Here is a 69,299-nt window from a genome sequence, read left to right as displayed (position 1 = left end):
TTTCCTCCATAAAACACAATGAGTGATGTGCACAGAACACAAAATGCTCAAGGCTGGCCACTGTCTGGGATGCTTTACACTTCTGCTTTATCAATAGAGCTCACCAAATTGTTGTTTTTTTTTAAGATTTTATTTATTTATTTGACAGAGATCACAAGTAGGCAGAGAGGCAGGCAGAAAGAGAAAGGGGGAAGCAGGCTCCCCACTGAGCAGAGAGCCCCATGCGGGGCTCAATCCCAGGATGCTGGGACCATGACCTGAGCCAAAGGCAGAGGCTTTAACCCAATGAACCACCCAGATGCCCCACACCAAATTACCTTTGTTACTGCTTTATCAATAGAGCTCACCAAATTGCTTTTGTTCTTGTTCCTTATAGTTTCTTATTGTAATTATGTAATTTAGTCACATGGCACATAAATCAGAGTTTCTCAGTCTTGGCACTAACAAAGAAATCAGTGAAATATGAGTGCAAAGATAGAGGAAACAAAGTTGTTTCTGTGATAGTGGACATGGCAGAGGCTGCTTAGCCCTTATAAACCTGTCTCCTTTAATGCCTGGGCAACAGCTGGACTACATTTCCCAGACCCCTTTGCATTGGATGGGGCCATATTTCTACTTCTCACCAATGGAATGTGAGCAAGGTGATACCATCACTTGCAGGCAGAGGTAGCTAAGGAGTAGGTGTGCCTTCATCACTCTTTCCCCTGTTTCCCACTTGATTCATCCCCAAATCAAACCATGTGCTGAAGATTGCAGAGCCAAAAATGAAGGTGCTTGATTGTTAGAGCCAACAGCCTTTCCTTAACTAAGACAACTGGGTTGAAGACTTTGGAAATACTTGTGAAAGCGAGTCCCTCAAAACTTGCCACTAAATTAGGTGTAGGGGAGACAATGATGAAATATTGGGATAAAGTCATACACATCTCGAAGAATTTTATAGCCATATTTCTTTTTAGGAGGCTTTATGTTGTTGTTCCATTTTGTGTTTTGTTTTGTTTGTTTTTTTTAAGATTTTATTTATTTATTTGACAGATCACAAGCAGGCAGAGAGGCAGGCAGAGGGGGCGGGGAGCAGGCTCCCCGCTGAGTAGAGAACCCGATGCGGGGCTCGATCCCAGGACCCTGAGATCATGACCTGAGCCAAAGGCAGAGGCTTTAACCCACTGAACCACCCAGGTGCCCCTGTCGCTCCAATTTGAAGTAGTCACTGATTATGTGTTGCTAATACGGTTCATGTGAGAAAATTCTCTTGGAATCCTATCAGCAAACCCCAAAACCCTGGCCTTACATCAAAGGATTGACCTATACATGTCCTTGAAAATAAATACTTAGAGTAAATATGTATTGCTTTTATGATTTCTTGCTTTTACTTACCAAAATGGACTGGACAAGTGCCCACAGTAGATTACCTATTTACTCCTAGTCCCAGTCCCATCGAATGAACAGACTCCTAGTGCTTTCTTATTTTACAAAGAAGGAAACTGGAGTTCAAGCAGGTAGGGCAACTTTCCAAATCATACCGCTAGCAAGTGGCAGAGCCAGAAGCCACTTCCAGATTCCCAAACTGTCCACTGTCAGCCCGGGTGGTGGCTTTCCTTGCTCTTGGGAGCTCTGGGACTGCTGCGCCAGACACGGGTGGTGAACTCTGTGTGATGGAGAAGCCAGCTCTGGCTTTCAGAGGCTTATTACAAACCACAAGTAGCAAATGCTCCCATGGAGGTCCGTCATTTGGCAAACGCTGTAGCTTACAGGGTACTTAATGGCAGGAGAAATGGAGCCAAGAAGCCCAGGCCCTGGTTGCATTTCAGGTCTGCTCAAAGCCCTCAGAACCAAGCTCTCCCGGCATAACCCCACCCCTGTCATCGCAGGGCTGGGGCTGCTGATCCTCAGGAGAAACCCTGATCTTGGGCTCCCTGCCTCTGCACAGAACTTTCTCCTGCAGTTTACAGACAAACTTCTGAAACGCTATCTTGATTAAGGCGCTCAACCACCCTCTCCACTGAGACAGGCAGGGACAGATTTAACTTTGTTTTACCAAAGACTGAGCCTGAAGGGGGTTAAACGACTTCCTGAAGTCCCACGGCTCCTGCCATGTGGCAGGGATGGAGTGAGAGAGATGTAAAGCCTGGCCGGTGCTTCCTGGCCCCACGTTCCTCCTGCCCCCACACCAAGTGTGACCTCCCGTCACCCCGAACCCTGTGCCTCCTCAGTGGAGGCAGCTTGGGGCCCTGGTGAGAGTGCGCCTGGGGAGGCGATCAAGCCCGGATCAAGCCAGAGAGCTCTGACTCTTATCAGGCCTGGCCGCCGTTTTCATCTTCTGCACGGGAATGAATAGCCTTTTCAGCTCCTCCATGCGTGGCGAGGGTGGCGTGCGCATTTGGTGAAGGCCACGGTGACGGCGCCTGGCTCATATAAGGCGCTTCGTCCCTGCTCACCCCTCACCCACTGTGCTCCACAGTTGTCCCGTGTTTGTCCATGACCGAGGGTTTGATGTCTGCGGTCGGCATCTGCGCCCTGCCTCTCACCCTCACAACCAGCTACCTGTGGGGCCTCCCACACCCGGCTGGACGTCTCCCAAGAGCAGGCGCCATGTGCCCTCCACGCGAAATGCTTATGAAGTGTCTCACATCCTTGACCGGGAGCCAGGAGATCTGGATTCCAGTCTTGGGTCATTTTTTCTGACTTTCAATTTTTTATTTGTAAAATGAGGGGGTTTCACTAGATGATCTCTCAGGTCCTTCTGACTAAAGATACTCTCTGGTTTCTAGCTCTCTCACACAGAATGGGAGCTCCCTAAAGACAGAGGAACTGTGGCTCCTTCTCCCCCTGGATACTCCCTGTGTCCAGCCCATTCATGAATGTTTCGGTGAGCGGAGCGTGGTGCTACCATCTTGAGAGAGACATAAGGATGACAAAACAGTCCTACCCTCCAGGGGTCCTATCTCGCTCAGGAGTCCCATGCTCCAGACTCCCTGAAGAGACCAAAGAGGCACCCATGGGAACACTCAGACCCTTAGTTCAGGCCTTGGGCATCTCTCCCTTGGGGGAAACAAACAACCTTCTAACCTCCTTGCTTGTAGTATCTCCCCTTGCTGACTCATCCCCCACATGGCTGCCAGGTAGACAAAAGCCATATCTGGTCAAGTCACTGACCTGCTTCAAATCCTTCCATGCTTCCTCTCTCTTCGTAGAGAAATCTGAGTTCATTAGCAGGGTACCAGACTCTTTGCTGTCTGATCCCTGCCTGCCTGGCAGGGCTCCCGTTGCCTTCACTCCACCTCGATACCCTTCACGCTGATCATCTGGAACCACCTGCTCCCATCATCAACCCTAACCCCTCCCCACACACGCTGGAAAGCCTCTGCAATGACCATGACTTGCTTGACCAGCTTAGATACAATCCGATCACATTTCTTTCACTTATCTCCATATTTCAGCCTAAGGTGCCCTTATCACCAGGAATTCCAGAATGTTCCTCTCAGGGCTTCTCCTACCCCACTACTCTGCTCACAATTACCTAACAACCTAGCAGAGAGTCCAAAGAGATTAGTGCGTGAGAAAAGGCAAAGTATGGGAAAGATCAGAGCCATGCAAGGTAAACCAAGACAGATTTCCTGGAGAAAGAATTTTCATCAGGAGTTAGAAATGCACGAGAACTTGGGCAGGCTGGTAGATTGTGTCAGCAAGGGGGATGGGGTTACCTTTGAGCAATATATAGCTGGGGATCCTGGGCGGGGCTCATTCAATTAAGCATCTGACTCTTGATCTCAGCTCAGGTCTTGATCTCAGGGTGGTGAACTCAAGCCTGCTCGGCATGGAGCCCAGTTGAAAAAAAAAAAAAAATAGGGGGAATAGCTAAGAGGTAGAAAAAAGCAGCATCCCTGGGTCAGAATTCAATGACTTGAAGTTGGTAAATTCCCTTCTGGAAAGGCTTTCAGGAAATGGGTGCACTCATTCAGGGCTGATAGTCCAGATTGGTGCCATTCTTAAGAGCCATAAACATGTTCATGTCTTTGACGAGGGATCCTGCTTCTAGAAAATTTATGCTCAAGGAAATAATTCAACAGAACACCAAAAGCTCTTTGAACAATAGTGTTCACAGAGGCATTCTTTCTAGTAGAGTGCATTTGAAAGCCATCAAGAGTTCAACAATAGGAACTGGTTAAATAAAACATGAAATGTCCGTATAATGAAGTGTAAGGAGGACATGAAAAATGATACTTCAAGTTTGTATTATTCAAAAACAATTCAGCTAATATTGATGGCAGGGGCTGCGGGCGTTTGCTGGGGCGGCCCCAACAAAGGACCACAGATTGGGTAATTTAAACAATGGAAATGTATTTCCTCACAGTTCTGGAGGCTGGAAGTCTGAGATCAAGGCTTTGGCAGGGCTGGTCTCTTCGGAGACCTCTCTCCTGGGCTTGCAGATGGCCTCTTCTCCCTCTGACTTCAAGTGGTCTCCTCCCAGTATGGGCCTGTGTCCTGATTTCCTCTTCTTAGAAGAACACCAGTCTTAATGGATTAAGGGACACACTGACGACTTCATTTTAATTTAGTTACCTGTTTAAAGATCCTATCTCCACATACAATCCCATTCCGAGGTGTGGTAGAGTAGGAGGCTTCAGCATATGAATTTGGGGGACATATGATTCAGCCCCAACAGGCTTATTCTATGTCTGGGACTGGAGTGTGGATTTGGGAGACTGATAGGAAAAGGAGCCTGCCACAGGTTGCCAGACTTCTGGGGACAAGGAAAAGACCAGCTTCAGTGGGAGGATAGAGAGCTGTCAGGGCAAGGAGGGGAGGGGTGGGCAGTTTTTGCAGGGGATGATTAAGGCAAAGACCCAGAACTAGAGCACAGATCACATTTGGCCTCTGCAAAGTGGGACCTGAACATGTACCCACAGGACGCAAGGGCTATAATCTCAGAGTGACTTTATTTGTCTTCCACTCCCCTTCAAATGTATTCAGCTGGGGGGTGCCTGGGTGGCTCAGTTGGTTAAGTGTCTGCCTTCAGATCAGGTCGTGATCCCAGGGTCCTAGGATTGAGCCCCACGTTGGGCTCCCTGCTCAGCGGGAGCCTGGCTTCTCCCTCTCCCACTCCCCCTGCTTGTGTTCCCTCTCTCACTGTGTCTCTCTCTATCAAATAAATAAATAAAAATCTTTAATTAAAAAAAATGTATTCAGCTGGGAAGTTTCTTCCTCTGCTCCTATACAGCACACTCTGTCTCACAACTTTCTGTTCACTCTTAGGTAGGAAGTCCTCTGGTTCATGTCAAGTTAAGTTAAGTTAAGTCCTCTGGTTCATGGTGAAGTTATTACTGTCCCAATTTAGAAATTAATGTAATAAGCCTTCCCACTTAAGTTGCAGCCCCTCTCTCCCTGGCTGGTCCTGCTACAGTACAGGTGGGCTCTCTGGGGCAGGGGGCTGGGCGATATTAACCCTTTCCCTCTACTCAGCCTCCCTCTTTGCCTCTGTTTCTGGCCCCTCCTAGACTGAGGTTCAGGGAGGAAAAAAAAGATAGACCGTTCCTGTGTACCCATCATCTCCATGGCTAGAGAAGGATTTGAGACTCTCTTCTACAGAGTGGTAACACTGATTGGGCTGTGGAAGTTAGATTGTCCTCTATGTGAGTGTTTCACTAGGTGTGGACAAGTCCTCCAAGAGCAGGAAGCGTAGGGAGTCATCTCCCAAGCAAGACCTCTCGGCTCCAAAAGAGGTGACATGGCCTGGTCTGTGGTTTCTTCAATGGCCATCTTATCTTCAGTCTGTTCCAGTCACTAATTATCTTATGACCATAGCTAGCTTTTTGAGAACCTCTTGGTGCCAGAAGCAAAGTCAACTCCAACAGAAACTGCAATGGAATTTGGGTTTCTGGGACCATATTGGTTTTCTGTGGTAGAAGCGGAGGTGGTAGAAGCAGTCAAGGTGGTGGTCCTCATGGAAGAGAAACAGGTTCAAACGTCTTCTGAGGTCTCACGGTGGATAGCAACCGGGTCTACAGAATTCTGCCCCCGGAGACGTTGTTGTAGTTGCTCACAGGAAGCAGCACGGTCTTCAGAGTTAGGCCAGGTACCTGAATTCTTCCCTCATCTCTATATTAATTAGCTCTGTGGCCTTGAACAAGTCACTTGGCCTTGAATAAGTCAGTTGGCCTCTCAGTTTTAATTTATCTAGTAGGTAGTAGGTTCTCATTCGCAGAATTGTCATGAGGATTGCAACATAAAAAAATGTACAAAAACATCCAGCCAGCACCTGGGACATGTACATTATTTTCTTCTCCTGCTCTGATTAATGCTGACATGCTACCATCTAAATAAAGGACCACTGAGATATGGCTGGGCTGATTCTCCAGGATGCCAGACCATATTTAGAGTTTTCAGGACCTCAAGACGCAGGTGATACCAGCGGGAAGGATATAATTAGCAGTTACCCAGGCAGTGATGATGCTCGAGAAAACTTGGACCCACCAAACCCTGGGTCACAGAAGGCTCAGCCTCTGGGCAAATGGAGTCCTAATAGCTATTGGCTGTGACATTGGAGTTGTGGTCCTAGTGACTTCACCAGGAAAGATCTATTGCCTGTCCTCCTCCACTGGCCACCGGCCAAGTGGCTTGTTTCTCACTGGCTGTGGCTGCTCTTCATACTGGGGCCCCGTCAGGTAAGGACACATTCTCTACTCTTCCTGTTTCTACCAGAAAAGAATTCTGTAGAGTAACACTCCTAACCTCTCATCCCTGTCCTCTCAGATGCTTAACCCGACCGAGCCACCCAGGTGCCCCAACACGTACTGTTAATGAATGTTAATGAATCTGGGGACTAAAACATAGTCAACCGAGCTCAAACAAAGACTCAGTTCTCCTAGAGAATTAAATAAGTCTTGGTGGGGCTGTTAGACAACCGTCCACTATAACGTTGAGAGGACAAGCAGTCATTTTTTTCGTTATTTCCAAGTTCTTTATAATTCATGGTAATTTTTCATGAGGGTAAGTTCAGTCCTGGGGGAGGTGATATTAACAAGCAGGTGTGAATATTTTGTTAAAATCGTTTTTTGTTTTCTCCATCCTTAAAAGGTCTGGATCTGTTTCTTCTCTCTTTTTCTTCCCACTTGGGTGGAAAAAAGAGGAGTGTGAATTATTGAGCCTCCCAAACCCCAGGGGCCATGGTCTGATGGCTCAGACCTTGCTCTCCCACCCTGCCAGGCACCACCCATTCCCCTCTCAGACGAGGAAAGCAGAGGAGGAAACAGACTTACTCATTTTTTTGTTATAAATTTGTTGAGATGCCAGCTTAATAAACAAAATAAATATTTCTTCCCAGCACTTTTTCCCCTTATGAATATGTATGAGCTCTTAGAACTTAGGGAAGAGGCGGGATTCTGGGAACAGCTCCTGAATTTAGAGGACCCTAGACAGACAGTCGCTCAGGGCTTGGGTGCTTAGTCCTCCACTCCTCGCTCTACCATCCACATAAAGGCCTCTGAAGATGCTGAGGAGGAAAGAAGAGACAAATGGCCATATTATATAACCAACCGAGAACCACACAGAGAATACCTACTATGGGATAGTCACAGAGATAGAACCAAGATGTGTGGTTGAAAATGACCAAGATGTAGCATCTTAGTCCTTTGCAAGTTCATGGTCTCCTAGGAGACAAACCCAGAGACAAGCAAATGGCAGGTGGGATGTGATAATACAGCAACAGAAAGAAGGCTGTGTGTGGTCTAGGGGTTTGCTTATAAGGTAGCTCAGGGCAGAGGAAAACACCCGGACTGTGTCAGACACACCTAGCTTCAAATTTCAGTTCCATCACTTAGTGAAATGTTTTAGGCAACTTATTTATTGGACCAGGTCCATGCCTTCCTCACTGTCTTTGCAAGTGTTGGAATTTGTGTATTTAAAGTACTAAATGCAGTGTGCGGCACCCTGTTGGAACTCAGTGAATGATTGCTATTAACGAGAAGCATTGATCTTTTTTTTTTCTTAGCCACAATGAAGAGCTCATCACAGAATTGCCCTTCGTAATGGCTGAGGCACTTATCTCCACACTAGGAAGGAAGTATTTGAGGCCCCCTTTCACCAGTGGGGGATCAGAGCTCAGAGAGGTGAGGTATCTTGGTCAAGGTCCCGGAGCTAATGTGGAAATGCTAAGAAAGAATAAATTTTAGGGGTGCCTGGGTGGCTCAGTCGGTTACCTGTCCAATTCTTGGTTTCACCGTAGGTGGTGATCTCAGGCTCATGAGATTGGACCCCTGTGTCAGGGCCCCACACTCAGCGGGAAGTCTGCTTCTGATTCTCTCTCCCCCTCTCCCTCTTTCCACTGCCCCCCGCATCGGCTCTCTCACTCAAATAAATAAATCTTAAAAATTATAATAGAGAGCTAACGAGCCGGGTGTCACCCAGAGGGGCGGGAACTGTTCTGCCTTGACTGCCTTTTCAGGCCCAAGTGTGAAGAGGAGAGACCACAGGGGACAGGAATCAAGGTGGCCTTGGCTAACATAGAAAGGGTCGGAAGGTGGTAGAGGTCATGTAGGCCACTTGGAGGTAACACAATCAGAGGACAGACGCAAGAGGGACCCCTGTTCTCTCTTACTATCTTAGAAAATAGCCTTAGGCCCTGGGAGGCCAAGGCTATCTAAATGCCCAGAGATTCTGGAAGCTTGTCACTTCATCCCCATCCTATTCCCCTGAGGGATGAGCAGTCAAGTCCTAATAAGGAAAATCACTATCTGCATAATTTGGGGGCAGCAAAGAAACAGGAACCAAGGAGACAGCATCCTACCCCATGGGAAAGGGGGAACCCCAAAGGATGTGTGGGTGGTGGCAGCTTTTCAGGGGAAAAGGAGGCAGACAGAGTTTCTGGCACATTCCAGAGGCTGGGAAGGAGAAGTGAGAAAAACACCAGAGGTGGGACCAAAAGGAGTCCCGGGTCCTCAGGGTGGAACGGCTGCCTCGGTGTCCCCATGTGGGGCCAAACCGGAAAGCAAGGTCTTCTGATTCCAGACTTGCCACCACACAGTAAGCTCCTGGGAGAAGTTCTGAGAAGGGCAGTGAAGAGGCTGAAAAACGTTCCTTCTTCCCTTCTAGGTTCTTTGGCTGGTCTAATAGCTGAATTGATACAAGAAAAGATTAACAGGAGGAAAAACAAATTTAATTTCCGTACGTATGGGAGCCCCAAAGATATGAGAGTCAAGGACTTTGTATGCCAGCCTGAGCTGGGGAGTGGAATAGGGGCCCGGGGCTTTGAGGGGGAGGGGACAGTAAGAAGAGCGGATGTTTGGTAATTCGACGTTTGCCCTTGCAGACTGTCTTTTGGATTAAAAAAAGTTATCTCTGCTAATAGCTTTCTTTCTGGGCCGGGCCCCCTATCTAAATTCTTAAAAAAAAATTTTAAAAAGTTTATTTATTTATTTGAGAGAAAGAGAGAGCACTATGGAGAGGGGCAGAGGGAGAGGGAGGGAGAGAAACTCTCAGCAGGCTCTGTACTGTTTCGAGCGACCCTGAGATCACCATCCAAGCTGAAAACCAAAAGTCTGATGCTAAACCGACTATACCTTCCAGTTGCGACCCTGTCGAAGGCCTTTAAGGCAGTTAAGGGGGTGGTAAAAGCCCTTCCTGAGTCTTTTGGGCCTTGACTGACTTCAAATCAAAGTGACCCACAAGCCAAAGTGCACATTTCAGGGCGGATGTACTGTTCCCCTTCAGGAGAAGAATGGGCGGCCGGCTGGATCTTCTGCTGTCTGGGTCAAGAGGTAAGCCACAGAAGATGGCTCAGAGGCTGGGAGTTCAGAGACACCGGTGCCTCTCAGACTGGAGACCTCAGGAAGAGCCACGGCAGAGGGGGGAGTGACGTAGGTCCTGGTCCTGGCCCTGCAACGGACTTACCTATGCTTCTCATTACACAGCCTCCCTGGCCTCAGTGTCTTCATCCGTAGAACGGGGACAAATAATTCCAGCCCAAACCATTTCGTAGTATTCCGAACAAGACTCGGCAGAGGTGATAGGCGGAAAAGCACTGACAATTGTCACGAAGTCTGAAGGGCTAGGGGAGGATTTGGGGTATTGTAGATTTTAATGCATTCATTATTTTTTTCTCCCTGTCTAACCCACTAGTGGGGCATATGCCATTCACTGCTGATTTGTGTGTCTCCATCCAGACTGTGTGCAGGCAGAGAAGACCAAAGATCCTACTTCTCCATTTTTCTCCCATCCCTGTCCCATCCCTCCCTGTCCAACCCCCCCCATCCCCACCTGCCCTGGCAGCTCAGCAGGGCTGGCATGCCACAGTGTGTGCTGAGTGGCTGACTGACAGTTCATGGACGCAGAGATACCCAGTCACTGCCTCCTTTCTGTTTGGGGACCCAGGTGGGGGTGGGGCGGCAGGTGACAGCCAATATGACAATAGAAGGGCACCAGCGTCCCTTGCAAGGGAAGGGAGTCAGGCTGGACTTTACATAGAGTAAGGTAGTCAGAAGGCACGGGGGATGCAAAGGGAGAGACCAGAGACCCTGTGAAGCTTTGAGATTCTCTTTGAAGATGTTTTAGTCTTTGGGTTTTTTTTTCCCTGAAGTATTTTAGAGTAGATGACAGATGATTTTTCATTCCTAGATGTTTCAGTTTGCATGTGTGAAAAATTAGGGCACTTTTGTTGCTGCAGTGATGATGGTGGCAGGGTGTGTGTGTGTGTGTGTGTGTGTGTGAGCACAGGCGGCTCTTTTAGGGAGGATTTGGATGCCGTTCTTCTTAGAGGCAGGAGGATGGACCACAGCTCTTCTCCTCACATCCCTCCTGGCGTTCAGAGGGTGACCTCTCATGCTCAGGCACTGTGTCCCCAAGCCCTGAAGGAGGTGGCTAGGGGAGCAGATGGGGAGGCTGGCTCCGGGGTAAGGCCCCTGGCCCTCTGCCTTCCGTCACGGCCGCTCCGGGAGCCCCTTCATACCCATGGCCACCAACTCCACATCATCCCTCACAGAGAATCCTAAACAAAATCAAGCGCTGAGTGTGGGACCCAAATTGCAAATCAATGGAGTCTGAATTAAATATTGATTTCCCCCTTTTTCTTTCAGGGAAGCTTCTTTAGAGTAATTGGCTTGCCGGTTTTGTTTCTTTTGTTTCTTACTTTTTAATTTTTCATCCTGGTCTTTAAACACTGTAGTGCCGAGAGACTAACCATCCTGCCAGGCGGAGCGCAGTCCTCCTCCCCCCACCTCACCGTCCTCCCGAACCCCCTCCCTTCCCCTCTGGTAACTTTCCTCTGTGAGGACAGAATGTCGGGAAGTGGGAGATGCGGCTTCTAAAGTAGGGCTGTGAGCCATCAGCCCGCAGGGCTGGGGCTGGGCAAAGGGCAGCCGCCCCCCAGTGTCCCCTGCTGTGGGTGTCTCATCCCAGAGGGGAGGGCGGGGCTCCACCAGCAGACAAAACCTCGCTGGGGCTTGACTTCATGGGGACCCAGGACACTGCTCTCTTCACACCCCACATCGGGAAGCCTTCCCTGCTCGACTCCTCCTAAAACCGAGGGCTCCCCTCCCCCGGATACGGGCCCACGGGCACCAAAGGAAGATATTTGGGAAGTACTAAGCTTTAAAAAGATTAGGATGATTTCTCAACTGTCCCGGCTTCCCCATATAACAGAAAACGAAATATAAGAGAAATTAAGAGCAAGGAACTCCAAAAGAGTTCCGATTTTCCCATAAGGATGAGTAGGATATAGAGCAGGAAGTCACTTGGGTATCAGTTCAGTGCCCCTGCTTTGCCAGGGTTCCCATAGGTGTCCGAGGGCTGGGTGTCATCACAGGACAGGCCCATGTCTGAGGTATGGCTGGAGTCCTGGCGCTGTTTGCCTGGTGGCCTTTGGTCCTGGGGGCTCTTCTGACTGCCCTGGGAGAATCTGTCAGTCCCAGGCCCCAGGTGACATGGAGCCAGACCCCGCCCTCTTTCCCCACCGGGTGCCAGCAGCTTTCCAGAGCCTCCAAGCCCTTCCAGTCAGTCTCTGGGTCTGGCAGCCGAAAAAGAAAAGAGCCAGGTCCCTATTCCCAGGGGACCCCGGCTGGAGGGGCAGCTGTTCCCAGATGAGCTTGTTAGCAGACAAATTTAATTAGTGCCCGGCCGCCAGGCTGACGGTCTTGCTTCTGGGGCACCTCCCTCCTGGGCACCCGAGAGTTCTTTCTGACAGGGTCTGGGGGTCTCAAGGTGAAGGAGTGGACAATGGGAAGATGGAGGCTGGCCCAGGAGAATTCAGAGTCATCCCAGGGGAAAACTCCAGCCCTGTGTGCTTCTTCCGACCCTGCTTCCCTTCTTTTTTTCTAGAACTTCCTCAGCCTCAGGAACGGGCCCAAATCTGGGTTTGAATGGCAGAGAACACCAGTCAACAAGCCACTGAAAGCTTGTTAAGACCTACTGTGTGCAGGAGCGTTAGCTAAGGTGAGGGGATATGGAGATAAAACAACACAGCGTGTGATCTTAAAGACACCTGGCTGGGGGGAGAGACACAAAAGCGACTACAATGCTGCGTGCTAAGCACTTTGGCAGGCAGGCCCACTAAAGCACATAGGAGGGACACCTAAGCCCGGTGTGGGGTGGGGTGGGGTGGGGTGGGGTGCTGGCGGTCAGGGCTGATTCTGAGCTGATGGCTGCAAATAGGTTAGCCAAGCCAAAAAAGGTTGGGGGCTAAGGAAGGATGTTCCAGGAAGAGGAAATAACAAGGAGCCAAGGAAGGGGGGGCGCAGTGCATTTTCTGGAATGGGGTACTGGGGGCCGTGAGAGACAATGGAGCCATACCCTATCACACCATGGAGGCAGGCTCCCCGAGTAGGCATCCATGCTCTGTGATCTTGAAAAGTCCGTAAAGTGGGGCCGAGCGGGGCCAGCTTGAGGAGATGTGGGAGGTAAGGAGAAAACGAGTTGATCTGTACCTGTCTACGTATTTCCACTGACGCTATTACCGATGCCTTGAAGGACGCTGCATGTTACTTGAACAGCTCTTATCCTCAGTTTTCTCATCTGCAAAATGGATTTTTTTTTTTTTTTAAAGTATCCGGTTGTGAGCAGATGGAGGGATGGCCTTACAGACTCGGGCCCCTGGGCTCCTGCGGCGAGCAGGAGCTCGTTCCCTTCCCTCGAGTTCCCTTCTTGCTGCTCCACTTTGGGCTGAAACTCTCAAACATCGAACATCGGTAGCAGCTGTTTGTTTTCCTTTCAGTTCAGGGTACATTTTGCTCTATACTCACCTTCCAAAAATAGATCTGACTCCAAGTTCAGCCCTCTTCCCACTAAAGCCCAGTTGCCACAACATATTTTTAGTCTAATAATGACGTATAGATTTTTGCCTAGCAAATGAGCCATGCGTTTAAAGAGAAATCCAGTGGTGGTAAGAATACAGAAAAATGGGCCCATTTATACATTGCCGGTGCCATGTTTCAGAGATAATATATAAGCCACTAAAATGCTGTAGGAGAGATAACTGACAATATGTAATACAACCCTAAAAGTGTCTAAGTTATTTTTTTTCCCCAGGAATTCTTGATTTTGATCATCAAACCAGAGGTAATAATCCTTAATACACACTGAAAAAAAAAAAAGGCTGTTGCACAGATATATTTGTTGCTGTGTGATTGACACTAAGAAAAAAATTGGAAATAATCTATACCATTAATCCTAAGACAACAGTGAACTAAATTTTGATAGAGCCGTCTACCCAAATGTATGCAACTGTGAGCTACCTAGAGTACTCAGATTCACTGGAGACACGACTTAGCATGGGAGTTGCCAGGGGCCATGGGGGAAGGGGGGAAAAGGGAGTTACTGTTTAACGGGGACAGGGTTTCAGTTTGGGAAGATGGAACGTTCTAAAGATGGATGGTGGTGACGGTCGCTCAACAATGTGAATGTGCTTCCTGCTGTTGAACAGTACCCTTAGTAACGGTTCTCACAGTGCATTTTATGTTATGTATGTTTTTCACAATAAAAAAAAATGCACTGAAGAAGACAAAAAGGATATTTAAAGTTCTCTTTTCTAAAATCCAAATAGAACTTGTCTGGAGTCTGGAATATGAGCCAGGTCCTGGGTAGATGAGGTGGGCCAGACCATTTCCAGTGAACCCCTCTGTGTTGGCCTGCCTCCAGAAAACTCCTCCTGTGGGAGATGGCAGTTTCCAGCTCACTTAGGTCTAGGCTTTCAAAAGCAGGTGAGACCCATGGAATGGGCAGACATGTAAATCATCAGGGAAGCACTGTGGGGGACTTCTGTGTTGGTGTCACAGCCCCACAGCCACGAGGAGGGTAGAATCAGTGTTCGCGACCTCGCCAGGGTGCGGGAGAAGGGCTGGGAGGGCGCTCTCCCACAGGCCAAGGCCTCACGCTTGCCAACGCTTGCTAGAAAAACATTTTAAAACATCCCCAGATTCTGGGATGGGGGGTTAAATGCAAGAAAAGATGGGGGGGTATGCTGAATGTCATCGTTGGGAGGGACTGGAAGAGCACGTGCAAACAGGAGCCCGGGGAGGCTTACTGCCTCAGACAGCTAAGGACACGTGCCAGGAACAGGGGCTGCAGAAGCCACACCAGAAAGGGGGTTAAGTGCACAGACAATCGGGTCTAGTTCGAGTCCTTCAGCTGCTGCTTAAGGTTTGGTCGCCTTGGGCAAATTATTTAACCAGCTCAGTGACTCAGTTTCCACATCTGCGAAGTGGGGCTAAGAACAACATCACCCTTGTGGGTTGTTATGAAGAAGAAATGAGTTTAGACGTGCAAAATGCGTAAAGTAATGTTTGGCATGTGGCAAACACTATGCAAGCTTCTGTGACAGGTGATTCAATAAGTCACTGGCTTCACAGAACTCACAGAGAAAGAGGTTCTTTTTTTTTTTTAAGATTTTATTTTATGTATTTGTTTGACAGAGACACAGCGAGAGAGGGAACACAAGCAGGGGGAGTGGGAGAGGGAGAAGCAGGCTCTCTGCTGAGCAGAGAGCCCCATGTGGGGCTTGATCCCAGGACCCTGAAATCATGACCTGAGCTGAAGGCAGACGCTCAACGACTGAGCCACCCAGGCACCCCAGAGAAAGAGGTTCTTGAAGCCCAAATCCCAGACTCAGACCTGTAGTGAAAGATGCAACTGTTGGGGGCTGTAGAGCCCACAGACGCGGGGAGCAGGGTGAAGCCAGGCTGCCCGTTTTGGCTGGCAGCCCCCGCCCCTCGTGGTGGGCTCCAGGGAACCGCTCACCAAGAGCAGAGCGATGCAGAAGGGGATGGAGACGGATGAATATAATCCCTGTGTTAGTCGCCTCACTCACTCCCCCACTCTTTCCCTTAATGATGATTAGACTTATTAGAGGCTCAGCTGCCAATGGCTATCAAGTCTCCCCGCAGCAGCATTTTAAACTGAGATTTGCAGCTAATGTTGGTAACACAAGCCACCGAGGACCCCAGGACAAGTGGGGAGCTGAACGCAGGGACCTTTCCAGCCAGGCAGGCGAGGTCCCCAGGGTTCCGGAGTCATACAGAGCACTTAGCTCAGAAACATCCGGTCTCATTCTGCAGGCAGCGAAGTGGGGGATGGAAAGGGCAGCGGCCCCGCCCTGGGCTTCTCTCTACAGAGGCTGATCAGCAGTTTTTTCCAGCAGAGGCATGGTGGGCACTGGCTCTCCCGGATGGACCACCGTCCCCGCTCCCCTGGCCAAAGTATCCTATCTTTCCTGCATCCCTCCGTGACCACCCAGCTGGCTCGCCCACCTCCCTCCAGTCGTGCAGAACGCTGAGCCGGATAGAGCTTGAGTGACTGCACAGCCAGGAAGGAGCAGTGGTCATGGAGAGGTGGGCGTGGCCATGGCCCCCTGTCCTGGTCTCCGGGGTCAGGGGCGAGTGTGAGTGAATGAACATTTGTCGATACCCGACTCTGTGTTAGGCAGCGTGTTAGGAGCTCTGCCCGCATTATTTTCTTCAGTGTTCACACGTCAGCCTTTCCAATGGCAGGCACATCACTAAACCCATTTTACAGAGGAAACTGAGCTCAGAAATCAAAGTGACTCGCCCAAGGTCACTCAGCTAGGAAGGGGTAGAGCTGGGCTTGGACTCGGGTCTTATATTTTGTAGGTGAGGAAAACCTTTCATAGACTGGTGGTGGCAGAATCTTCTAGATCTTTGTGGATGTCAGTCCTGCACGTCCCAACATTGTTCTATGCAGGCACTGAGGATCCTTGATGAGTTTTACATTCACCATGCATTTGAGCCCAGGAGAACGGAAACTGCCCCCCGTGAGGGCCATTGGCCTGGGTTCCGGGGTTGGGCTATAGCCCTGGGCCGCCGAGAAGAGCTCCTGGGCCTTGCCCTGGGCTTCAGCTCTGGCTCCTGGCTATGCCCTCCAGACACCCTTCTGCACTGGCGCGCTGTGGCTGAAGCCCTTGTCTCTTACTGCCTGGCTGGGGGACTCTCGTGGTCCCAGGGTCCTGCTGCCAGTTGGTGTCTGACACTCTCCCACCCCCTCAGGATGCCGTCCTGTCTCCTGGCTGGGTTTGTGAAAACCAGAGCCTTGTGAATCTCTTGAAGCAAGTGCAGAAGGGGGGAGTAGCCAATAAAAGTCAAATGAAAATGCAATAAATCAAAAATATTAAACATTATGAAAATGGATTTCATATACCCACAAACAAATGGATGTATAATGTGAACATTTTTCAGTTCAACTGAAAATATTAAGTGAATTAGGTGTTAACAGTTAAAAATGATTGCAGGCCTTTGTGTTTGGTGCCTGTGAATTCTGGGTCCTTCTGGGGGCCTGCCCAACACCTGGCTTGTGCCCCAGGGGTCAGGACAGGCAATGTGTTGCTGAATGCTTGTACTGGAAATGTCACAGAAATCTGTTAGTGGGGATTTGTCCCTGTACAGACCCATGTCTTAGTGCTCCTTTGACATGGGGACCCTCTACTTTCTGGGAAGACTGGGAAGAGAGTGAACACGAATGTTTCCAAGGCTTGTCTTCCAGCCCCGTGAGAGGGGTCCCTTTCTCTCTCTCTTTCTTTTTTTTTTCTAAAAATTTTATTTATTTATTTGACAGAAAGAGACACAGCGAGAGATGGAACACAAGCAGGGGGAGTGGGAGAGGGAGAAGCAGGCTTCCCCCTGAGCAGGGAGCACTATGCCAGGCTCTATCCCAGGACCCTGGGATTATGACCCGAGCTGATGCTTAACTCAATGGAGCCACCCAGGTGGCACCACCCTCCCCCACTGCCCAAGTCCATTTCTCATGCTGCACAGAGAGCCCCTGGTCTCCCCCTCCCTCCCCAGCTTCCCTTTCCCTTCTCCCTTTCCTGTCTTCTCTGAGAGCTGCCTCAGGGCTTGGGGCACTGGCAGGCCAGGCTGTCCTCTCAAAGCTCAGGCTGGGAGACCTGCAGGTGACTTCTGTACTTTGGACATGGCTGCCCACATCCAGGGCATCCTGTTCCCAGGGAGGCGCCGTCGCCTTGGCCAGGTTTCTTGGCCCTCGACATCTCTTTCGGGCCCAGAAGCCGACCCCGTTGTTACTATTATTTGAATTAGCTGGTGCCTCTTTCTCTGCCAACCCCACTCCCACCATCTCAGAAAAGGGCAGGTACCCTGGGCCCAGTTCCCCACTCAAGGGGCTTGGAGTGCTGGTTGTCCCCTGGTTCCCCCCAGGGTGCTGCTCCAGGCCCCTGCCGTCCAGGCCCAAATACCACCAGCTCGACCAGCCCACCAAACTTCACCCTGCTCTTGCCCCCTGACCTCCGTCACTCCCTGCCTGAACGTCCAGAGGCAGCCCGGCAGCCGCCCCCCCCACCCCCCGCCGGTGTGACTGTGGGGAGGGCGCACTCCTCCCGGAGGGGCCATAGCCTGGGGGGAGGCCGGCTGAGGGCTGAGGCTGGAGTCCTGCTGATTAGCTGCGGGTCACATGATAAACCACACCCTCCTTCTGAGCCTTGGATTTTTCTCATCCGTAAAATGGACATAGCACCTGGTCAAAGGTCTGGACCGAAGGCAAAAGTGCGAGTTCAGTGTAGCCCGGCATCTGGCACCGGGTGGGGGGTGGGGGATGGGGGATGGGGCGCCTCCACCCTACTTCTCTGTTTCACTTTCCTCCTCCTAGCTAATTTGTGTTCTTCTTTGCATCTGTCTGGAGCCGGCATGCGACAGGCCTGTGACTCGTGCAGCACCAGGGATCCCGATACCGGCGGGAGCTGCTGTCCACTTTGGCCTCCCCTGTGGGGCCTGAGGCATTAAGCCTTCGTCCCCGCTCCTGAGAAATGATGTTTCTGGATCCCCATGGCCTCTGTGGCTCCTGATGCATCCTGAGACTTGGCAAATGAGTCACAGCAAGCTGATCGCACAGACAGGGGAGCAGCCGGTGCTGTGATCTCCGTATGATATGAACATTAGAAGCTTCTCCGTGAAACCTGGGAATGCATGAGAGAGGCAGGCTGCTCTCGGTCCCTGCCCTCAATGGTTGGGATTCCCTTCCACACACCTGCTGCTCCTGGGCTATTTTAAATGACATCAGGGAGACGTCTCCTAGGAAAAGAGCCTTTCCAGGGAGGAGGACCTGGCCCCACATTCCAGGAACTGCCCTGTGGTCGCTCGGAGGCCCCAGAGCAGCCCCTTGGTCACCCCGACTGCTGGCTGGGCTCCAAAAGGGGGCTCCCAGAGGGAAGGCTTAGCATCCGTCATATTTCTCTTACAGCAAAATTCACCATCGCTTCTGTTTGTCAAGCTCTGTGCGCCAAACCATGGCAAAGCACCAGATGTGAGTGCAATATTTCACTCAGTCCTTGTAATAACGCAGAGAGGGAGGGCTTGCCCCATTTACAGATGAAAGATAAATTACGTGTGGCAGAACTAAGATTCGAACCCACGTTCCTCTCTATGCATTACCCACACTGGGCGTCATCCTGGGACGATCCTCTAGGGGCAAGTTTTCTCCCTCTTTCTTCCTGCAGGTGAGGAGAACAGGGCGAAGTATGTGTGAGTTGGGGTCCACTGGGGGAGAGATGGCAGGACCCCTTCCTTCCCCCTCCTCCCGCTTCCTCTCCCCCTCCCCTCCTGGGCAGGGTGAAGGGAAACCGGCAAGGGGTGGGGGTGGGTATAATCTCCCCTGAAGGGACCCGGAGAAGAGCCATTCCAGGGACCTTGGGAGAGCTGTGGCCTCACTAGAGGAGTGTTCCCGGAACCCCAAGGCCCAGCAGGGGGTGCCGAAATCAGAGTGAATGAGGACTGCGTGGTCTTGACCCTCTCGCAGCCCATCTCCCTCCACTGACCCCGCGGAAGCTGCAGGACCAAGGAGCCCAGATGCTGCTGCATTCAAGGGGGTCAGTCTTCCAGGCACAGGGCACAGAGCAGGACAGAGAGTTAAGGGGTGCGATGGAGGGAGTGATGGCGACTCATCCATGCAGGGAGCTTCTGGAACTTTCTGAGAATCATACCCTGCTTGATGTTCCAAGAGAGGGGCTGGCCGGGCCAGCAGTCCGTGCTGTTTGGCCTGTATTCAGGGCAGCACCTTCACCTGGAGTCCAGGATGCTTGAGACCAAGAGGAGGAACCAGGGTCTGCCTGTTTAGAGAGGGGAGCTAGGTAGAGAGCGGGGGAGTCAGAAAGAAAATGACGGTCTGCAGGAAACAAGAAGGGGAGAGAGGGACCAGAAAAGGCCAGCCCACCCAGGACGAGTGTCTGCATGCTTCCCACCTCCGGAGACACTCGCGCTGCCAACAGTCACTCTCTCTCTGAATCTGCGTTATGTCCTGACTGCAAGGTCCTTCCCTGCTGTCATCACGGATGCTGCTGTCCCTGAGCTCCCTGGCCCTTGAGAGCTGGCTTTCTAAGTGGGTGAGGAAGGGCCAAGTTCCTGCACTGCCTCCTCCAGGTAGTCCTCCAGCTGACCACAGCCAGGCGATCCAGAGCTTCTGTGCTCACGCTGTTAGCATTGCTAACAGGCCTCCCTCTGTGGCCTTCAGAGTGTAAACTCCCTAGGAGGGGGTACGTGTTTGATTCATCAATATAACCCTCATACCTGGGAGTTACGGGCCACAGGGCCTGGAGTGTCCACTGGAGAGAAGCTCTATAATCCTGACCACCACATGCTCACCTTCAGAAAAGAGCTCAATGGCCCAATCCTGCTGTCCTTTTCTGTCTGTTGGGCAGGCAAGCCCAGGAAGGGCAGCTGCCTCCAGCCCCAGGACCTCCTTCCCCTAGGGCCCGGCCTCTTATCAATGAGCCACTGGAAAGGGTGGCTCCCTTGACTGTTTCTTTGTTCCCCCTCCCCCAGCAGCTGAAGGGAAGTGGGGGGGGGGGCCCGCAGGGGCGATGGTACCCTGTGAGCATCCTTGCTGGCCTGTGTCTGCCTGGATAGGATACTGTGCAGCCTAGAGGCCTGAAATGGCCCTCGAGGGCTGGGGAAGAGTGGGCTGCGGCCTTACCCCCCATACCTATGGACTGCCCAGTCTGCCAGGCAGCTCACACAGCAGTTTCTGGACAGATCTCTGCAGTTCTAATCTACCTGGGGCTCTGGAACGGAGTCCTGATTTTTCCTACTCCCACGAGATCTGTCTCTCCCTCCGCTAGCTGCCGGTCCATGTCTTTTATGCCTGAAGTTGTGGAGTTCGATGGAGCCTGAACATATATGCCAGGAGAGCTGGGGGCTGGGCCCAGTTCCGGGGCACTGGCACCAGGAGCAGCCTCTGCTGCTGGGTGAGCCACTCCTCAAAGTATCCCGTGGCTTTCCAAATCCATGTTCCAGAAAAAAGGGAAGAGATAATCTTTTGGACCTTCATCTCTCTCCTTCCCCTGTCAGCTGTCCCCAACCTCCCTGTGTCATTTGTGTCATGGAACTTAGGACCTGGTTGGAGAGACAGACAGGCAAGGGGAGATGGCTGAGAGAAGGACAGCTCCCCCGCAGCCCCCTCTCCAGCCCCTGGGCATCTCTCTTGCTTCTGAGTTGCTCTGCGGTCATATTTCTCTCTCTGCTCAGCCCCACCGGCCTCTGTTGCCCGGAGCAGCCCTTGCCTGTTCATCCGTCATCCTGGCTGTGGGGCTCCTGAGTCCGTCTAGCAGGGAAACCTTCCTGCCCTAGGCCTCCAAGGAGACAGGCTCAGCTGTCAGAGAAGAGCGGGGTTTCGGAAGGGGTCAGAGCCCCAGGCCCAGCAGGATTGATTGGCTATGAATTATGGATGTCACATCCCACTCTGTCCCAGTGCTCCTGAGCCAGAGAGGGTGTCCCTGACTCCTTCCTTCCCTGATCGTCCCCTTCTCCCTGGCATGGCTTTAGCACGCACTTCTTCTACACTAGGTGCCTTTCTTACTAATATAACTTGGTTATTTTTTTAATGAGTGGGGATTTTGTGCCGCCCCTGCCCCCTACAGCGAGAACTCTCCTAGCAGGAGGATCTTGAGCTGTCCATCCACCGGAGCCTGCCCAGAGGCCTGGGAGCCAACGTGACCCATGGTGGGTGGTGGAAGGAAGACCCCAGGGATGAGGGGGAGAGTCAGCGGTGAGCCCGGACTGCTCGCTGGGCGGCCAGGGCACCACCACACCGCAGGCTCCCAGGGAGGCCTGCCCTACCGTTTCCCTCCTTCTTCCCGCCTAGCCCCTTCCTGCCCTACTGGGTCTCCTCTGCGGCCGCTGCTACTCGGCCGCTCTGCTGTCCCTTCTAAGCGCGCGCCCACAGGGCCATCCCGGGCCAGTGCCCGGCCAGGAGCGCCTGGAAGTCGGTCCCACGGTCACCCCCGGATGCCGATCTCCAGGGAGGAGAGTCCCACCCTTCATGGCGGACCGTCCCACACACAACTCACACCTTCCTACTAATTCCCGCCCCATCAGCCTCCAAGCCGGCTCCCCACCCGCGTCGGGTCCCCGTCAAAACCGCTTTGCACTGAACTTCCCCGACACCAGCCAGGCCCTTCCGATCCCCGATCCCGGATCCCCGGTGCCAAGCCCCTTCTCCTGCCTCGGCTCAGCCCTGCGCACCTCCCCCCTGCCCCAGCCGCGCCCAGCACTGCACGCCGAGGCCACTGGTCGGCGGAACCGCCGCGGGCCTGGAAGCCTCCCGCCCCGCCGCCCTTCACCCCGCGAGCGCCCCCCTCTGCCTCAGGTCTCCTCTCCAGCACCTTCCGCACCACCCCGCCTTCAGCGCGCTTTCCTGGGTCTTTGTCGCCACCGGGGAACAGAGTGTGGCCGCCCCAACAGCTCGGGGCCACCTCAGCAGCGGTTACCCTTTGTGTTTTCACCTGTTATTTTCTGTACCCCCCGCAGCCCCGAGACAGGCTCCCTCCCCATTGCCGGGGGTCGCCGGCTCCTGCAGAGATGACTCCGAGTGACTGAATGAACGGAATGAACGAGTGATGGGGCGTGGGTGGGCCGGGGGGGTGGTGGTGGTGGGGGGCAACGGCTCACATGTGAGGGGCAGGACGGGATCCCAGGCAGGACAGAGGAGCAGCGGTGCAGGGAAAGGAGAAAATAGGGCCGGATTCTGTCACGGAGGTACTGAGGCTTTGAATATACAAGACACCCTTCCCCGGCTGTCCCTGTCAGCACCTTCTCAAAGTGAGGAAAATAGGGCTGTTTTCCTTATGCCAAAGCCTGACTTGAAACCTTCTCAGCTTCCCAGGAGGTGGCAGTGGCTCTGCTGGGTGGGGAGGAGGCAGGAGAGAAGGTAAGGGGTGGGGGAGAGAAACAGAGGAGGGAGGAGAGAGACGGGAGCGGGGGAGGAGAGGAAGAGAAAGCTCTTGTTCTGTGCACTGATTACTAATGTGGTGGAAAGCGCAGCGGGTTCTGCGGGGAAGCATTTATTGTGCATGAGAAAGCAGGCGGTGTGTTCGAGAAGCTCTCCCGGCTCCTGCGGGAGCTGGAGGGAAGGAGCCAGGAAGGAGAGGGCTGCCTGGGGTTTGGAGACTGTTCAGCCCTGAAGCAACAAGGTGAAAAGGGCAGAGGGCCTGAAATCTTGGCTCTGCCAGCCTCTCCCCTGCCCCCACCCCCACCCACCCTCCCCTGTCCCCCTTCCCCCCTCCCCTGCTCCACCTTCCCCCCCTCCCCAGGCCCTCTCACAAGGAAACAGGGCTCTGTTGCTCTGGGAGGGGGTTGGGGGGTTGGATCATTCCCTCACTGAAGTCACAGACTCCTTCCTTGCGGGGGTGGTGTTTACACGGTCACTGGGGCCCTTTCTCTGCCTTGCAGGGGGTGGGTCTACATCCCGCCTAGTCCTGGCATGGAAAGATGGCCACTTATGGAAGCTTCTGGGAGTTCCTGTCCCTGAGGGAGGGGCGGTTCCTTGGAAGGGGCTGGGTCTGAGGAGTGAGAGCGCAGGCCCCTGTGACACTGCTCCCTCCGCACTTGGGTGGGGGGAGTACACCACAGTTGGAAGGCCACTGTTCCTGGGGTGTCATGGGGGGGCTGGTGGGCTCTGAGACTCAGTAGGTGGCCTCAACTCTAAGCCCTGACCTTCTCAGGGCCCTGTCAAGAAAACCAAAGGCCATGTGGCGTCTCAGATTCCTAGACCGTTTGTACCTTGGGGATCATTGAAACCACCTCTGTCAAGGCCAGAGGAGAGAGACAGAGAAGCCACTTACCTGTGGCCACACAGTAGGGCAAGGTGCCAGTGGGGACACTTCTCACCTGGGTTCCGGTCTCCATGGCACCCAGCACAGGGGCCTCTGCTCCCTGCTCCGTGTGTGCCAGCCTCCAGCGCCTCAGGCTCTCCTGCTGTCACCCCTCCCTCAGCCTGAGGTGTCTCCTTTCTTCCTCCACTTCTGTTTCCACCCATTACCCTACAACCCCTTCTTCCTCCACCTCCGCTCCCTATTTCCACCCATTATCCTACCCAGGTCCTGGAGCCAAGCTGTGGCATCTCCCTCCTTAAAACATCCTGCTGGCTCTGGTCACTGTCACCTTCCAGTTGTGAATCACGCTTCCTTCCCTCCTTCCTTACTTCTAGCATCGTGAACAGGGACACAAAGGGGTAAAAGGTGTTTGAGCTCCTTGGAGAAGGACCCATGTCTCTTCTGATGAATACCACAGAACCTTCAAGCCTGGGGCCTTGCTGCCTCCCAACCCCACCTCCCACCCTGCTCTGGCCGCTCCCCCAGGGCCTCCGCTGTCCTCCCATTTGCCCTGCTTGCTTCTGCCTGCATAGGGTCTCGCTGCCCCCCTTCCCTCTCTGCCTGGAAATTGGTCCCCTCGCTTTTGGCATGACTGCTGCCTGCTGGTCATGAAGGCTGGGCCTCAGTGGTCGCCACCTCTGAGAGGCCCTCCTTGACTACCTTTTCTAGTGTCACTGGCCTCCAACACCATTCTCTGCCCCATCACCTTCGTTCTGTTGTCTTCTAGGATCTGTCCCTGCCTGAATTATATTGTTTATCTGTTATTGTTTGTTTATTCCATTACTGCCTGTCTCTCCCCAGAGAGAACAGGGACCGTACCTGTCTTTATTATGATGCCCCCGGTGCCTGGCGTTTGATAAAGGGTGGTTGTTCAGAGTCCATGAAGGACACGTAGAGATAGTCAACACTGAGGCAGGGCTCGGATCTATGTAAGACTCTGAAGCCTCAGGGCTTCCTCTCCCATCCTGCTAAGAACACTGAGGCTCAGGGTCCACGTGAGCATGGATGGAGAAGTAGGGGACCCCGCCTCAGCCTCAGCCTCGGTGATGGAGGAGCTGTGGCTGCTGGCTCTGTCCCCGTGGGGCATGTCTTCCTTCTCCAGTGTTGATGATTCTGCCTTCTCTCCTACTACTTCTTTGCAGCCTGTCCTAGCCTAGCAGGGACTTGGAAAGCCCACCCACCAGACCTCACGCTGGGAGTGGAATGCTGGGGATTGGCTTGGCAGTGGCTCAAAACACACACACACACACACACACACACACACACACACACACACACACTTTCTCCTTCCCATTCCTCTTCCAGGATTCCAGGCACAAGATGAGTGAGGGGTTCCTGAGCTCCAAAAAGGGAGCCCCTTGTCTCCCAAGCTACAGTGTGCAAGAATGTGGCAGGTGGCAGAGAGGCAGGGGAGGCACCAGGCCTCCTCTCCTGGGGTTCCTACTGCAGGAGCTCCAGCCCCTCCAGGAACACACCCCCTGGGGCTTGTTGGGATTCTGTTTACCAACAAGCGGGAAGGAGCCTATTGTGCTCAGGGTGGAAGGAACCGGAAAGAAATCAGTGAGCAGGAGCTCAGGAGCCAAGAAGCTGGGCTTGGAGACAATAGATGGGAAGGGAGGGGTGTGGGAAGATCTACATTGGAAAAGCTTGGAGGAGAAATCCAGGTGTGCCTGCCCCCCCCCCCCCCCTCGTTTGGGGATGTCAGGAGAGGGAGGGGGCAGAAAGTGAGCCATTGACAGTGGAACTGGCCCGGCACTGTGTTTATGGGGTGTGTTCTATGTATAAGGCTCCTGGAGGAAGTGTGAGGGGCTCGTGATTTAGCAGCTGGACCAGACACGCTGAACCCATCCCAGCTGGCAGAGGGCTCGGCAGTCTTTCCACTCAGCTCCTTACTTGTATGACCTTGGACGAAGAGCCTAACCCGTCTGAGCTCTTCTATAAAATGGGCAGTGCCCACCTCCTAGAGATACTCTGGGGATGGAATAGGCTCATCCATGCGGTGCAGAGGGCTGGCACAGGGCCTGGCATTGGGTCCTGCAGATGGTGGCCGGGTGGCTTTCCTGGGACCCCCGGCCGTGACTTAAAACTAGGGGACACGGCCTTCTGCGCCAGGTGAAGTCCTGCCTGGACACAGGGGCTTAGACTGAAGGACTCTCAGGGCCCTTGGAATATTGAATTTTTCCCAGCTTCCCATCTTTCTCTACCTCCCAGGGTATCTGCAGGGATGATTTCTTGATGTACTGATTTTAAGAAAGACTGTATTTTCAGACCAACTCGTTCAAAGGAGTAATATCTACTTTGGCAAGGTGATTTTAACCCAAGTAGATAGATGATCTGAGAGACCTGAATCCCTAAAGACGACATTTTCCCCCTTCCCCTGTAGGGTGCTTTAGCTCAAAACAACTGAGTAACCGCTTAATACCTTCCTCCTCTGCCTGGGGGCTCTTTGCATCTTTCTGGCCTGGTATTTTGCAGGATTACCCAGAGCCATGGACCTCAGGCACTGCCAGGTCCCACCTCTCCTATGCCCACCCCATTCCCCACTGCCCCCAACCTCCCCACTTAGTGCTCATCTGAAGGCCAAAGTCTCCCCTGCCGTTGCTTATCCCCAAGGCTTGAACCTGCCATCCTGCCTGTCTCCCAGGACACAGCTCCCTGGGAATTTCTTAGATTGCCCAAGAGAAGCACCAGGCTCCAGGAACCTGTCCTGGGGTACAGGGGCCCTTCTGGGGGAGGGAGCACCCCTCCTGAGCTTGCATTTGGTAATCCTTTGGTAGACATCTGTTAATTACATACCAGTTGTGGTTCAAGATCTGTTGCCCCATGTGTCAAGATGGGTGGTAGAGATCAGGATAGGTGTCCCTGTCAAAGGTTCCTGGGCCCAAGTGGGAGACAGGACAAGTCCTGTGCTATCCCTACTCTCTGTCCTTGCTTCTAGTTCTCCTTTACCACTGGCATCTCTTTGTCACTGTTGGTCTGTGTTGCAGAGAACAGTAGGAATGGGATGGGGGTGGGGATAGAAAAAACACCCTTCATGCTTGGATGTGCTTTGGGCAAGGGAGCTGGGGCCCAGGGAGCTCCAAGGGGAAGGTGGACAGAGTAAGGTGCTGGTATGACCTGCCACGTGTCCCACAGCAAGTCGGGGCCTGGGGCAGCAGACTCTCATTCTAGTGCTCGATCCCTTGCACTACAGTCCCTTTGCAGGTGGCCACAGCAGGAAACACTGCCCTTCCTCCTGTGTATGAACCGTGTGCTAAAAGGGTTCTAGAAGACAGGGCTGCCGGGAGAAGGCTAGAAGCTGCCAGGAGAAAGATAGAAGCTGTTTGCTCTGGTGCCCAGGGCACAATAGGGGACAAAGGGAAAGGAGACAGAGAACTTGGGGGGGTGCTGCGAGGGGGGAAGAAGAGGCAGTGTGTTCAGGGGGTGTGCTCAGGGGGATGTGTTTGGGAGGGGTGCTCAGGCATTCCTAGGCATGCACAGGGGGATCTAAAGACAAGGAGGCCTGAGTTTGGGGAGTTTCTTGCTGCGAAGCAGGAAGAAGGTGGTCCCTGGGCTGCTCTGTCACTCCTGGAGAAGGGAGCCATGGGAAGGGTGGGGAAAAAGCCATGTCCTGCCTCCATAAGGAGACCCTGGTTCAGACTGGCAGCAGCCACGGGAGGGAGATGCGTGGGAAGAGAGGGTGGCTGCTGGAGGTGAAGCTCGCCTGGCCAGGGAGACAACCTTGAGTGAGAGAGAGGAGGGGCAAAACCAAGCTGGTGTGTAGTGTCGGGGAGGAGAGGGGCAGGCAGGGGGAAGGAGCAGAGAGCGCTCCAGACAGTGGAGGGGGCAGGGCAAAGCCTTGTCCACCTCCTGTCTGTCTGCCTCCCTCCTTCCAGCTGGAGCAGCAAGGACGCAGACATGGGCATGTGGGTGCTGGGCCACCCACGTGGGTTTGGGTGGGGCAGAGATGGGGGGAGCAGTGTGTCCTTGACCCTAGGGCTTTCCTGAGCTCAGACCCTTAGAAGCCACCTCTTCACCCCATGTGCTCCATCAGGATCAGGGTCATGACAGCTTTGAGGCGGGCTCAGGACTCAGGTGTGTGGGCAGCTCCCATTTTTTTCGGCCTGAGAGATGTTCTCTCCACTCCTCCCTGGTCAAAGAGCTCTCGGGCTGGGGAGGGAGGGGACTCATCTTTTGCTCCCGCAGCTGGAGTTCCCAAGAATTGATGGCTGTCCTTCCCTACCCTCAGTCTGGTTTTCTTTTCCCTTTTTAAAAAAGTTTTATTTATTTAAGGAATCTCTGCACTCCACATGGGACTTGAACTCACAACTCGGAGATAGAGAGTCTCGTGCTCTTCCGACTGAGCCAGCCAGGCGCTCCCAGTCTTGTTTTCTTAGATGTTAAGTCATCTTGCTCTTGAACAAATCACTCAGCCTCCCATAATCTATCTGGAAAGTAAGGTTAATAGTACCTTCCTCGCAGACTCGGTGGATCCCATATGTAAAGAGCTCTGTAGGGTGCAGATTCACAGCAGGAGCATAAGAGACTGTTGCTTAGGGAGGAGACTGAGGGACAAGGCAGGAGGAAGAAAGTCAGTGGGGGGCGTCACTCCCTGGGACTTCCATCTCCCACCTGTCCCTTCTGGCCCAGGCCTTGCTGTGGAGCTGAGGACGGGCAGGTGGAGGACAGTCTCTGCAAACGCCCACTCCTGGTGTCCCCCGTCCTCCCCTGAGCCTCACGGAACAGGGCAGGGCAGAGGTCCCAAGGCCACGGGGTGCTGAAGAGGATGGAGGTGCTTCTTCCTACGGGGCTGACAGGATGGCCCCCAGGGAGCCACCCAAGAGCCAGAGCCCTCGTCAAGATCACCAAGGCTGGGGTACCTGGGTGGCTCAGTGGGTTAAAGCCTCTGCCTCCGGCTCAGGTCATGATCCCAGGGTCCTGGGATCGAGCCCCGCATTGGACTCTCTGCTTGGCAGGGAGCCTGCTTCCTCCTCTCTCTCTGCCTGCCTCTCTGCCTACTTGTGATCTCTGTCTGTCAAATAAATAAATAAACTCTTTAAAAAAAAAAAAAAGAAGAAGAAGAAGATCGCCAAGGTTGAGCATTGAGTACGAATGCTGATGGCCGCTGACGACCCAGATGAGGGAAGCTTGGAGCGTCCTGCTCTTGGAAGATGTGGATTTGGAGCCAACCTCAGACTGCTCACTGGTGGAGAGGCTGCCCTGGTGCCTGACTGTCCCTCTCTCTCCACCATGGTCTCCTCCTCTGGCTCCCAACTATCCTCAGTCTTTGTCATCCAGCAGGACTGGAGGGCCTTGCGCTGGGGAAAGAGGTGCTCTCTGCTCTAGGTCCTGGAGAAGTCAGAGCACACCCCCCTTGTCGGGACAGAGCAGCTGCTGGGAGCCTTGGGTTTCTGGCCCCGCCCCCCCCTCTGGATTCCGGAGGGGCCTGGGGACAGATGCGATGCGCTGTTTAGAATTTCTTCAGAGAGGCAGCCAACAAAGACATTCTTTCTATTCCTTGGGCTTCCCTCGCCCCAAACAGGAGATCAGGAGATCAGCGTGGAGACAGCTGCACAGGCAGCCCGTCCCCTGGGAGATCCTGTCCCAGCCTCAGGGAAGCAATGGTCAGGAGCTGCCTCCTTCCACTGGCCTTGAAAGGGGCGCCCACGCTGACGTGAGCTGTGAGAGCAGGACTTGGGGCCCTGTGCCAGGAGGGACCCAGTTTTGAATCCTGGCTCTGCCACTTACTGCCTGTTTATTTGGGGTCCCGCCCTTCTGTAACCATGTTGCTTCATCTCCAACGTGGGATAAACATCCCTCCTTTCTAGGGCTCTTGTTGGGACTGGATGAGTTGATGTGCATAATAGCTTCCATTATGGTATCTGGCAAATTCCACGAGTCCAGGAATCATCAGCCCCCTTCTCTGCCCTAGAGCCGGGGTCAGATGACTTTCTGTACTCAGCACAGACTAACGTGGGGTATGTGGGTATGACGTGACTTCTAGCCCCCAGGAGCCCCAGTTCTGGAAAATTCTCTCTTTCTTTTTTCAACCCAAGTTTTCTTGCAGTTGGGATCTTGAGGCTTTCTGCTGTTGCATGCCTATGCCCTGTCATAATCCAGTAAAACAGGACATGGAGGAAGATAGGACTGGTGAATGAGACAGAGAGAGAGAGATGGGCAGAGAGACAGAGAGTCTTCCTACTGTAATGAGCTCCTTGGAAGACGGGAAGAGAAAGGGTCAGAACTTCACCGTCCTGAAATTCTACTGTTCTCTACTGTTCGGAAAGGCAGGGAGCTATTGGCTCACTGTTCTCCCAGTCCCAGGTGTGCTGGAAGCCCTGGATCTCTAGGAGAGAGGAAGCAGGCAGCGCGGGAACCACGAGGGCACCTCTCACCTTTAAGACTTCCCACTCCGTTTGCAATGTGTGTGTTGTGTCTTGGTCCAAGCCTCAGCTGGCCACGTGAGCTCCGGGAAGCGCTTTTATCTTCTGGAGTTCTTGGTTTCTTCATCTCAAGAATGTGACTAATAATCCACGACTTGTCTGCTTGTGGGACTGGCCTGAGGATCCGAAGGAGGGGTGCCAGGCGTGCAGTGGACGCAGAGGAGTGCAATCGCTGCTACGTGGGTCCAGCCAGACTTGGGGGCCCCCCCACCCCTGCGCCATGGCTCCCCACCTTGAGTGATTGCCTTGGTAACAGAGCACCTGGCTAACTTCTACTTCTCCCTCAGGTTTTAGCTTAGAAATTTTTCCTTCACAGTCTGCTGGCCTCTTAGATGGGGTCTCCCCCGTACGCTCTCACAGCATTCCGTGGATTCCCCTTACAGTCTGTATCATGAGTTGTGTGGTGTGGTTGTGTGACTGTTTGTTGCACATGTGTTCTCCGTGCCAGACTCGAAGCTCCACGAGGAAAAGGAGTATGTCTGTTACACGTCATCTCATCGCCAGCGTGGAACATAGTGCCTAGCCCATGGCAGGTACATGTTCAATCAGACTGCCTGCCTCAATTTTTGTTTCCTTTCTTCCTTCCTTTCTTTTTTTAAAAGATTTTTAAAATTTATTTGACAGAGACATAGTGAGGGAGAGAATACAAGCAGGGGAGTGGGAGAGGGAGAAGCAGACATCCCACTGAGTGGGGAGCCCAATGTGGGGGCTCGATCCCAGGACCCTGGGACCATGACCTGAGGCAAAGGCAGAGGCTTAACAACTGAGCCACCCAGGCGCCCCCTCAACCCTCTTCTGTGCTTCAATCAACACGGATGCCCAGGACCCACCTATTGCATCCCCCTTGTCCAACATCTCCTTATAAGAAGAAGGGTGACATCTCTCCTCTCTTCATAATTCAAGGAACAAGTCAGCTGCATCACAGTTGGCCTTCTTCCCGTCTCCCATCTCAGCAGACCTCACCCAGACGTCAAGGTTGCAGGTAATGGTTATATTTATTTATTTCTCTTTGCGCAAGGCTGCCCTCTGGTGGTTAACCAGGGAAGAGAGCACTGCCCTGATGGAACCCCTCGGGCTGGTGGAGCCCAGCTCCGAGGCTGTCCAGTGAGCCAGGGACAGGTGAGCGCTACAAAGAGGGCATCCAGATGAGGATTCCTGTTAGTCTCCGTCCTTATGAACGGCTCCCTCCAAATCTAGCAGGAAGCCCTTGGTCTAGGAAGAGCGAGAAAATAAAGTCCCATGGAAACCCCACCCTACCCGTAGTGGGTAAAATAGTCTGCTTTCTCCTCCGTGGTGTGCTGGCAAATGCTTAACAACCAGCTTTGTCTCTCTCTCGGAAAGAATCCCGGAGTGTAGCATGTACTGATGTCTGTGGTGTAAATACTCTCCCCATGACCAAGTTCAATCTGCCAATGTGATGTCCCTGAGTGTCGCTGGGAAGAGATGAGCACCAGGGGCAGGTCATTGCAGAGTATGTCATAGACATAAGCTCAAGAACGTGGTTACGAGTAAAATATAGTAAACTAATTGGAAAGGAATGAGTTTGAGTATTTATTGCATTTATTTTCAATGTAATGTATTTAAATGCGAACTTGTAATTTAATCTTTAATAAAAGCTGTGGTTAACGAACGGCTTGCAGAAATCCTACACTTGATCTTAGCCAAAAGGCCGAGAAGCAATACAGCTTACAAAATTCTGGAAAATGTAATAATTGGTGCTGCGAACCTAGTAGTAAGAGCTGACTAAAGCATGCCACTGCTTCTCCCCCTTCCTCCTTCTATTTCTCCCCTTTCTCTTCCTCTTCCATGACTTCCCGGCATTCCCTGTAGGTAGGAGGGATGGGGACTCTCTCGGAGCTTTGCTGCAGATGCTAATCTTCTCTGAGTCAGGAGACATAGGTGTTAAGCAAAGAGGATGAGAAATGCAAATTTGGCTACTAAAGGACATTTATGCACGCGAGTGAGTGTGTGTGTGTGCATATGTGTGTGTGTGCACGTGTTTCTGTGTGTGTGTATCGATTGTGTATACGTATGTCTGTGTGTGTGTGTGTGTGTGTGTGTGTGTGTGTGTGTGCGCGCGTGCATGCATATAGAAGGTGGCTGAAGGGAGTAGGGGTGAGTTTTGCAAATGGTTCCTGGCTGAATGGAAGACCACCGTGCAGAGGCAGTCGTGCTTTGGGAGGGTGAGGGCTGCTCGCCGCGTGTGCGGAGCAGGCGAGCTAGCAGCAGCGGCCGATGGGGAGCCGAGGCAGGCAGAAGTAGGCGCTGGGGAAGAGGCCCAGGTTGATGGGATTGCCATCCAGACGGATGTCCTCCAGCTGCCTCCGGCTGTGTTTGTGCTCCTCGGTGTCACAGAAGGCATCGCTCTGCATGGTCTCTATCATGTTATTCTAGAAAGAACACACAGACAGCTGCTACACCTCTGCCTAGAGAGGGCCCTCAGGCAGCGCCAAAGGCAGATCCCTGGCAGGTCCCTTCCTGAGGCTGGGGAAACTGAGGCACAGAAGGCCAAGGCCGTGCAGCAAGGGGCGAGGGGAGGTGGCCCATGGAGGATGGATGGAGAGTGAGGGGAGAGAGTTAGAGGGATGAGGCAGGAGGATGAAACAGAGGGGAAGGGAAGGCAGGGAAGGAACGAGCAGTCCACTGATATGGGATGAAGGACATGGGGGGACAGGAAGCATTTTCAGGAGAAGGAGAGGAAGGCAGTCACCCGTAGGCTGTGGACAGTGACTTGGGCAAGACCTCCGATCCCTGCCTCCAGTGAGTAATCAGTGCAGGAGACCCCTGCCACTGCCCAAGGAGGGTCCCAGTTATCTGACCTCCGTGTCCCTGGCCTCGGTCAACGTTCTTGCCCTTGGGGTACGGCTTACCTGCAAGTGCAGCGAGCGCAGGCTCAGAGGCAGAGGCCCGGGAATGGAGCCCAGAAGATTGTCAGCCAGGTAGAGGAACTGCAGCTTCTCTAGCGCCTGGGGAGGAGACAAAGGGCACAGGAGGCTGGCAGATGTTCTTGGACCCGGCATGGATGGGTGCCTGATGTCACCGCATTCATTCACTGAGGGTCTCCTGAGCCTCAGCCTCGAGCCAGGCTCAGCACACGCGGGGAGAAGGGTGCTGCAGGGACTGCCCAGCCTCTCAGGAGCTCACAGGCACCAACTCCTACTGGACGCAGAAGGATCGGGGCTGCGTTGAGGCCTGGCAGATGGGGGAGCATGTAGGGCTGGTCAGCTGGTAATGAGGAGCAGGTGAAGGGTGGGCGAGGGGCAGGGAGGGGGTGGGAGGGGGTCGCTTTCAGTCCAGCCTCAACTTTTCTGCCATCAGAAAGGGATTTTCCCAGACGAAAAGTCTCCAATGCTAAACCCGGGATGGCTGTGGAGAGCATGTTCGGGAGCTAGCCAGAGCCATGGAACGAGAGCCACGGGCACGCGAGGCAAACTAGGTCTGCATGTGTTTCCGCACCAGAACCGCTCCTAGAGCTCAGCCCAATTTGTGCTGGGGGGTTAACCCTTCCCATCAGAACCAGCCAGCCAGCGAGCAATCAGACTGTCTCCCACAAGCATTTGCTCACAGAAGGACAACGGTTAGTCAGTTAGTGGCGGGTTTTGGAAATAAAGGTTTCTGTAGAGTTTGGGCTGGGGCCAGCACTATGGCAAGTCCCATGCAAGCCCGTGTTTTCGGGGAGCAGAAGCTGCGGGTGCAGACAGGTGAATGGAAGGATGCTCGGAGAGAAGCCAAGAGACTGCATGCCCGGGAGACGGAGAGGGAGAGCTGCTGACCTTGACTTCCAGCACCACCCGCCCCCCAGTAAGGAGGCCTGAATTTCCATTTCCTGGAGATTCATGGCTAGCACATTGTTAAACACCCTTTCTTTCTTTCTTTCTTTCTTCCTTTTTTTTTAAATAGTAAGGACTTTTATTTATTTATAAACATTTTTAAAAAAAATTTATTTGACAGAGATCACAAGTAGGCAGAGAGGCAGGCAGAGACAGAGAGAGGAGGAAGCAGGCTCCCTGCTGAGCAGAGAGCCCGATGTAGGGCTCGATTCCAGGACCCTGGGATCATGACCTGAGCTGAAGGCAGAGGCTTTTTTATTTTTTATTGATACATTTATTTTTATTTATTTTTATTTTTGTATAAACATATCATGTATTTTTATCCCCAGGGGTACAGGTCTGTGAATCACCAGGTTTACACACTTCACAGCACTCACCATAGCACACACTCTCCCCAATGTCCATAACCCCAACCCCCTCTCCCGACCCCCCTCCCCCCAGCAACCCTCAGTTTGTTTTGTGAGATTAAGAGTCACCTATGGTTTGTCTCCCTTGAAGGCAGAGGCTTTAACCCACTGAGGCACCTGGGCGCCCCTAAACACCCTTCCTTGCGTCAGAAGCAGTCTATTGGCAACAACAACAAAAGTTTAATACAATAATGGGAACCGATGAAGAAAATGGGGTTTGATTATTAGACGCAGGACAGGGTTGGAGCAGGGCTGTCCCATGAGGGCATGGGTGCGTGTGTGCGTGTGTGTGTGTGTGTGTGTGTGGCTATGGGCAGGGGTGGCAGTGGGGAGACGGTGGGCTCCACGCCCTGGCTTACCCTGAAGGCTCCAGGCTGTATCCCCGAGCTCCGGAGCTGGTTCTGGCGGACGTCCAGGACCTCGAGGCTGGCGGGCAGCGCAGGCAGAGCCCCCAGCTGGTTTTCTGGAAGGATCAGATCCTGCAGCTCAGGCAGCAGCCGGAGGGCGTCGTCATCAATGGAGGAGATAGAATTGCTGGAAAGGTTGATCCGCTTCAGTTTTGCTATGGGGCATGGGGGAGAACACAGAGAGACATGGGACCTACCATCTTTCCTCGCTCTCGCTGGACCCACCTGGACCCCGCTCCATCCCTTTTAAGATAGGGAAGGCCAGTCTGTTCTCCACCTGTATGAGGTCCAAGCCAGGAGATATAACGTCATAAACCAGGACCCCCCCCCCCCCCGGGGGAAAGCCCTCAGATTCTGCAATGCTGGAGGGCACTGGAGTTCTGCCCTGTGGGGCGGCTGCCCACCTCGGAGGGGTTCGGTAGAAGGCAAGACCCGACAGGCCCACCAATGCCTGGACCCATTCTACCGCCGCCCCCCGCCCCCGGCCCCTTCACAGCTGGTTTACAGAAAAGGTTGCCGTGACCCCGAGGGTTCTGGGAATTAGTGGCAGGATCTGGATGAGAGCCCAGGTCTCCTAGCAGAGGCAGGGTAGAAGGCATCAAGGAGCAAAACACACAACAAACCACAATTAGGCAAATCGCGTCAGGGCTGTGGGGCTGAGTTAGCCTGGTCTGTCCAGAGACCAGGAGGACACAGAGCTACAGCGGCTTGGAATCTGAAAATGCAGGCTTGATCCTATCTTCCCTTTTCCAGCTTTCCAGAGCTTTGGGGAGTGCAGATGAAGACAGGACACTTTTATTATCCAAAATCTTCAAGGGAGGGGATTACAAAGGCTTGGGGTTATTGCCATTGGGTAGCTGCGGAGACTGAAAGCTAAGGGGGAAAGGCTAACTGACATGGGATACTGTGTCTGTGACTGTTCGTGGAAAGGGGGCACAAGGCAGGGGGCCTAGGGGTTCCGGAGGTTCCCTCTGATAGGCCCTCCCTCATCTTCTGCCAGCGCACCACGTACTCAGCCCTTTGAAGTCTCCGGCTCGGATCTGGCGGATGCGGTTGAAGCGGGCGTACAGGTAAGCGGTTGTCTTGGGAAGAGGAGGGATGCTCTCTAGGTCGGCATCGTCACAGTACACAGAGGAACCAAGGCACACGCAGACCAGACAGGTGGGCAGGCCTGGCCCAGGTGGAAGACAGAACAAAGGGAGACCCTTCTCAGTCCTCCTTTAGCCTCTGGGACCAAGGGTCCTCACTCAGGGAGCATGTGAGCCATGGCCGGAACGGAACGACATAGTGCGCTGAGGCCGTGCTGGGAGTTGCTCCCAGCCTGGCACTCAGCCCCCAACCTAACAGAGGCAGACCCGTTACCAGTTATTACCCAGTCCCGGCCCACAGGTGCTTTTTTCAGGCTCCAGTCCTCTGCAGGTTTTCCTGGGCCTAGGTGGGTGTTTTAGGACATCCACTGATCTCTTTTCCATAAGGCTCCTCTCTGGTCCCCAAAGGCACAATGAAGATGAAATAAAGCCAGAATTAAGTGGACTGGCCAACGGTTACTGGCTCTGCCAGCTGCCTTGCAGGCAAGGAGTGAGACATGGCCTGTATGGCTCCAAGAAGCACAGGAAAGTCACAATGGAGTGGACAGTGCTTGCCTAGAAATCATTTCCCTTCTTAGGGTATCAGCATCCCAGTTTTCTGCTGGGCAACAGCTCTCTCCTGTTCTCATTCCATGGCCGGTGGTCACTGGACATGGGCCAAACTGTTTTAAAAACGTTGGGAGGCTTTCCTGGTTCATTTGACTAAAGAGCGCAGGTGGTTTCCATCACTCGCCATTACAAGGGACAGAGATGATGGGGGACCATTGGCCATCCAACTCAAGGGGGAGGTCAGTTAGCAGTGACACAGCCCCATGAGGAAGAGGCAGCTCTTCTTTGCAGGCAGGGACCAGGGTGGGCAGAGCAGAGACGATCTCAGCATCCTTTTTACCCCAAGGCCTTGAATGGCAGATCCGGCTGAGGCCCTTTATGGTCTCTTTAAGCCTGAGATCTTGTAGCTCTGAGAAGTCACGGATTCCTAGTGATGCCCCAATACCCTAGATCCACCCAAGACAAATATCTCAAGAGAATGGGAGCCAGGGACAGGCGAGTTAGGAATTAACTGCATCCCGCCTCTGCTCCAGTTCTGACCCCCAGCAGAGTGCCAACCCCTTACTGCCAGATGCGCCAGCATCCCCGGCTCCAGGAGGGCATCAGGGAGGGGAAGAGCTGCTAAGGGGGGATTTAGAGCCGAAAAGCAGTAGGACTGCTTCACTTGCCCCCATGCCAAGTGACAGCCACAAAGTTATTTATTCTCCTCGACAGGCTTTTAATTGTCTCTAATCTAATTACCACTCAACCTGGTCCCCTAGTGATGCTATTAATTAAGGTAGGGTAGCTCTGCTAGGCAAGCAGAGGGCTGGCTTTTTTTCCCCCTCCTATCCAATTTGTGCATTCACTCAAAAGGGTTAGGGATAGTCAGCCTCTCCCTTTGGGTTTCTTTCCTTCCTTCTGTCCTTCCTTCCTTTTCTGACTGTGCCCATTGCTCCACTTCTCCCTTACAGTGAGGGCTAGCCCTGCCCTTTCACTCCCTACCCTGACCACACCGGTGCTGGGCCAGTGCTGGGTCATGGCTGCATGGCCTATGAACTACGTGCCCTGGGACCTGTGACCGTGAACTCACCATGGCTGCCTGGGGAGTCCAGGAGGCCCAGTTTCGTAAGCCTGTTCATTGGGGGCTTGGAGGAGAGTGTCCTCGGAGTCACTGTGCTCTGAGCGGAACCGACCCTGGTTGGAGGAGCCGGGCTGGTCACTTTGACCTGGGGACAGAGCACACAGCACACAGTAGGCCAGTTTTTGCTTGAAAAGGACTTTACTGTGAACTCTGGGCCTCAGTGACCAGTTTCAAACTTGCAGAGAGTCACTGTGGGGAAAGGGGGAGGGAGGAAGGCAACTTCCTAAATTGGGGATGATGCAGCATCTTCCTTATATGGAGAAGGGACTCGGCCAGCAAAGGGGAGCGCAGGGATCCAGCAGGCAGCTGGCTGCCCAGCTGGGCCAGAGCTAGAATCCATATCTCTGGAGAGCCCAGGCCAAGAGCCCAGGCCAGCACTGACCAACTCACATAGCTACTGGGTGCCGGCTTCGGATCAGCCCCCGCAAAGGCCAGAAAGGGCCGAGAAAGGAGTTCAGACTCGAAGATAGCCTGAGAGCAGACAGGGTCACGGAGCTTCTTTTTCTAGTGAGTGTGTGAAGACACGGCTGACCCCGTCCCTCCCACAGCGCTATGGATTCTGGTCTGACTTAGGGGCAGGGGGACAGATATAGGACTTTCAAGGGGGGTGAATACCGCCAGGTTTACTACAAGCCAATCAAGAAATTGGACTTCTGTTGTCCTCTTTCTTAGTGTCATCTAAGTGACAAGTTCCCCCAGAGGGACAAGAATCTCTACGTCCTGGAGAAAGAAGGGGAGGCTTGAAAGCCAGGCCCCCGGCGCCCAGTGTCTTGTGGGGAGCGCCGCTGGTCTGCCGTGTGCCCCTTACCTCGGGGAGCTGGTCCCCATAGTCTGTGAGCCCCTCATAGTCGCTCAGGTCAATGACCTCATCGTAGTTGTCCAGGCCCAGGACATAATTGCCCAGGAGCCCGTAAGCATCGCCTTCCCCGGCCGGATCTCTCCTCTTCCTCTCCTTCGGGAGAGAGGCAGTCCCTGTCCCTAGCAGCGCCAAAGCCAGCAGGCTCAGGAAAGCCGTTTGCTTCATGGGGGTCCCCGGGAGGAGGCGGCCGCTGAAATAAGGAAGAAGCTGAATCACCTCAGAGTCCAGCCCTGCGGAGTGGGCAGGAGGAAGGACAGCCGTCTGTCTCTTCGCCGTGGGAGCAACTCACAGACTCGCCCCACTTCCCTCCCCCACACCGGAGACTCAGGCCTTTCCTGATACACTAGTGCGTTCATGGCCTTGGCAAGCCCCCTGAGGCTGGGGCTATGTCGGGGGTGGGGGGGGGGGCGCTATGTCTCCTGACAGCCCCTCCCACCGCCACCCCACTTTAGTGCCTACATGCTTTGCACACACACACTTCTACTCACTCACACAGGCATGTGTAGACACCCGGTAAAGGCTCGTTTACTCATCGCACACAACCACACACACCAAGTACTGCCGTTAGTCACTAAGCCAGATTTAGAGAAACTTCGTCATCAAGGAGTCTTGTGCTTTTTAAGAGATTATGCATTCTGTCACCCCTTTGCTCAACAAACCTTTATGGGGTGTCTATTATGTCCCAGGCACTGGACTTACCTCTGGGGGTACAGAAAAAAACAGGGCACACCTAGTGCCCTCAGAGCACATGGGTTTAAAAACAGACATATGATCTAAAAAAGGATGTCAGGGGCGCCTGGGTGGCTCAGTGGATTAAGCCGCTGCCTTCGGCCCGGGTCATGATCTCGGGGTCCTGGGATCGAGTCCCATATCGGGCTCTCTGCTCAGCAGGGAGCCTGCTTCCCTCTCTCTCTCTCTGCCTGCCTCTCCGTCTACTTGTGATCTTTCTCTGTCAAATAAATAAATAAATAAAAATCTTTAAAAAATAAAAAAATAAAAAAGGATGTCGGTTTACAAAATACACTTTCTAAATGCAGCTTTTTAGAAACAAATGACTGCAGAAATGAAAATGTTCTTTGTAGATAGTTGTGGGAGTGAGTGTGTCCGCATCTAGAGCGTTCCCTAGGTGTCTGCGCACGTGCCCAGGTGATTCTGTATGCGCATGATGAGCGTGTGAGCACGTGATGAGCGTGTGAGCACGTGATGAGCGTGTGTAAGTATATGCACATGTGCACAGACCGGGGAAGGAGTGTGTGCGGCGTGGGTGTGAGGAATCTGATGCGTCTCCGATAGTGTAGTCCTCCCCAAAGCCGGCTACGGAAGAGTCTAGCAGATTCTCCCCCTCTGTTCATTTTTGCTGGGCTAGAGGTAAGCCCTTTGCAGTAGCAGAATGAGCTCTCCGTCAGAGCCTTCCCCCTCTCCCACCCTCCAGCTTCTCTAGCCTGGAGTCCTAAATTCCCTCCATTCTCCCCCAGCCCAAGCTGGCCACTGGACTGCACCCTAGCCCCTCATTTCTATACCAATAAGCCCAACACCCCTCAAACCGTGAACCTTACCCCGCGCTTATTCTTGTTGTAGAACAGAACCTCACAGCTTCCAGAGAAGTGGGGACTCTGGCAGCAAGGTCGTCTGCAGTGGGCCAGGGTTGGGTGGGGAGCTGGCCAAGGGGGCATGTGACCAGTCAGACTTCTCTTCTTCCTGGTGTCCTGCTGTTCCCCCTCCTCTTTGCTCAGCGGGTCCCCCATCCCCGTGTTCTGTTTGGTGAGAGGGAGTTCTCTCTCTCTCTCTCTCTCTCCACTGGCTCCACTCCCCGCGTATCCTCCCCACCTCCCACCCTCACCTCTCCTCTTTCTCTGTCTGCTGCTTTTCTCTTTTTGGACCACGTTGAGAGCGCTGGCAGGTTCTTCTTTCTGGGGGAGCGGGCGGCAGGTGATGGAGCGCTCGGGAGGGACAGGGCTTGCCTCTCTAGTTTTTTTTCGGATGGTATCCAAAGATTCAAAGAGGCTGAGTGAAGGCACAGTGACCACACAGCCACCCACCACCTGGACCCCAATATGGGACTGTGACTGAACAAAAATAACCAGAGGGAGGTGCTGAAGGCTGGGGCAGGCCCAAGAGAAGGTGAATGGGGGATGAGGTAGGATTCGAAGCCCAACTTCAAGTTTCTCAACGATGATGATGATGATGGTGGCAATGAGGATACAAGAAATCTTCTCATCTGCTGAGGTTGAGCCCTGATCAGGAACCCCAAAAGCCGTTGGGTGGGTTCCTCAGGAGGCTGAGAAGAATCCTCTTCCCCAGCCCCACCAAAGCCGTCTATGTCAGAGAGATTCTCTTTTCCTCAATGCCTTGTGCCGTGCCTGTGGTGTGAAGGCAGGAGCTGGGTGGGGGGTGGCGGCTGGGTGCTGTGTGTTTACCTGAGTTCTTCAATGCTCTGTTCCCCTCACAAGATATTGAATCCTGGCCGTGAAGCTCCCCGAAAATCATCTAGTCCAAACAGCTTATCCAACAGACAAGAAACTAGAGATCCAGCTAGGTGCAGTGACTTACCCAAGGTCACACAGAGCCAGAGCCTGGGCCTAGATTTCCTGAGGCTCAGGCCTGAGCACTGTCCTTTGCTCATATGATCCTGCCCCTTTTCGCCTGATCCCCTCCACCCTGCCCACCCCAGCTTGGAGATCCTGTGCCTCGATGCCCTGGAAACAGACGGCATTGTCAGGACTCATCTCTGTCCTGGCAAAGCTGGGGAAGGGGCAGATCGCCAGCCTGGCCCAGGGTACAGTGCATGGTCTGCCGTGTTCCTGGGCACCAGCTGGTGAGGAGGCGGCATCCCCCAGCCCAAGGACCTGCTCACCAAAGGGATGCCGGTTCCCATGCCCCTGGCAGCCCACCATCTAGGGAGAGGCACCAACAGAGGCTCTGCAGGGGGGAGGGAGAGATAGCCCTGGAGCCAGCAGGATGCCCAGGAAGCAGATGGTACATTTGGCGTGCTGTCCTCCCCGACTTTCTCTCCACAGCCTGTGCTCTGCAGGCAGAGCCTAACCGTTCCCCCACCCCCGTCCCCCAAGGCAGGCTGCGCTTGGCTCTCCCTCCCATCCTACGCCATTTATTCCCTGCAAGGAAAGCAAATGCTACTGTTCATTCATTCCCCCTGCTGCCTGCTCCCACTCTCCCTCCCCACTTTCTCGGTGACACGCACCTACAGTCGGTCCTCCCCCATGTGCTTTTTCAGCTCTTCGGGACCCCACAGTCACAGCCAGTCTCCTGGGGTGCATGCATAGGCTTCCCCCGCACCCCGGTAAAGAGCCCCTTCCGATGCAGTAGTCTCATCTGGGACCCTCTCCCAGATTCTACTCGTGCTTTTCCTTTCCAAGCTCACCACCGGTCACACTCTCTAGCTCCCGTGAAGTTCAGGACGGTCGATGGCAGGTGTGTGTGACCTGTGTGAGAACACACTAACCCTCGGGCTGTGGTGGCGTGCAGCTCAGCTCCCTGCCAGTGGGCACAAGGGGGCCGGAGGGCCGGGGGCCCTGCTGATTCCCCGGGGCTCATTAGGAGAAGCACAAGGCGTGCTGATGGAAAGGAGGTGGCAGGCTGCGGGGACAGGAGTCTGGCCAGCTGACCCTGCTGCTGCCCCTTTCATGGGCGGGCATGGAAATTTCAGGAACCCTCCTGCTTTTTGAACGACAGGGATATATTCCCTGCTGAGGGCCTGTAGCCACAGAACTCTGTGAGCTGATCACATTCCTCTCCTTTCCTCAGGCGCTTCTCCATGCCTTCCTACCTTTTGGCTCGTGCTGATTCTGTGCTCCCTCACCTCTTCCCCACCCGGCAAAATCTGACTCATCCCTGAAGATCCAGCTCAAATGATAGGAGCCATTCTTGGCGTCCCTCCACGGGGGTAGAAGCCCTCTCCACCGTGCTCGTTGAACCCTGCATCACTCCAAACACGTAGGACATGGGACCACTCCATGGGCTTTCCCCTTTCCCACGCTAAGAATTCCTCACGGGCACGGACCGGGATATTAACTGCCCTTGAATTCTTAGCTGGGAACCTCGCACACAGTCGAGGTCCACTGAAACCTGCTGAGTTGAACTAAAGCAAGTGTTAAGGAGGCAGAGTGGACAGGGCAGGGAGCATCTGACAGTTTTCCTTCTAAAGAAAACCGGGGAGGGGGGAGGGTTATGTGTGCAGGGGAAGCTCACAAGCCCACTTCCGGAATCCACCTTCTGTCTGAAGACAGACTTCCGGCACCCGGTTCACCCCCTTCTGTGCAGCCTGGAGAACCTTTGTTCTTCGTCCCCGTACAGCTCTGCCTCTGGTTTGTCTTCCTTACCCGCAGCTGTGCCACTAGCCTGTCAGTGGCCCTTGGTGGGGGAACTGTGACCGTTCTGTGTCTTTCAGTACCTGGCCCCAGACTGAGCATTTGGGAGACCCTCAACAATTTGCTTTCTGTGGTTTGAAGGAATCTGAGCCTCTGGGCTTCAAATGCAGCTATCGGATTTCTGATCTGACTTTCGGAACAATTTTTCATGACGGTTGTGAGTTTGGGGGAAATTTGCCAAGAGAAGGCTTTGGAATTGTTTTCTTAAGAGTTTCTTAGGAATGGGATCCTTTCTCCACCCATCTCTTGGAACCAGGTAAGAGGTGGGGGTGGGCGGGGTGGGGGTGGGAGAAGGCAAGAGCACTTCAAGATAGTCTTGACTTGTTCACGCTGTCAAGTTCAAGGAGGAGATTTTTCATATTCCTTTATTTCCTCTGCTGTGAAGCGTGTTGGAGTGTAAAAGTTGTTTCACAAGGTTATCATGGTTTTGAAGAAGGAACAGATATATGTAGAGTAACCCACACATCTACTCACACACCTGTATACGTAGGTGTCGGTGGCACTGGAAGAATGAACTTGTGTATGGAGGAGGGGCTTCCTGAAATCCGAGGGAGGTCAGCACATTGTGTGTGTGTGTGTGTGTGTGTGTGTGTGTGTGTGTGTGTGTGTTGGGGTGGGGGTGGGGTATCGCTTAAAGGCAATTTCACCCAAATCCCCTCTAGCTTACAGCTGCTGGGAGCAATGGAGGAAAGAGACTCCATCTACATGGGGTTGATGGGATGATGGGGATGGTTTTGCTGCTGAAACAAAAGTTTAGGTTTGCATGAGCCGAAATGTCCCCTGTCCCCAGGGGGACCACAGGCACCATGCTCCCCTGAGGGCCTCCTCCGAGGGGCAGATGTTGTGAGGGGTGAGGGCAGGGCAGAAGCGGGTCTTATCCAGGCCTTAGCACCGGGTTGCTTACAGCCACGGTAATATATTGACTTTAAGCAGGAGCCTTGGAGAAACCAGCCGCAGCTAGGAAAGACGGAGCAGTTATATGGGAGAATGAGGGAAGGAGGCTAAGAGGAAGTGGGCCCTGTATTCTGTAAATGAGCTAAAGAGAAAGGTGAGATAGACTATAATGGGAATTTCTTGAAGTTAGGGACCTAGCTTAATCCAATTTGTTAAAAAATCTCTGGAACTTTTCTCAGCCTAATGAGGCTGGGCATGTTGTCCTACTTGTTTCTAGAACTTCCACTCCCTTCCCCCACTCCCCTCCCGCCCCCCACCGCAGTACACACTAGAGAGCTGTGGAAGGGCAGCGTCTACTAGAGGAATGAAGGAGAAGGGGAAGGTGAGTAAGCCCTGTGGGGCCCAGGCTCTGCTTGGAGGCCAGCCAAGCCACTCACCTGGCCCAGGCAGAGGGGAGGGGATTTTCAAGGGGGTAGGGACAGTCCATATAGGGAATAAATTACTGCGAGAGGCTGGGATAAGAGATAACCAGAGCACGGTTTAAAGAGTGGAGCCTCGGACTAGACCGTGAATGTTGGAGGGACCTAGTCGGGGCATCTTATCTACCCCCTTAGCTTCTAGACGCAAGGGCTGTGGGCAGAAGGGACCCGCAAGGTCAGACAGCAAACAGGAACAAACCACATCCTCACCTGGGTTCCTGAAGGTTCCCACTTGTGCTCACTCATGGTGGACATCAGTCCCTGGCCTCAAGGCCTCTGTCACTTTGCATCCTTTACATCCCAGAGGAGCAACTGTGCACACGGCCCATGGCTTTTCAAGTTGGAACCTGAGGCCAGCTCCTTGACCTTGTACAACCAACCCAAAGAGAGGTGAGGAAGATAGGAGCCAGCTGGGACCTGCACCAGCCACCAGGTGTCACTGATGTGCCTGCCTTAGCATGGGGAAGTCCATCTGTGCTTCTGGGAGATTTCCGGGGCTCCGCCCTTTCCAGAACACTTTCTCGAACTGCTTCCGGGCTTTGGACAGGATTGGGCCATCACACTGATTGAGAACAGATGGTGGGGTGGGGCTGGTGGCACCAGACCCTATGGACACCCGAGGGGCCCAGGGCATCAGACCGGCAAGGGGGCTGCAGGCCCCATCCGTACCCACAGGGGCCCCACCCAGGGGCTCTGACTCCCACCCCTCTCCCACTAGCTGATTCCAAGTTCCTGGAACTATTCTCCTTGACTCCCTGCTCTTACTCTTGAGATAGAGGCCCAGCCAGGAGGGCGTGTGCTGAGAAGGGCCGGAGCCCGTCCTGTGAAGAAACTGCCGGAGGCAGGCCCTTGTGGGAACCCTGACCCTCCACCCTCTTTCAGCCCTTCCTTTGCACGTCTTTGCTGGAGAACACGGGCTGGTAAAGAGCCAGCACAACGTCTGGTGCCAGCGAACAGGGCGGCAGAGCAGCATTTCTGGAAGGCAGGATCCGTGGCTAAGGGGTCTGTCGGGGCCAGAGCTGCCCATGATGTTGGAGTCTCCAGCAGGACTTTCCAAACCTCACCTCTGGGCTGTTCTGACCACCTTCTGCTTGCTTCGGCCGGGACCAAGTTCCAGATGTTAGCCCATGGTCCCGACTTACCCAGGAGTGTCAGGGTAGAGGAGGAGGAGAGAAGAGGTTGTCTTTGGGCACAGCTCTGTGCTGCTCGGGCCAGAAGTGCGGGTGTGCAGTGGGTGTCCTTGAGCTGGGTGAACCAAATCAAGCCCTTAGAAGTCTTGCTCTAAAAGCCTCAGGAGCAGCAGAGCACGTGGCTAGTCCTTGCCTCGGGAAGGTGGGAGAAGAAAGGCAAAGCTGGGAATGAGAAAGGAGGATAGAGGACATGAATGGTGGGCACAGGCACCGGGGTCACCAGCATTCAAGTGCGGTCAGAGGCAATCCAGGGGGCAGAGTAAGGCCTAAATAACCACGGACTGCAGCAGACGGAAGCACATCATGAGGTCCAGTGGGATGGGTGGCTTCAGATGGTTCCCGTCCAGCCGCAGGTAGCGGAGGTGTGGCACGTTCTCCAGATCGGAGGAGAAGTCATGGAAGGCAACTAGATTGTTGGGGCAAATCTGGGTCCCATTGATCTCTGTGGAGAAAGAAGGAAGAAGTCAGCAGGTACGTGGGTGGGGGGATAGGGACAGACAAGGCTGGAGGCAAAGATGAGGAAGGAGAATGGGGTGGGCTGCTGAGGATAAGAACTGGAGTGCTCTTCTCTGGAATTGGCTGACCTTGAGAATGTGTGACCAAGGGTGAGTCAACCCTACCCACTCCCAGGCTCACTTTACTTTAGAATCAATTAAGTCAGAACCAATCAACCATTGTTGTTGGAAATCCACTCAGTAGAGTCGAGGAGGAAGTCAGCAGGGAGCTGGACTTTCAGAGATGGGTGGGACCACAGCGGGTGGAGACGTGGGGGATGGGGTTCTGCTAGAGTGACCTCCCGATTTGAAGGAAGTTGTAGAGGCAGCGAAGGTCATGGTAGAATCCGGGAGTAGTAACTAGCACAGAGAGATATCCTAGGGAGATAAGCTGGACAGGTCAGCCGTGGTAGGCTTTCAAATGGAAAACAAGATTCCACTGTCTCCTTTGCCTCTGGTGAGGTGACAGCAGGTTTGTCATCTTCTGGATGAGTTTCTTCTTCCCCTAAATCTTGCTTCTTTCATCATCTGTAGGGTCAGCGTTGTTGTTAGTGACGCTCGTCTTCTACTTGGTCTCCTTCTTCCTCTCTCTTCATCATTGGAGTAGCAGAAAATCAGTGGATTTTTTTTTTCGCATGACCACTGTGACTTTGGACTATGACCTACCACCCTGACAGTTCCCAAATCTGTGAAGTGGTGAGAGTGGTACCTGCTCCGTCACTCCAGATTAGAGGATATTGGCAAAGGCATTGTGCAGACGGTCAAGGACAGGGCCGGAAGCAGCATGAAGTCATTGCTGAGAACATGGCTATCACACTGACCTAGGGCTGGGCTCCACCCTCTCTGTCCGTTGGTGACACTGGAGATGGGCTGGGCATAGAGGAGACAGGTGGAGGGAGTGTGATTTTTCTGACTTTGGCCTCCAAGGGCTGGATGTCCCCTAGCAGCCTGCCCTTCCACACCCCGAGAGAGACTGCTGGCCATTCTGCCTGGATTTTTGGCCTATCTAGCTTTTGGGGTAACACATTCCATCAGTTTACGACCTGCAGGATAAAATTAAACAGTTTCCCCTTTTCCTGAATTTGTTTTTTGCAAGCTTCAAAAAAAGCCCTCCCCTACTTCCCGTAATTATCCCAGATGAGTGAATGAACCTGTTCATTTGTTTCAAGATTCTAGAAATTCAACAATCTCCCTCTCATTCTCTCGCTTGGAAACGAAGGATTCCTAATGTTCTCTTAGGGGTGCTGCCCTTTCCACTATCCACTTCAACCCTACTGCTGCTACATTCCTGGTGTGGATGGAGCCTGGTTTAGTTCAAGGACCAGATAATATCCTCTCTTGCTTTTAAAGCGTTCTGTCAATACTCTGCACAGAGCTGACATTGTTGATCGAAGAAAAGCTGGGACTTCTAGCCTCTGCTTCCGGGCTGCAATTTTTACCCCTAGCCCAGGACCCTATATGGATTTAGCTTGGGCAAATTCTGCCTGAAATGTGCTATCTTATGTGATTAAGTAGTCCAGCCTTCCAGCTAAATTCAGAAAGCACCAGCGCACTGGCATGCTCTTCTGGCTGCCACATCTTTCCCAGCTGCCTACCCCGAGTACATAGCTGCCTTGCTATGTACATATTTTTAAGATTCTTCAAAACCTAGCCTCAGGCTTCCTCTCCCAGCTGCCAGCTTGTGCAGGGGACAGGCCCAGGACATTTCAGAGAAGTGACATTCAGAACATGTCACTGTTTTGCTTTCACGAGAATGTTCGAGACCACGTTCCATGTCTACCTTACCGGTAGATCTGGAGGGCAGAGAAGCTGGGGCTAGTGAGAAAGGACGGGGAGGAAGAGCTGTTACCCTCCAAACATGGTATTCTGGGTACTTGGTCCATATTAACCTATTAAATCTTCATATCAACTTTGTGACTGAAGGTATTATTCCCATTCTCATTTTACAGGTGAGAAAACTTCCCAGAGAGGGGAAATATCTGTCCAAGGTCACACAGACAGTAAGTAGCAAGGTAAAGATTTGAAGTCCAGTGCCAAACTCGGTGCTTTTTTGCTCTTACCCCCCACCTCCCCCTCGCCCTAAGCTCCTAGAAGGGATTGAGGCAATAAGAGCCTCCACTTCCCTGGCTGAGGCCGTGGCCATGGCCATGGCCCCGCCCCGCCCCCACTCACTCTCTATGCTGTTGTTGTTGAGGTACAGGTGCTCCAGCTTGTTGTTGATGGCGGGCACGCTGCTGATCTTGTTGTGGGACAGGTGGAGCACGAGCAGGTTGGAGATGTTGAAGGAGTTCTTGGGGAGCCCCCGGTCTGACAGCCTGTTGTAGTTCAGGCGAATGAAAGCAAGGTTGGGGAAACCCTTGAAGTAGCCATTCGGGATGGTCTCGATCCTGTTGCTGTCCAGGTAGAGCTGGTGAATGGCCGTGGGCACCTTGGGGGGCATCTTCCTCAGGATATTGTGGGCCAGGTTGAGCTGCATGAGGTTCTTGAGGCCCTGGAAGGTGTCGGGCTTGAAGACGCCGTCGCTTAGCTTGTTGTGCTGGAGATCCAGGAGCAGCAAGCTGTCCAGCTTGCTGAAGACGCCGGGTGGGATTCTGGAGATCTGGTTCTGACTGAGCCTCAACTGCTCCAGGTGCCGGGGCAGGGCCGAGGGCACTTCTTCGAGCTGGTTCTTCTCCATGTAGAGGAATATCAGACTGGGCAGTTTCTCCAGAACCTTCTGGTCTATCTTGCGAATCCGGTTGTTATCCAGGTTGATCCACCTCAGGCCGGTGGCATTCTGGAAGGACTCCACGGGGAGCTCCGTTATGAAGTTGTTCTGCAGGTAGAGGTAATGGATGCGGGGGGGGATGACAGGGACCTTCCGGAGGTTGCGGCTGTCACAGTAGAGGGCGGACGGGAAATCCGGGGGGCAGTAGCATTCCCGGGGGCAGTCAGGGAAGATAGAAGGGGGGCCTGGAGGGAGAGGAGGGGGCAGGTCTGTAGGCTCCGATGGCTCATGGGGCGGAGGAATGCTGGGTGTGGGCCTGGGTCTGGGTCTGGGCCTGGGCCTGGGTCTTGGTCGCCTTGTCAGCTGGCCTTGGGCCACCGAGGCCAAGATGAGGAGAAGTGGGAGGAGCCAGTAGAGGGATGACCTCATGGTCCAGGTGACGCACCTGCAGGGAGGAGACACAGGAAGTTATTAGCCTGCTGGACCTCTGGAATTAGAGGCCCTGTCTCGGCACAAGAGTTGGCCAGGATGGGCCCCGGGGGCTGTGGGAGACACCTGTCAAAGCATTTCTTTGTCTGCCTGTACCCAGCAAGTAAGAAAATAACATGGACTTGAGGGTCAGGACCCCCAGCCAAAGACCTAGCCTGCTCTGGTGAGGGTGAGCCATCCTGGCAGAAGGCACATCGGCTGTGACTCAGGAGCTCTGGGATTTGCTGGAGAAGACCCTTAGCCTCTCAAGTGCTTGGTCTCCCCACTTACAGCGTGAGCAAATCATCCTGTTCCTAGAAGAGGGATGTTAGGAGGCATGAGCCATAGGGTCCTAAGCGGTCCATCTGGAAGGGTCCTTAGAGATCCCACAGTTCAGTTGTTTTCAGACTGTGCCCCCAGTTCTGCGGAGTCCCCCGAGGGAGGGAGACTGAGTGGGCAGCCCTGGGACATCCCCAGCTCGCCCCTGTGCCAACCTTAGCCACTCTGTATTTTTAAATCAGCTGTGTAGAGAGGTTTGACCAAATCATGTATTTGAAAGAAGAGCCGTGTTGCTAAAAATGATTTGAAATCCACCCTTCAAACCCAGATTCTACAATTTACAGAAATGGGGGGGGGGTCCTGGAGGGAGGAAGCAGCTTGCCCAGGTGAGGAAGCTATTGAACAGCAAACCCGGGACAAAAACCTGGGCAGGGGGTCTCCTGCCCTCCAGAGCAGGGCTTGTGGAGGTCCTGGAAAGAAAGGAAAATGCTGTAGACACACTCCCGTCTTGGGTCCGCCCCTGCTTGCTCCCCCCCCCCCCACCACCCGGGGCTCAGGGAACGCTGCTCTTTGCCAGCCAGAGGCACACCAAGAATTTCTTCCCAGATGTGGAGGCTCCTGTGAAAATAAACAGGGCAAGGATCAAAAGCTGTGGGGAAATCACTTTCATTTCTTCTGACTCGGTCTCGCCGCCCCCACATCCACTGGAGCTGCTGGTGTTGAGACGATATGAAGAAGAATTTCCTGCCGGCCCCCGTGACATAGCGGAATAGGTCACCAAGGGCTATTTTGGGGCTGTGCTCCCCAGGGGCTCTGATGAGCCTTCAGAGGGGATCACGTGGGTTGAGTTGAATCAAGCTTGAAGAACAGCGAGAGGACCAGGGCTGCCCACTGACTGGCATGTCCCCCAGCTACCTCCCCTGGCTGTCCTGCCCCCTCTCCCCCACTGGGGCCTTCAGTCGTCTCTGTTCCCACACTGCTTCCCCTGGCCCACCTTGCTGCCACCTCAGGAGGTGGTGTCTGCCCCTCTCCTTCTGGAGGCCTGGTGGGGGGGGTACAGGCTCTCTGACCTAGGGTGAGCCTCCACGTTGTGTCCCCAGCTGCATCTGGACCCTGGCATTTTGCCCCTGGGCAGGGCCTCTCACTGGATTTCCTTTGAGCCCACATGAGCTTACAGGCCTCCCTTGGATGCTTCTTGCTGGCTTTGCTCAAAGGAAGATGCTAGAAACTGCTCACCAGAGGCTTAGTCCCGGCCCAGGTGCTCGGGAGGCACTGAAGGTGAGAGAGGGCAGAGCACAACCCCAGGGGGTAGAGGGTGTCTCCCTGCCCCTTTCACACATGCCATTCATGCCTACCCTGCTCGCTCTCTGTCATATGTGCGCGCGTGCACACACACACACACACACACACACCCCTACACCACACACATAACCAAGTTCATGTTCACATGTTCACTGTGTGTATGTGTGAGTCCTTACACAGTACTCTGAGAATGGGAGGGAGGGCAGGAGGGAAAGAGGGAGGCAAAGAGGAAGGGGGAGGAAGGGAGGGAAGGAGAGAAAGAAGAGGGGGAAGGAGAGAGAAGGTAGGTAGGAGGGAAGGAGGGGGGTAGGAGGATGAGAGGGAGGGGGGAATGAGGGAAAGTGGGAGAGAGGGAAGGAAGGAGGGAGGGAGAGAAGGAGGGAAAGAGGAAGGGAGGAAAGGAGGGAGGGAGAGGAGAGAGGGAAGGAGGGGGGAAGAGATTGCCCTGTGACCTCTGTTACTTCTCCATCTCCCATTTAGGGGGTCCCTCCCCAGGTGGGCCTCTCCAAGGTGGTCCACGAGGGTCATTTCCCTGGGCCTCCTGTCACGAAGAAGAACCGTGCAGTTAGATTCTTGGCTTTACCTCCAGCTGAGGATCCAACAGTCCCACAGGCCTGAAAAGAACAGACAACCATTGTAAACTCGAGTTCACCACTTAGGATTGGTGAACTATGAATTAATATTTCGTAAGTCCTATAATTTTCTTGAAGATAGCGCAGTCATATGCCCTTTAAAGGAGTGGTTAAAGATTAGTATGCGGAATGCAAACATTTTTAAAAAGCCCCAATTTTTGTGGCCTTATTTGTTCCAGCATTTCTTTATTTTCTGATTACCTGGGAGCCGGAGATAAGCCAGAGGTCCCTCGGGATGGGAAGCGCTGCTTCAGGGAGGTTCCCCAGCCCTGGCTGCGGGCTTCCCCATTTCCTTTCCCTGCCTTTGTCACCAGAAGCATCTACCAGGTATCAGACCTTGAGTTAAGCAAGTAAAACTTGTCCAGAGCATCCAGCAAAGGCCCCTCTGTGGGGCTCCGGGACTGGGCAGCTGACCTTTGCTCACGGGTGTCCCCGAGGTGCTCGTGGTTAGGAGGGACAGTGCTCCTTCCAACCACAGTGAGCACAAGTCTTCCCCATCCCCAGCTCCTGCGTCAGACCCTTCCGGAACTTCTCTTATCTTCCCCTCACCCCCAGGCCCCAACCCCCAACCCACTGTCTGACCTTTCTACATTCCAAACCTCTGAGGCTGGCCAAGCTCCAATCAGAGCCACGAGGAGGGTTCGGAGGAAAAGTTCTCTGTGCCTGTTCCATGGAGAAACACTGCCTCTGCTCAGCTTCCCTTCTAAGCCCCAGGGCTCAACCACTCTCTACTGTGTGTGTGTGTGTGTGTGTGTGTGTGTGTGTGTGTGTCTCCATGCTTCTTTCTTGAGAAAACAGAGTTCATTTCTAAGGCTTTTTACACTGGGCAACGCCTCTTCCTGCTGGAGCCCGAGTGTCCAGAGGCGGAGGTCCTGACGGCAGCCCTTGCTCCCCGCGGTCCTCAGCGAGGTCCCAAGTCCCCGAAAGCAGAATCTGTGTGACAGGGTGGAGGCCCCTGGACTCTGAAGCCCGAAGTCACACTTTCTTCTCCTGCCTTCCAGAGCCTTCCGTCCAATCATAAATACCCTTGGGGTGGGTCAGGAGTGGGTATGATTTCTAAATTTCGTGCGCTCTTGTAGGCACACCTCCCCAGCCCCAGCCTTCTCGCCCGCCCGGCAGTGCTCCCCACTCCGTGGTCGGGCTCCCGTGCCCCAGCACCTGCAGTTCCGTGCCCCAGCACCGGCTCAAGAGAGCTGCTGCTTCACGGGGGCAAAGCCCAAGCCAACACCCACTCTTTCGCTTGGGAACATTTCCTGAGAGAGTTCTCGCTGGAATTTCAGTTCCAAGTATTGGAGATCTGGGCTCGCATCCTGGCTCTGACCCTCCTCCCCCGTCTCATCATTTGTGCAAGGACGAGGACGAAATGAGATCACTCGCATAAAGGCATGCTGTAGAGCAGAAAATCTCCACCAGGGGCAGGGGGTTCCTCTCTTCACCTATTTATTTATAAAAGAGCCAGTTCTTTAGGGAGACTGACTTTTAAAGGGAACTGGCCCTCATCCCTGCCTGGCTCATGAGTTCATTCATTTGAGGCTCAGACGCCCAAGACTAGCGCAATGCTGAGGCTCCAGGCAGGGCTGGGCTGAAGTTCACGTGGGTTTGTCACATCAGTACGGGCAAGTTTAAGGGTGATTGGCTTTACTTGGAGAGTGTGGGATTGGGGCTGGGCTGGGAGGAAGGTTGGGCGTGTCTCCCCTGGGGGTTGAAGGAGGATTACTCCACACTCCAATTGACCCTTCAACGACACGGGTCTGAACATCGTGGGTCCACTCACACGCAGACATTTTTCAGTACATGTATGTACAGTCCTATAAATGTGTTTTCTCTTCCTTATGACTTTTCACATCGCATTTCTTTTCTTTAGCTTACCTTATTTTAAGAATGCAGTATTAGCATACGAAATATGTGTTAATCCACTGCGAACCCTCTGGTCACTGGTAGGCTATCAGTACTTAAGTTTGGGGGTAAGCAACAGTTAAATGCAGATTTTTGACTGTGTTGTGGGGGTTGGCACCCCAACCCCTGTGCTTTTCCAAGGGTCAGCCGTACTCACTGGCAGTCTTGTTCTTGCCAGATTTCCTGCCTAGTTGGTCATCTCTAAGCCTCCATGGCTTAACTCAGCCAGTCACCCCGCTGTGGAAAAGGGGCTGTCCCTGGCCCCAGAGCCACAGTCATGGACACTGGGGTGACCCTCTTTCTTTGTCCCTTCTTTCTGTTCTACACCCGGACTTCTGAAAGCTGTCTGGCTCCCTTTATCTCTTCCAGAAGCCCAGAAGGAGGCTGGAAGCCAGGAGAATCAGGTGGTCATTTGCTAGCAGAGGAGTTGAGACAGGCCGTCTTTCCCTCCAGGCTGCCTGAGCCCCTCCAAGTAGGGCTCATGTGGTCCTCAGGGAACGAACGGGCTGATATGGAGGCAATGATGAATTCAACACTATTGATGCAGCCGTCCCTTTCCTGAGGGGTGAGTCAGTGTAAGGGTGAGCTGCCTGGGACAGTGGGGATACCAGACCTGGGGGGAGGGTTCTTGGCCCATCTTCCGCTACCTAGTTACGTGACCCTGTCTTCAGCCTTAGTTTCCTTACCTGTAAAACGGGGATAACACATTTTCCTATCCCTATATTCCTCACCCAGTTGTTGTCAGAATCAAGTGTGATAAGCGACTTTAAAATGAACCACAGATAAAGAAATACTAAAAATAAATATAACACTATTATGAAGAGACCATCTGTCTCCTCAGCGTCTACCACAAGGCAAAGTGTAAACAGAATGAAGTTTTTTTGGCCTGAGGCCACTAGTCCAGAAGAGCAAGTCTTCCATTCTGAGGGGCTAGGAATGGAGCAGGGGGAGAAGGCTGTCCTCTGACAGCCTGGTGCCTCACTGTACCCTTCGTCCTGCCTCCATCCCCCTGCATCCCTCACCCCTGAAGAAAGCCTCGAAGAATCTGTCTGATGCCTTGAGCACTCATAGAGCCGGGTCCCAACCCTGCAAGTCTCCTGTTGCTGGATCCACTGGCGCAAACCTCCCTCTGCTGAGCTCCATTGTCCCCGTCTGTAAAGTGGGTGTATTAACAGCTTCCAATCAGATTGTTCTGAGGATTAAATGAGCAAATGTGTTTAAAGTGAGTGCTCAGTGAACATTAAGCTGCTGTGGGCGTATTTTCAAAGTAACTGAGTCTCTTTCCCTCTGGCTTAGCCAGAGGGCACCCCTGCCCTCCACCCAAAGGCAGAGACAGGTGGGTACTGATCTCCCCCAGCTCTTCTACACAGAGCAGCGTCCTCCCTTTGGGGTCTGTGACGCCACACATGGGTCTTAGAACCAACTATCTGGAGAGACCACAGAAGCCCCCAGTCACCTGGGGTGGGGGGAAGGCTCACTCTGTCTTTTCAGCTGTGGGGATGCTGGCCAGGGAAGGCTCAGTCTCACCTCCTTAGCTGGCTCTGGGGCCCCCTGTGATCTCTGACTTCCCCTCCCAACCTTTTGCACCTGGCTTTTTTGCCCCTTCCAGCCTTGACAGTCTTCCCTCACCTGCCCAGGAAATGGGGCTGCCCACCGGGGAGGGGGAGGAGGAGTGCAGAGCCTGTCCTGGCTCTGAGCCCATCAGGACAGACAACTGTGGGGCAGGGGGAGAGGAGATCTAGGACAGATGGGGAAAGGCCCAGTCCAGTGCCCAGGGCAGGTGCATTAGCAAGTGAGAGGAAACAAGCTCTTTGGAGCTCTCTTGGGGGAACTTTCTGGGATGTTCCCTAGGATGTGGTTGCCAGTGCTTGCAGGGAAGGAGGGGAGAGCCCACAGCAGATCTTCCCTATTCCTCCAGGAGCTTGTTCCCATGCCCCAGAAGATGGTGGCCCATGTGGGACACTCTGGAGGTCCTCTACCAGACGGCTCTTGTCCAGGAGACCACACAGCTCTCCCCCCCAGCTAACACTGCCCTGAGTCCTGGGCTCTTCATTCCCAGATCAGGTCTCTCTCAGGCCCCTGACTCAGGTTCTCAAACCCTGACTGTCAGGAACCCCTCAAGCATTAAACAGGAGATTCCTGAGCTCCATCTGGAAGGTCTAGAGTGACGGGTCCAGACATCTATATTTTTAGTAAGCTCTCGGGCCCCCCACCTTGCCCCCAGGTGATTTTGAAGATCAAACATATTTGGCGACCCTGATCTGCCCACCGACCTGCCCTGGGACACGCTCTTGCTGCTGTGGCAGAATTGAGTAAGTTGCGCAGAGGGAGGGGCTACCTGGAAAGGAGCCCCATTCAATGACCCACTTTAGCTTTCCCCTTCCTGACTGATTAAGGAATTACTGTCTCCTTGCCCTCTGCCACAGGCTCCCTTGCCTGATGATTTTGAAATTGCTTTAAAGCGAAGCATTTTCTGGCTGCCTGCAGGAAAAAAAAACAAATGAGCTACCCCCAGAGCTGGGAATTCGGACCTCCAAGTCTTGGAAGCTGGGTTGCTTTCTTCCCTTTCTTTCCAAAAGCCAAGTGGTTTGGACCAGAGAGGGAAAGGCAGAGCTACTGGGAAGATACTGTGCGGGTTGTAAAGGCATTTTTTCTCCCTCCTACCCAATTAAGTTCTAAAGAATGAAAAACCCCCTTCCAGCTCCTGCTCTGGTTCATCTCCTTCCTCTCGGCCTCAGCTTAGGACACAGGATTTTCTTTTGGCTCTGCCATCTCAGTGGAAAGACGCACTTTCTCTTTGCTCTTCCAGCTGGGGAAGCATGTGAGAGTGTGAAAGACAAGATGGGGTGTGTGTGTGTGTGTGTGTGTATGTGTATGTGTATGCGTGTGTCTATAGGCAGCTGGTCTCTGTGCTCCGGGTCAGCATGTGGGATGCCGAGTGTGGAGGTGAACGGACAGGACATCTTTCTACTGCATGTGTGTGTATTTATGTGTGCGTGTGCAGTGAAAATGCAGCCTCCCTGTGACGGGTATGCGCCCCGGTGGCGGTGTGTGACGATATTTGAAAGGTGCGAAGAAATGGGTTCTAGAGTCAAGTTTCCATAGAAACACCTGCTGTGTAGGAATACTGTGCTCAGCTTAACTCCCTGTGCTGCAGCAAACCTCTGAACCAAGAACGTTGAACTTCTGCATGGAGCAAATACATGGGCAGAGTGAGGGAGAGAAGGTAGAGGAGGAGGGCTCAGAAGAAATGTGGAAGCCTTATTGGAGCTCATCTGAAAGGTGTCTTTCCTACATCAAGAGGAGACAAGATGGGAGGAGGGAAAGAAGGAAGGAAGGAAAGAAGGAAGGAAGGAAGGAAGGAAGGAAGGAAGGAAGGAAGGAAGGAAGGAAGGAAAGAAAGGAGGGAGGTAGGGGAGATGGAGACAAGATCAGCAAGATCAGTGGGATAGATAAATAGATAGGAGGAAACCTGCTGGAGGAAGGGGTCTTTCCCCCATCTCCCCACTTGGCTTACCTGCACGCACCTGCCTCTCCTCTCAGTTGTGGGCTTAGTCCCCCGGCAGGGCTCCCCCTCTTCCTCCCCAACCCTTTCGGTGGAGCTGTGGCAGCAGAGAGCCAGCTAGAAGTTCTGATCTCCCAGTGGTGCCTGCGTGCTCGTGCTCGTGTTTGCCTGACTTTTCTTCTACCAGATCCTAGTGGGGTGGGGAGGTTAGGTTAGGGGGAGGGACAGGCAGATTGTAGGGAGGGAGGAGAAGGAGGAGGGAAGGGAGGGAGGAAGGAGGGGGGGAGGGAGGGAGGGAAGGAGCTTGGGAAAGGAGGAATGACAACAATAAAGTCTTTATTTGGCAGCCAAAACTCCCAGAGACTCCATCCACACACCATGCCCACTAACGGACTCGTTTTTAATAACATTTCCTTCTGCCGCTGTTGCTTCTGGGGGGAGATGGTTGGACCCACGTTTGGAAAACAAGCCAAATTAACAGAGGAAGAAGGCATGAAAAGCAAGCTCTGTACAGGCCAGAGCTGCGTAACTGGGTCCGGCCCCAGCCTGTCCCATTCCTCCTCCTCACCATTGCAGGGCTTCTGATGCCTATCATCTCCCTGGTGTTACATTCCCAAACCAGTGAGGGGTGTGGGTTATTTCCTCTGAACAGTGACCACCCTGCCTTTCTTACCTCCTCTGGGAGGGTTCCAAGGGAGTGGGGTCTTGCTGGGCAGTGAACTGCCAGGGAGATGGTTTTGATTTGGCTGCCGGAGGGATGCTCTGAGGACCAGAGAGGGACGAGTCTGGCCTGGGAGTCACACAGCACAGGCAGACAGAATGAAGATTTGATGTAAGAACTGAAGTCTCTGTCCCTAGCTCACGTGAACAATATCAGTGTCGTCTTTCAATTTCTCCATAATCTCACGCTCAGGAGAGATCCCGGGCTGTATGGTCCTCACACAGTACATGAGGAAATCCAAATGCCCCCTCTCCACATCATCCCAGAAGACCATTTCAAGCAAGACCATCACTCTCCCACAATCTCCCTTAATTAAAAAGCCACAACACATTTGCAGATAAGTAGTGCCCAGCAAAACTTCCTGCTGCCCCAGGCAACTACTTAGAAAACTCAGTGTTTACTTTTTTTGTCATCCCAGATAGAGCCATGGAGTCTAGTGACAGTGAGCTGCCTCCACCCGCCTCCAATCTGGGGTAGAGGAGGGAACCCTGACATTAAGGTCCATGGCCCCGGGCTCTGCCATTTACAAGCTGTGCTGTGTTGGGCAGGTCCCCAGATCATGTGGAGGCTCTGTGTCCTAAGACACCTGCCTCCCAGGGTTGGGAGGATTCGATGATATCATAAATGGTGGTGGTGGCGGTGGCGGGGGAGCTTTAGAAACCAGGAAGATGTTCAGGATGTGCCCGGGAATCAGCCTAAGTAATGGAGAAAGAAAAAAAAAAAAAAAAAAAACACTTCTCTCCCTATCCCCTTTCCCCCTAAAGCTCATGCCTTCCACAATCTGCTGGGAAGGTCTTGCTAGAAGTCAGCACAATTCTAGACCCACATTAGCCCTGGATGTGCCAGGCTACTCATGAATTTTGGTTTTCATCCAGATGGGATATGTCTCCTCCTGCAGACCAAGCCCATCAGCCCCTAGACTTGCTTGGTTTCCTTAGGGTGCCAGGTGGTAAGGGAGTTCAAGAAAGATAAGCAAGATACATGAGGCACAGAGAGGGTGAGTGGGGGAGAGAAGGGTGGAGATAGATAGTGCAGGTGTGTGTGAGTGTGTGACTTGCTTCCATTTTCATGGGGTTCCATCCACATCCCAGAGTCTGTGCTCCTTGATGATGACCGGCTCCAAGCCCCGTCAAGTCAGTGTTTCTCCCTTCCTTCCTCCCTCCTCTGCCTTGTCCTAGGCTCTGCAGAGAGAATCTAAATGAAGCATGTGGATGGCCAGGGGAATATTCTGGAATCTCAAGAGTAGAGTTTGCTAATTGGTGGCCTGTGGATCTAGAATGGCTTGAGAACCCAACATGTATTTTGATAGCTCATTAGCAAAAAAAAAAACCTTTTTATTATGGCAAATTGAAAACACATATGCATTTACATATTACACAATAGTTTCAATACACAATACATATTACAGAATAGTATTAATAACCCAATATACCCAACAGCACACTTCCACAATCACCAACTCATGGCCATCCATGCCTCCCACTCCACAAAACCCACTAGAATATTTTTAAGCATTGATTTTTTTCAAAGATTTTATTTATTCTAGAGAGAGAATGTGAGCTGGGGGAGGTGCAGAGGAGAGGGAGAAGGAGGGGGAAGGAATCCCAAGCAGGGCTTGATCCCATGACCCAGAGATCCCATGACCCTGAGATCATGACCAAGAGTCTGACAGTCAACAGACTGAGCCACCGGTCACCCCAAAGCATTGATATTTTCAGAAGTGGGATTTGAAGCTTTTAGGCAGAGAAAGCACGTCCCAGTTGAAGACAATCACCATCCTTTGGTGCTGTCTTATCATAGAGTCAACAGGCTAGATGACCTCCCTTAATTACTTCCCTGCCTGTTCCGGGAGATGTTTGAGGTCATAAGCCCTGGTCGAGGGTCAGCAACTGAGAAAAGAAGTGAGTCGGGGCAAATCGGGGATGCTGTAAGGGCGAAGGTGGCAGGTTCTCCCAGCCAAGCTGCCTTTCTCATCTGCTCGGCAGAGGACAAAAACGCCTCTAGAGTGGGAGACAGGGGGCTGTGTCCTTGCCTTCCACACGCTGTGTGACCTTGCAGATGCCTCTCTCCCTCTCTGGCCTCAGTTCCTCATCTGAAAATGTGAGGTTGTGCTAGGTGACCTCGGAGTTCTCCTCCAGCCCGAGTGTGAAGAGAGCCTGAGATGTGGGGTCAAGACCCTGGGCTCACATCTCAGTTCTGCTACTCTAGCTGGTTGGTGAGCAGATCTAAGGCAATGACCCATGTCCTGTCCAGGGCACATGCGGGATAACTCAAGGGTCATTGGAAACATCAGATGGGAGAACATTTTGTGGTTCACTGGTTTCATAGAGCCAGACGCTGACCTGAGACTCTTCCAGAAAGAGCTTCCTCTCTTCAAGTCTTGGAGACCCCACCTGGCATAGCTTTACCCCAAGGGAGGCATTGATCTCTTCCCATGAGGACAACAATGGTGGTGAAAATCAGGATATGTTGGCTGCTGCTGCTGCTGGCTCCTAGGAGGGGGCTGGGGCAGCTTGACGGGGGTGGGGGGAGATGTGGGGCCAATTCGGGGAAAGAGACAGGGGAGGGAGGCCACGCTCCACTCTGGACCCACTCACTCTCCCACCCAGGTTCAAACTATCTGAGAGCTCACGGCTCCGCTTATTTTTCCCCGACGGCAATGGCCGTTTTGTTACAAAGCAGTGAAACTCGTAGCCCAAGAAGAAGGGGTATGTCTTTCCATCAAAATACAGAAGGGAGGCAGCTCAGGCTCCTCACCTCCCCACCGCCCCACCCCAGCCTCTGCCAGGAAGGAGCAGTGTGGCCCGGAGGAGTTTTGGCTCAGACTGCCCCGTGGTCATCGGGCACACAGAGGCGGGCCCTGGGAGGGACTCTCGCCCCTCACCCACTGAGGCTCACAGCATAAGGCGGCCGGGGATCCTGGCAAGTGCGGTACAGTGAGAAGCTGTGGGAGTCCAGTGGTCGCTTATCCCCCTACCCCAAGCCTGGGGGGCCCGGGGTTACCTGGGGTAAGTGAGCCCTGGTGGTTGGAGGTGGCGTCCTGCTCATCGTGGCATAACCCACAGCCCCCACCAGGGGCTTGGCACAGCCTGGACGCTCAGTGGGAGTCTGTTTCATCACATTTAAGAGGGTTGAACAAGGAGATTCTCTGTCACTCGCTTTATAAAAAATGTGGTTTTTGAATATGAACAGGTAATACAGTGTCTTAATTCAAAATCCAGAAGATACAGAAGGTTGTACAGTCTACTTCCCCTGGCTGTCTCCCCCTTCCCCAGCTTCCTCCAGAAGACAATCAGCATAGCCGTTCCTTGTGTCTTGCTAGATTTGTTTACTGCACACACCAGAGATTCGTACCAGCAACTATGCTCTTTTATTTTTACTTAGTGGCTTATGTCGACAATCACTCCATCCTTGTATATAAGGCTCTCTCTCTCTCTGCCCCTTATTTATTTGGCCAGTCCTTCTTGATGGGCGTCTGGTCCTCCTGTCCCTTTTTCTTTTTTAAGATTTTATTTATTTATTTGACAGAGATCACACATAGGCAGAGAGGCAGGCAGAGAGTGAGATGGAAGCAGGCCCCCTGCTGAGCAGAGAGCCCAGGAGCCTGAGATCATGATCTGAGCTGAAGGCAGAGGCTTTAACCCACTGAGCCACCCAGGTGCCCCCTCCTGTCCCATTTTTAAGGCAGTGCCGAGTCTGGGTCTGGTTCTGACTCTGCCTCCTCTCCATGTGAACTTGGAGGCCTTGAGCTTCCGGCTTGTCCTCTCTGAACCTCCGTTTTCTCAGCTGTAGGTGACCAGGATCTCCTGCAGGCCACCAGCTCAGTAGTTCAGTTATTCTATAATTGAACTTTCTCCTACCATTTCACTTAATTTCCGAATCTCAGCACTCATTTCACGCATGGTGGAAAACTTCCTCTCAGTCCTCTTTGGTATCCCTCCCCCTGGGACTGGACAGCCGCTCGGGTGAGTTAATGGGGCTCCAGGGCCTGAATGGGAGGGTGTCGGGGTGGGGGTCGCCACAAGGTTCCTAGTTAATATCCCCCCTGGGATGCTGCTGGCCACACCACCCTTCATCCTGGGAGGCCCCTGGGTGGGGGTGGGAGTGGGGCTTCTGGCCCTTTCTAAGACTGTGTGCAGAGGACAGAAACCTGCAGAGCTGTCATTTCCTCCTGGAGATACGCTGGCTGCCTGACTCTCTACCCGGTCCTCAGTTTCCACAGAGCCCCACATTCTCCCCCGACCCGGCCCCAAGCAGGGGCCATTTCTTCTCTGAGTGGCAGAAGCTTCCTTGTCCCCCTGACTTCTAGCCAAGACACTTAGCTATCCTCAGGCACCCCCAAGGGCTGAGTCTGGTGGAACATGAAGCCAATGGGACTTGGAGGTTGTCTCCATGTCTCTGTCCCTTGAGGCAGGGCACACAGAGCTGGTCCGCAGGTTCCAACCCAAGGGAAGGAGCGGCAAAGACAGGCGAGGAAGGAATGGAGTATCTGTTGGCCACGCGGTAAATGTACTGGGACAGAAGGATCTGAAATCCCTTTCTACTCACCATTCATGATCCTGCCTGTGGCTTATCAACTCATGGGCGGGCTGAGCAGTCCCACCGTACTATCATCAGGTGTAAGCCGACCCCCCTGCCCTGGGGTGCACGGTCAGCACTGCTTCCGACACTCCTCAGGGGCTGGAGAAGCCAGGCTCAAGGGAGTGGTGATGGCATTCTGCCTTCCAAGGGGTCGTCTCCCAGGTTCTGGGATGCCTCGGCTGCCCCGCCATCATCCCATCCTGGCACTCCGGTCGAACTTAATTCTGTGTTGTGAAAATCACGTTTCACAAGTCACCACACCTGGCTCTAACTTCTGGGTCCCCGGTATCATCTGAAAAGCCAGCAGTGCCACCCTGCTCCGTGCAAAAGAGGGCCAGGCAGTGAGGCCGTCTCACAGAGGGCACACACGCTGCAGCCAGGTGACAACAACCAGTCTGTGGACATGTGTGGTCAGTCACGCCCCACATCGCAAGGTCTAGGAGGGCAGGAGCAGGGCAGCCACCACATATGGCCTTGGGTGTCCTCACTCCCACACGGGCACCTGGCATCACCTTTAAACTGGGCAGTGGCGACAGCGAGAGCTAAAGCTCGTCAAGGCTCACAGATGCCAGGCATTTTTCTGCGAGTACAACTCTGTTCCCTGTTCAACTCCATTCAGCAGGTGCTGCTGTAATGCCCACGTCACAGGCAGGACCCCAAGGCACAGACGGCTACCGAGCTCAAGGTCATACGTCTAGTAATGGTGGAGGCAGGATGTGAACCCAGGTTGCTCTGCCTCCCACGCTCTTGTTTGTGTACCTCTGTGCCCTCGTGATGCATAAACTGCAAATAGTTTCAGATCATCTCTAGGTCTACGCAGCTGGGTATCAGCTATTTTCAACTCATGCGGGTTTAATGATCATCAAAAAAATATATTTTTTTTGATGTTGGAAAGAAATCCTCACACGAGAAACTGTTGAGAACCACTGACCCGGGACTCAGTTTCTCATCTCTACAAGAGAGTTAGTCTCCATGTCTGTCTTCCTTACCCTCTGTACGGGCTCCCCGAGGTCCATCAGGTCTATTGCCTTAATGGCTTTTGTGCCTACTGCCCCTTTCCTGCCATGGCTTGGACCATTGTTGGAGATGCCTTCCGGGTCTCCCTGCCATGCCCCTCCCGCTGCTCTTCACTCCCCCAGGCTCCTGCTAAGGCACTGATCTGTGCCCAAGTTTCCCCTCGGTGGCTCCCTGTCCCCATGATGGTTCTTACCCCATAGCGTATGTCAGAGTCATCTGAGAGTTCTGAGAAACATGGAGAGGCCTCAGCCTCTGAGATACGGATTCAGTCTGATCTGGATCCTTCACGGCTGTCACCACGAGTGGTTCGGGCCCACACCCTTGGCCGACAACTACAGTGCACAGAACGTAGCCCAAGCTTCCGGCTGCGACTGCTGTGTACTTCCCCAGCCCCATTTCTCAACCTCAGAGGCAGTCTCACAGCACCCAGAATACCCCAAGCTATTTTGTATCTACACATCTTTGCTCACAACTCCTTCTGTCCAGACAGCAACCCCTTCCCCGAGGTGTTCTGTCTTCTAGAATGTTCTGCTGCCAGTGCTCTCCTCCTCAACCGAAGGAGGGAGGACCACTCTGTCCACGTGCTGCAGCTGTCCTCTGGTGTGTGGTCATCTCAGGACCTGCACCACATCCCTGCCCTCCCCTCTTTTCCTCTCTGCCTGGTCCCCAGCTCCCCAGGGGCCTGTGCCCAACCAGATTCCTCCTCAGAGCCCTGGACCTGGAAGTGTTCTGACACAGAGTAGGTGCCCCTGTCCCAGTGAGCCTGGAAGGACCAGAAGAGTCTGTCGTCCTTTGTGTTTGCAAGTTGTCACAGAACGCTCCCACGGGCGTGTTTCTGCAGCCCACTCACTTTCTGATCTCTTTTCCAGGACCCACGGAGTGTGTTTCTTTCCCAAGACACACACCTGACCATGAAATTCCCTTGCATTGGATTCGGCAGTGTTTCTCAGATGTTTGAGGAACAGAATAAAACGTTTTAGCATGACGTCTGCGGTTCCCACAGTCGGACCCCGCTTCCCCGCCATTTGCATGTCCTTCCATGGCTCTTCCAGAACCCGGGAACCAGACTTGTGGGATCAGGTTTCCCTGGTTTTCGTGTCTCTAGGCCTTTATCCAGCCTGGGTTCATGTCACCTTCTTCCCTTAGTCTCCATTTGGGGAGCTCTATTCACCCTGCAAGGCCTAAATCTTCTATTACCTTCTGTATGACATTCTCCCTGATACCCCTGGGCAGAGTGCTCCTGCTTGTGCTCTCCTGGGCCACCACTGTGTCACCACACTCGCTGTCAGTGACTGCTCATTTCCCCTCTCCCCACCCTGTGTGACTGAGGGTCTCCAGGGCAGAAGACCAGATCCTGGCAAGGGAGCCGGCACATCAGTAATGATCAGAATAGCTAACGTGTGCCCAGAGCTTACTCTGCGCTGTGTGCGCACTTGGCATCAGCTCATGTCATAAGAGCCCCAGGGGCGGGTATTACTATCATCACTGTCAATACCAATTTACCAAGTGTTATCCAGTCCCTAAATGTTGAAGCCATGATTTGAACCCAGGCAGTCTGGCTCCAAGGTCCATACTGTCTACACCAGACTGCTAGTGTTCAGAGAATGAATGGTGATCCACAGGGTGTGTGTGTGTGTGTGTGTGTGTGTGTGTGTGTGTGTGCATGTGCGCGTGCACTTGGAGGAGGGATATTAGTCAATAAAACATATGACTTTTTAAAAAAAGATTATTTATTTATTTATTTGACAGAGAAAGAGATCACAAGTAGGCAGAGAGGCAGGCAGAGATGGGGGGAAGCTGGCTCTCTTGCCGAGCAGAGAGCCTGATGCGGGGCTCGATCCCAGGACCCTGAGATCATGACCTGAGCCGACCGCAGAGGCTTAACCCACTGAGACACCCAGGAGTCCCAAAACATGATATGACTTAGTGTCTGCCCATGCCATTCCTGGTGTCAAGCTAGGTTGGAGCCCTGGTCTCTGGAGGCCTGGTCTGTGGCTTTTAGTAAAATAACAGCTGTCATCTCTTCTAGCAGGTGACACAGATGCTTGTCCAGCCCTCCCATTACCTCACAGGCCTCGGCCTCCTCTCTTCTTATTTCTCCTTTCTTCTGTTTTGCGAAGTCTGAATGGTTGGCCTACAGCTCGAGGACTAGCGTTCATCTCCCTCTTGGCCTCGTGGGCCCCCTCCTTCCACCTGTGGTGCAGAGCCCTGGCCTTGCTCAGGACCAGACGACGGGGCTCGGGCTGCCCACCTCCGGCTCCCTTCTGAGTGTATGAGCCTCTTGACTCCAGCCCTTGCAAAGGGAAAGGACCCAGCCAGGGACAAAGATGGAAGCCAGAATGTTCTTAGTCCCCAGTTTCCTGCTTCGGAGGCCCTGGCTGCTGCGTCAGAAGTGCTCCTGTGGGATGTCTCAAGCAATGTGTGGATTTAATTCCGCCCACTGCCTGGGGCTTCGTCACCTCCTGGGGCTGGTAACACAGGGCAGTAGCAGACTGAAGCAGGAAGAAGGAGGGAGAGCATGTCCTCCGGTAGCTGTCTGGCCTGCCCTCTCCCCAGGCTTGGCTCTGCAGAGAGCAGCGCCCCCATCCGGATTGTGTGCAAACACCCCTTCTCCAGCAGCTCCCTAGAGCCCCCCTGCTCCTACACTCAGCCCACCTCCACTCATTCGCCTGTGCTTGGTACTTGGGTCTCCTACTTCCCCTCTTCATAAGCTGTTGCTCTGCCCTTAGACTATCAGGCTGAACATGTCCCCAATCAGCTGCTGCGTCATTTCCCAAAAGCAGCATGACAAGGGTTTCTCCCAGTTGGTGTGGGAAGAACAGTCGTGCTCGGCTTCATCCCCACTCTCCCTACTCAGTGCCCTGTGAGCATGGCTGGGGGCTGGGGGCCCATTCACTGAGCTCCATGGAATGAGCCAGGAAACGTGCTTCCTTCTCCTGTAAGAGTGCACTCACAGACTAAAATGGGCAGTACCTACACAGACAGGACAATCGGGACACAGACCCACAACGACTGTCTGACCCCAAGGATACAGGGTAAAAGATAAATAATTTTTTATGTCTGCAGCTCATGAAACAGTATTAAGGAAAGATCCAGAGCATTGTTATGAAGCGACTTTGCCAAGAGACACTGTGTTTCCTTCTTGGTGTTTATGCTGGCCTTGGTATCCATGGACAGAGGATTTAGCCAAGGGAGCTCCGGCTAAATCCTGAAGGCTGCGAGCAGGGAAGTAATTTGCTGGGCACAGAGGCTGCTCCTGCAGTGAGCTAATGTGACCATCCCAGCCTGCTCTCAGACAGCCATCCCGGATGCCCCGTCTTGGGCGGCACTCTGGGGAAGGGACCATGGACCGTGCAGCAAGACCCTGAGGCTCCAAGTAATGGCCTCCTGACACCCCTTCCCCCTTTGTGGCCCTGGAAGCTCCCCTCCACCCCTATTAATCTAAGGGCCCCAGGCCTGCTGTCGCATCCCAGAAGGCGGTTCTGAGGACAGTGTAGGGCTTTCAGGCTGGAAACAGTGATGCTTAGAGATGGAGCGGCCCATCTTGGCCCACTTCAGGTGTGGGGAATTTTCAAGCCCCGTCGAGCCAAGCCACAGAATGAAGGCAAAAAGGCAAAACATGTTTTGGAAGGTGGTTGGCAGCCCCGTCCGTCTGCTCCATCAGCCAGGGCTCAGTGAGAGGCTGTGGGGTTGGCAAAGTGGGGTGGGGGCTGGGGGAAAACAGCCGGGATCCTGGTGGCTCTGCTTTCCCCAGAGACCTCCCCCCCGAAATGAAGGCTGTCACCCCACCATGCTTCCTTCCCACAGTGTTCTGCAGACTGAAATGATCTTGTTGGGAAGTTCTTCCTTCCCTCCACCTCGCCTCTCATGCTGGAATTCAGGCTCCTCTCTTGTATGTAGGACCTTACTGGAGAAAAGGGAAGCCCCCTGCCGCCTCCAGCAGAACTTGGACTTGAGGGAGCTCTGGGCTCCTTGGAGATGGGTGCTGGGTAACCAGTGTTGTCACTGGCACTGTTGTATCATTAGCATTACTCATCTGTGGCCCTCCTGAAGCCAGTAGCTCTCAGCAGGCAGTCACGCTCCTGTCTGTTCCTGGAGGTGGGGGTGTGCGGGGAGCCTGGGGACAAGGAGGAAGGCTGCGGATGGGAGCCTGGCTTCTGGTGGCGCTGAGGCAGGGCGGGTGTGATGTGGGTGACCCCGGGGGTGTGAGGCTGTCGCACTCGGTTCCTCCTTGGTGGCCTTCCTCCTCTACCTTCACCTGCCTTCTCTGGCCCACTCGGCCCCCCTCACCTGTCCTTCTGCTGCCTCCCCTCCCCCTGGGCCTGGTGGGGGAGGGGCGGGCAAGAGCGGCTTCCCCCTCTTTCCTGCCTCTGCTTCCTCCTGCAGCCCCAGGCTCGGGAAGGGATATGAAATTCATTAGCGGCCACATTGCCGCAGGATTAAGTCATGGGCCGCTGCTCTCCAGCCTTGCTCTCCTCCCCTCCCATCGGGCCCAACAGCCTCCGCACCCTGCAGGCCCGCCAGGACTGCCGGCTTCAGCTCAGCGGCTGGGGGGCAGGGGTGGGGGGCACCCACTGCCCGCTCTCCCTCACCCCCCCACCCCCCGCCCTGGGACCCTGCTCCGGATCCCCTCCCCATCTGAGCACCCTCCTCCCCACCCACCACCATGGTGGGGCACTGGAGCCACTTTCCAGCCTTCCTCCTGACCCCACTCCACTTTCTAAGCCCAGTGCTGGGCCCTTTCTTGGGTCCCCCACCCTGCCATCTGGCTGTCCTAAACGCATCTTCTGGTGCCCCTCTGCCTCCCTGTCAGGGCTCCTGGGCCCGCCCCTGCCGCCACCTGCCTCCTTGGGCCTGTCCTTCTCTCTTCACTCGAGGCTCCTTACCTCATACCTTCTGCTTGCCTCTTGAGACTGTTTTCAGAGCAATTACTGAACTGAAGTCACTTGGGGTCCCCTTCAGATCACAGCTCTGTGAGGCTCACGGTGTCCCCAGCACCCTGCACAGGCTTGGCGCTGTTCACAGATGTTTCTTGGGTGCCTACTTTGTGGCTGGTGCCATGTGAGGCTCTGAAGAGGTCAAAGAGACATGGTCTCTGCCCTCCTGGAGAGCTCGTCTAACTCGAGAAACAGAAAATAAAACACCTTTAAAAAGATCACAGTGTTGGGACACCTGGGTGGCTCAGTGGATTAAGCCTCTGCCTTCGGCTCAGGTCATGATCTCAGGGTCCTGGGATCAAGCCCCACATTGGGCTTTCTGCTCAGCAGGGAGCCTGCTTCCCCCTCTTTCTCTGCCTGCTTCTCTGCCTACTTGTGATCTCTGTCAAATAAATAAATAAAGTCTTTTAAAAAGAAAATTAAATAAATAAAAAGATCACGGTGTAAAAGCAACGTCCATACAATTTTTATTTGTCAGTCATCTATCCACAGAGCTGATGAAAAAGAAAATAGACACAATAGCATAACATCATAAGTGACCAGGTTATAGGTAGTGCTTTGAAGGGCCAGGGAAGAGTACACAGGAGGTGCCTACCACATTTATGTAGTGTATGAGGAATTAACTGTAATTTTTTTGCAATTTTTATAATTAGCTACTATTTCTTGCCCCTACTTGCTTCCAAGCTGAAGGCTGTCTGGTCTCTACCACCTAAAAATATCTTTAATTATATCCTGTCCTAAATTAGTCTCTGATTTGTTTGCCTTGTATTAGTCTTGTCTCGTTCATCATAATAATCATAATTTCCATGCATTAAATGGCTACTATGTGCCAGATGCTATGTTAAGAACCTTATTATATCACCTCAATTTAATTTTTATCCCCATTTTCAATAAAAGAAAACTGAGACTCAGGGGCACCTAGGTGGCTCAGTCGGTTAAGCATAGGCCTTTGGCTCAGGTCATGGTCCTGTGGTCCTGGGATTGAGTCCCGCATCGGGTTCCCTGCTCAGGGGGGCGTCTGCTTCTCCCTCCGCCTGGTGGTGCTCCCTCTCTCTCTTCTTCTCTTGCTCTCATTCACACTAATAAATATATAATAAATAAATAAATAAATAATATATATATATATATATAATACATATAAATAATATATAATAAATAAATAAAATCTTTAAAAAAAAAGAAAAGAAAAATGAGACTCAGATTAAATAACTTGTGAGAAGCCACCAAGCAGCTGTAGTAGATCTGTGTCCTCTATTTCATTATCATCTCATGGGAGGGGGCCCCAGGATTCCACAAAAGTTGCTGGGGAACCAAGCTGATGGGGACGGACAGGTCTGGAAGGACAGCTCTGCCCCAGGCTCCTGCTAGACCTAGCAAGAGTGGGTTGACAGGCTTCCTACTACTCGGAAGGCTCTGCCTCAGGGGCCTTCATGCCCCTCTCGGCACCTGAGGAAACATGAGAAGACCCACCCTGCTCTCCAGGTCTTGCCACCCATGTCTCAGAATGCCCCACTGTCTTCACTTTTATGTCTCTTCACCT

At 53.3% G+C, this 69,299-nt stretch overlaps 2 protein-coding genes and 1 pseudogene across 5 annotated transcripts; all 3 read right to left on the bottom strand.

Moving 5' to 3' along the window:
- Window positions 1-31,483: 31,483 nt before the first annotated feature.
- On the bottom strand, window positions 31,484-38,492 carry OPTC (opticin). The gene is made up of 6 exons (XM_047705204.1): window positions 38,222-38,492; window positions 37,363-37,498; window positions 35,666-35,824; window positions 34,606-34,808; window positions 32,880-32,975; window positions 31,484-32,399 (listed from the first exon to the last, which is right to left on the bottom strand). The coding sequence occupies exons 1-6, from the start codon at window positions 38,435-38,437 to the stop codon at window positions 32,229-32,231; spliced, it is 981 nt and encodes a 326-aa protein (XP_047561160.1). The 5' UTR covers window positions 38,438-38,492; the 3' UTR covers window positions 31,484-32,228.
- Window positions 31,559-31,690, bottom strand: LOC125086494 (uncharacterized; annotated as a pseudogene).
- Window positions 38,493-43,253: 4,761 nt separating the features above from the next.
- PRELP (proline and arginine rich end leucine rich repeat protein) lies at window positions 43,254-56,704 on the bottom strand. Of its 4 annotated transcripts, none has more exons than XM_047705090.1 (4): window positions 56,516-56,688; window positions 51,054-51,084; window positions 47,887-48,866; window positions 43,254-45,662 (listed from the first exon to the last, which is right to left on the bottom strand). In XM_047705090.1, exons 3-4 carry the CDS (start codon window positions 48,848-48,850, stop codon window positions 45,487-45,489), a joined length of 1,140 nt encoding a protein of 379 aa, XP_047561046.1. In that variant the 5' UTR covers window positions 48,851-48,866; window positions 51,054-51,084; window positions 56,516-56,688; the 3' UTR covers window positions 43,254-45,486. The 4 variants fall into 4 exon arrangements, with proteins under 4 accessions (XP_047561046.1, XP_047561048.1, XP_047561047.1 ...); XM_047705092.1 differs by having other exon boundaries at window positions 56,526-56,688; XM_047705091.1 differs by lacking the exon at window positions 51,054-51,084 and having other exon boundaries at window positions 56,526-56,704.
- Between the last annotated feature and the right edge of the window lie 12,595 nt (window positions 56,705-69,299).

Source organism: Lutra lutra, chromosome 15, assembly GCF_902655055.1.
Source record: "Lutra lutra chromosome 15, mLutLut1.2, whole genome shotgun sequence".
NCBI lineage: Eukaryota > Metazoa > Chordata > Mammalia > Carnivora > Mustelidae > Lutra > Lutra lutra.
Note: the sequence above shows the minus strand (reverse complement) of the source record. Positions and strands in the feature narration are given on the sequence as shown.

What these genes read in the sequence shown, in the direction of transcription:
- OPTC (XM_047705204.1), bottom strand. Translation starts at nt 38,437, where the DNA reads ATGAAGCAAACGGCTTTCCTGAGCCTGCTGGCTTTGGCGCTGCTAGGG. An exon ending in ATGGGGACCAGCTCCCCGAG is followed by an intron (nt 37,499 to 38,221) that starts GTAAGGGGCACA and finishes CTCTGTCCCCAG; the next exon opens with GTCAAAGTGACCAGCCCGGC. An exon ending in TACAGCCTGGAGCCTTCAGG is followed by an intron (nt 32,976 to 34,605) that starts GTAAGCCAGGGC and finishes TCTCCTCCCCAG; the next exon opens with GCGCTAGAGAAGCTGCAGTT.
- PRELP (XM_047705091.1), bottom strand. Translation starts at nt 48,850, where the DNA reads ATGAGGTCATCCCTCTACTGGCTCCTCCCACTTCTCCTCATCTTGGCC. An exon ending in CAACAACAACAGCATAGAGA is followed by an intron (nt 45,663 to 47,886) that starts GTGAGTGGGGGC and finishes CTTTCTCCACAG; the next exon opens with AGATCAATGGGACCCAGATT.